The sequence below is a fragment of the Hyla sarda genome, chromosome 6 (assembly GCF_029499605.1).
Source record: "Hyla sarda isolate aHylSar1 chromosome 6, aHylSar1.hap1, whole genome shotgun sequence".
NCBI classification, from domain to species: Eukaryota; Metazoa; Chordata; class Amphibia; order Anura; family Hylidae; genus Hyla; species Hyla sarda.
In genome coordinates, this window is record NC_079194.1 from 303,506,550 (window position 1) to 303,571,014 (window position 64,465).

The window sequence follows — 64,465 nt, forward strand, 5'->3', positions numbered from 1 at the left end:
AAATATTGTGAATTTGAATATGGTCTATGCTTCTCATTACTAGTCATAGAACCATTGGCAATAAGAATAAGAGCGGAACCGATTATATCGGGGTTTGGATCAGGGAGGAGAGGGGACAAAATATCCTGATGTTCCTGGATGAACCAAAAAAAAATCCCTCAATAAAGTAATGGAGATAATGGCGGCCGCTGCACATTCAGGAAGGGTCTGTAACATCACATAGGAAGCTGCAGGCGTCAGCATTGTGTCTATGGGAAATGTGATTGTGGAACGGCATTAAAAGACTCAATCACAAGATTTATTTATTTAAATCAACTGGTGCCAGAAAGTTAAACAGATTTGTAAATTACTTGTATTAAAAAATCTCAATACTTCCAGTACTTATTAGCTGCTGAATACTACAGAGGAAGTTCTTTTCTTTTTGGAACACAGAGCTCTCTGCTGACATCACGAGCACAGTGCTCCCTGCTGACACCTCTGTCCATTTTAAGAACTGTCCAGAGTAGGAGAAAATCCCCATAGCAAACATATGCTGCTCTGGACAGTTCCTAAAATGGACAGAGGTGTCAGCAGAGAGCACTGTGCTCATGATGTCAGCAGAGAGCTCTGTGTTGCAAAAAGAAAAGAACTTCCTCTGTAGTATTCAGCAGCTAATAAGTACTGGAAAGATTAAGATTTTTTAATAGAAATAATTTACATATCTGCTTAACTTTCTGGCACCAGTTGATTTAAATAATTCCACTGGAGTGCCCCTATATTCTGTGTATTTTCCTATTAAAATCAGTGATGAAAACTGCAGCAAAAATGCCATAACACTGCTACCTGTCAATGACTGTGGCCTCAGACTGCACTGTGTGAATACAAGATTTCTATTCACTGCAGAGAACAATGTGTGCGCTGATATTATCTACCATATTATTATACCATCTTTCCATACAATCTACAAGGGTGTAAAATAAATTACCGAATTATGTGAACATTGCCTCAGATATGTGATGATACATAAAGGGGGCTCCCGCTGATCACTGTATAATGAAAAGTTCTGCAGCTTTATATTGTACTTTGTGCCTCCAGCCCTCACAGCTTGTAAGAGCTCTGCTTGCTGTCAGTAAGTAGAAATATATCCAGGGTCTACAGTTGTATCCAGTCTAGACAATGCTCTGTGAGCTGAATGTATATAAAGTATAAACCAGTAATTCTGCTGATGTCCGGTATATAAGGCTTCATGTTCTCACTATAAACACTTTATAATGGTCCATATGTACCAGGTCATTGGTCAGATATTAGAACTGTACTAAAGCTAAATACGGGGAACAATTCACTTATCTCATATATATTTCTATCTATCATCTCATATCTATCTCAATCTCATATCTATCTATCTCATATCTATCTATCTATCTATCTATCTATATCTCAATCTCATATCTATCTATCTATCTATCTATAGTTGCAGTATCTTGTAATACCTTTTTTATTGGACTAACAAGATTATGTAGAGAAGCTTTCGGGATTCTTCCCTTTATCAAGTCATAAGCATTTCTGAGCTCACAAGGAGAAAACCTGTGTTTTCTCCTTGTGAGCTCAGAAATGCTTATGACTTGATAAAGGGAGGAATCCCGAAAGCTTCTCTACATAATCTTGTTAGTCCAATAAAAAAGGTATTACAAGATACTGCAACTATAGATAATTTTGCTTTTTGCATCACTGGACTAATACGGCTACTCCTAACTAATCTATCTATCTATATCTCATATCTATCTCTCATATCTATCTCATATCTGTCATGTATTACTTTTGTAAAAAATAAATAAACTCTATGATGATATAGATCAGACTATGTTAAGTTGTAATTCTGAAGATATAAAGAAGTGATCTAAGAGTATTAGTATAGAAATAATGAGTATTACTGATAGAAGGTGTATATATATATATATATATATATATATATATATATATATATATATATATAGATATTACAGATATAAGGTGTATTACATATAGATATTGCAGATATAGATATTACAGATATATATTACAGATATATATATAACAGATATAGATATTACAGATATAAGGTGCATTACAGATATAAGGTATATTACAGATATAAGGTATATTACAGATATAAGGTATATTACAGATATAAGGTATATTACAGATATATATATAACAGATATAGATATAACAGATATAGATATTACAGATATAGATATTACAGATATAGATATTACAGGTATAGATATTACAGATATACATGTAACAGATATATATATATGTATATATAACAGATATAGATATTACAGATATAGATATTACAGATATAGATATTACAGATATAGATATTACAGACCTGCTGGGGTGGAGATGGCGGGGAGTCTGCTCGGTGGAGAACTCATCTGTGTGATATATTATTAGATTCTGTGATCAGCCGCCTCCATCATACTCTATATTACAGCTGATAATAGTTACATCACATATACCAGAGTTATGACCAATCAGAGTGTATCTAATCCTATCCTATGTGATACTGTCTGCTGAGCTGTGTATCTAATCCTATCCTGTGTGATACTGTCTGCTGAGCTGTGTATCTAATCCTATCCTGTGTGATACTGTCTGCTGAGCTGTGTATCTAATCCTATCCTGTGTGATACTGTCTGCTGAGCTGTGTACCTAAACCTATCCTGTGTGATACTGTCTGTTAAGCTGTGTATCTCATGCTATCCTGTGTGATACTGTCTGCTCAGCTGTGTATCTAATCATATCCTGTGTGATACTGTCTGCTGAGGTGTGTATCTAATCCTATCCTGCGTGATACTGTCTGCTGAGGTGTGTATCTAATCCTATCCTGTGTAATACTGTCTGCTGAGCTGTGTATCTAAACCTATCCTGTGTGATACTGTCTGCTGAGCTGTGTATCTAAACCTATTCTATGTGATACTGTCTGCTGAGCTGTGTATCTAATCCTATCCTGTGTAATACTGTCTGCTGAGCTGCTGTATCATCTATTACTATCCTGTGTGATACTGTCTGCTGAGTTGTGTATCCAATGTTATATTGTGTGATACAATTTGCTGAGCAGAGTATCTAAGACCAGCGCTGTCTACTGAGCTGAGGTATCTAATCCTATCATATTTTGCATGCTGAATACAGTATGCATCTAAGTCTATCATGTGTGATACCGATTACTGAACAGTGCTGCCCTGATCTAACCCTGTCATGTGTGATACTGTATCTAAGACTACTATAAGTAATGCTGTCTGTTGAGCTGCTATGGCTATCCCCATCATGTGTGATACCTGTTGCTGTATCCAACCCCCTCATGTGTGATACTGCCTATTATGTTGCTGTTTCTAATAATATTACATGTGATACTGTCTGCTGAGTCATGTATCTAATCCTAACTGTGATACTATCTTCTGAGTCATGTATCTAATCCTATCTGTGATACTGTCTGCTGAGTCATGTATCTAATCATATCTGTGATACTGTCTTCTGAGTCATGTATCTAATCCTATCTGTGATACTGTCTTTTGAGCGGTTTTATCTCAGCCTTTTATGTGGGAGACGGACTCCTGAGTCGCTGAGCCTATCATGTGTGACACTGCTTGTTGAGTCACTGTATCCAAGTGATACCTTCTTTGTTGCTGGATCTAATCATACCAAGTATGATACTGTCTGCTGAATTGCTGTATCCAAGCCCATCATGTGATACCTTCTGCTATGTTGCTTTATCTTATATGTGTGTTGTTCTGCAGTGACACCCAGTGGTAGATCTGTGCACTGACAGCCTGTGATTTACAGCTGTGCCCGCTGTGCGCTTTGGCTGCTATAGTGCCAGGCTTCATATGTTAAATATTTAGGGGGGATAAAATGAGGGGCATGTAAGTGGGGGGTCAGGACGTGGTGCCAGCGTGGTGAGTGCCAGCTGCAGCTATTACCTTTATGTATTACCATGTATGGATGGAGACAGGTAAACAGCAGCATCAATCCCAGCTCCAGTAGCTTTGGCAAAACTACAACTCCCAGCATGCCTGGACAGCCAACAGCATGCTGAGAGTTGTAGTTTTGCACAAGAACGAAAAGCTTTTTTTTTTCCTTTCAAAAACAGTGCCACATCTGTCCACAGGTTGCGTGTGGTATTGCAGCTCAGTTCCATTGAAGTGAATGGAGACAAGTTGTAATACCGTACACAACCTGAGGTGGCGCTGTTTTTGAAAATTCTTAGCTGATGAGAGAAAATGGGTTTACTAGGTTTATCTAAATTAGTGTTCCCTTACTAGTGTCTCCAGCCATTGCAAAACTACAACTCCCAGCATGCCCGCACAGCCTTTGGCTGTGCGGGCATGCTGGGAGTTGTAGTTTTGAAACAGCTGGAGAAAACTAGTTGGGAAACACTGATCTATGTGTATGACGGCCTCTTGACTTTCTGTTGATTCTGGATGTCAGAGGAGAGAAGGGTCGGGCAAGTGTCCTCCTGAAGAATACATGTGCTAGTGTATGTAGAGATGGGGGAGTGCATGCTGGGAGATGTAGTTTTGCAACAGCTGGAGGCACCCTAGTTTGGAAACACTGATCTATATGTAATATGGCCTCTTCACTTTCTGTTGACTCTGGATGTCAGAGGAGAGAAGAGTCGGGCAAGTGTCCCCCTGTAGAATACATGTGCTGGAGTATGTAGAGATGGGGAGTGCATGCTGGGAGTTGTAGTTTTGCAACAGCTGGAGGCACCCTAGTTTGGAAACACTGACCTATGTGTATGACGGCCTCTCGACTCTCTGTTGACTCTGGATGTCAGAGGAGAGAAGGGTCGGGCAAGTGTCCTCCTGCAGAATACATATGCTAGTGTATGTAGAGATGGGGGAGTGCATGCTGGGAGTTGTAGTTTTGCAACAGCTGGAGGCACCCTAGTTTGGAAACACTGATCTATATGTAATATGGCCTCTTCACTTTCTGCTGACTCTGGATGTCAGAGGAGAGAAGGTTCGGGCAAGTGTCCTCCTGCAGAATACATGTGCTAGTGTATGTAGAGATGGGGGAGTGCATGCTGGGAGTTGTAGTTTTGCAACAGCTGGAAGCACCCTGGTTGGAAAATGCCGCACTAGCCTTATACCAGTGCTTTGGCAAAACTACAACTCCCAGCATACCCGGACAGCACTGTGGTCAGACTGGAAAGACTGCATGACTTCCTCTGTAGTATACAGCAGCTGATAAGTACAGGAAGGATTAAGATTTTTTTACTAGAAGTAATTTTCAAATCGCCAGTTGATTAGAATTTTTTTTCCACCCCTTTAAGTAGCTTTTTGCTTTTCTTGACATGTATCCCCTCTGAGAAACTGTATCCGGACTCCTCATCATCAGCACATGACTTGTATCCAATGGCGTCAATCTTTTAAATCAAGTTTTTTGTTTTTTTTACAGCTGAGGGTTTGTTGCACCGTTCAAGTGCAGGTAAGGGCCTGGAGTCCAGGACTGTTGGGGGTTTGTTTAACCTCCATAGAACATTTTAATCTTGATACATTTGGTAATATTTGCACTTTGCTGCTTGTCATATGTATTGCTTATGTATGATTTACAGACTGTGTACTCTGCTGCCATCTAGTGGCCATTTTGTGTCATGGTCAGAGCAAGTTATAATATGCATAAGTAAGAGGCCCACACTCGGATGGAGTCTTCTAGAACAGTGGTCTTCAACCTGTGGACCTCCAGATGTTGTAAAACTACAACTCCCAGCATGTCCGGACAGCCAACGGCTGTCCGGGCATGCTGGGAATTGTAGTTTTGCAACATCTGAAGGTCCGCAGGTTGAAGACCACTGTTCTAGAACAACCAACCATCAGAGGAGCTAAAGTGACTACAAAGAGGTGCCTGCACCCCACAGCTGGGCACTGCAGAGAGTCAGTGAAACTAAAAGTCTCAGGTGTGCGTCACATGACCCTATTGGAAAAGAGAAACACAGGACAGTTAGTGCCACAAACTACTTGGGGTGGAAGGGTCCTATAACACAGGCAGAATATTCCTATATACAATATCAGGCAGAGAGTGCCTTTATACAGTGTCAGGTAGAGAGTGCCTATATACAGTGTCAGGCAGAGAGTGCCTATATACAGTACCAGGCAGGGAGAGACTATATACAGGGCCAGGCAGGGAGAGACTATATACAGGGCCAGGCAGGGAGAGACTATATACAGTGTCAGGCAGAGAGAGCCTATATACAGTGTCAGACAGAGAGAGCCTTTATACAGTGTCAGGCAGAGAGTGCCTATATACAGTGTCAGGCAGAGAGTGCCTATATACAGGGCCAGGCAGGGAGAGCCTATATACAGGGCCAGGCAGAGATTACCTATATACAGTGTCAGGCAGAGAGTGCCTTTATACAGTGTCAGGCAGGGAGTGCCTATATACAGTGTCAGGCAGGGAGTGCCTATATACAGTGTCAGGCAGGGAGTGCCTATATACAGTGTCAGGCAGGGAGTGCCTATATACAGTGTCAGGCAGAGAGAGCCTTTATACAGTGTCAGGCAGAGAGAGCCTATATACAGGGCCAGGCAGAGAGAACCTATATACAGTGTCAGGCAGAGAGAGCCTATATACAGTGTCAGGCAGAGAGAGCATATATACAGTGTAAGGCAGAGATTACTTATATACAGTGTCAGGCAGAGATTACCTATATACAGTGTCAGGCAGAGAGAGAGACTATATACAGTGTCAGGCAGAGAGAGAGACTATATACAGTGTCAGGCAGAGAGTACCTATATACAGTGTCATGCAGAGAGAGCCTATATACAGTTTCAGGCAGAGAGAGCCTATATACAGTGTCAGGCAGAGAGAGCCTATATACAGTGTCAGGCAGAGAGAGCCTATATACAGTGTCAGGCAGAGAGTGCCTATATACAGTGTCAGGCAGAGAGTGCCTATATACAGTGTCAGGCAGAGAGAGCCTATATACAGTGTCAGGCAGAGAGTGCCTATATACAGTGCCAGGCAGAGATTGCCTATATACAGTGTCAGGCAGAGATTACCTATATACAGTGTCAGGCAGAGATTACCTATATACAGCGTCAGGCAGAGAGAGCCTATATACAGCGTCAGGCAGAGAGAGCCTATATACAGCGTCAGGCAGAGAGAGCCTATATACAGTGTCAGGCAGAGAGAGCCTATATACAGCGTCAGGCAGAGAGAGCCTATATACAGCGTCAGGCAGAGAGAGCCTATATACAGCGTCAGGCAGAGAGAGACTATATACAGCGTCAGGCAGAGAGAGACTATATACAGTGTCAGGCAGAGAGAGACTATATACAGTGTCAGGCAGAGAGTGCCTATATACAGTGTCAGGCAGAGAGAGCCTATATACAGTCTGAGGCAGAGAGAGCCTATATACAGTGTCAGCCAGAGAGAGCCTATATACAGTGTCAGGCAGAGAGAGCCTATATACAGTGTCAGGCAGAGAGAGCCTATATACAGTGTCAGGCAGAGAGCCTATATACAGTGTGAGGCAGAGAGTGCCTATATACAGTGTCGGGCAGAGAGAGCCTATATACAGTGTCAGGCAGAGATTGCCTATATACAGGGCCAGGCAGAGAGAGCCTATATACAGGGTCAGGCAGAGAGAGCCTATATACAGTGTCAGCCAGAGAGAGCCTATATACAGTGTGAGGCAGAGAGAGCCTATATACAGTGTCAGGCAGAGAGAGACAATATACTGTGTCAGGCAGAGAGAGCCTATATACAGTGTCAGGCAGAGAGTGCCTATATACAGTGTCAGGCAGAGAGTGCCTATATACAGTTTCAGGCAGAGAGAGCCTATATACAGTGTCAGGCAGAGAGAGCCTATATACAGTGTCAGGCAGAGAGAGCCTATATATAGTGTCAGGCAGAGAGAGCCTATATACAGTGTCAGGCAGAGAGAAACTATATACAGTGTCAGGCAGAGAGAGCCTATATACAGTGTCAGGCAGAGAGTGCCTATATACAGTGTCAGGCAGAGAGTGCCTATATACAGTGTCAGGCAGAGAGAGCCTATATACAGTGCCAGGCAGAGAGTGCCTATATACAGTGTCAGGAATAGAGTACCTATATACAGTGCTTGACAGAGAGGACAGTGCCAGGCAGAGAGAGCCAATATACAGTGCCAGAAATAGAGTGCCTATATACAGTGTCAGGCAGAGAGAGCCTATATACAGTGTCAGGCAGAGAGAGCCTATATACAGTGTCAGGCAGAGAGAGCCTATATACAGTGTCAGGCAGAGAGTGCCTATATACAGTGTCAGGCAGAGAGTGCCTATATACAGTGTCAGGCAGAGAGTGCCTATATACAGTGTCAGGCAGAGTGCCTATATACAGTGTCAGGCACAGAGTACCTATATACAGTGTCAGGCACAGAGTACCTATATACAGTGTCAGGCACAGAGTACCTATATACAGTGCTTGACAGAGAGGAGAGTGCCTATATACAGTGTCAGGCAGGGAGAGACTATATACAGGGCCAGGCAGAAAGAGACTATATACAGTGTCAGGCAGAGAGTGCCTTTATACAGTGTCAGGCAGAGAGTGCCTATATACAGTGTCAGGCAGAGAGTGCCTATATACAGTGTCAGGCAGAGAGTGCCTATATACAGGGCCAGGCAGGGAGAGCCTATATACAGGGCCAGGCAGGGAGAGCCTATATACAGGGCCAGGCAGAGAGTACCTATATACAGTGTCAGGCAGAGAGAGACTATATACAGTGTCAGGCAGAGAGAGCCTATATACAGTGTCAGGCAGAGAGTGCCTATATACAGTGTCAGGCAGAGAGTGCCTATATACAGTGTCAGGCACAGAGAGCCTATATACAGTGTCAGGAATAGAGTACCTATATACAGTGCTTGACAGAGAGGACAGTGCCAGGCAGAGAGAGCCAATATACAGTGCCAGAAATAGAGTGCCTATATACAGTGTCAGGCAGAGAGAGCCTATATACAGTGTCAGGCAGAGAGAGCCTATATACAGTGTCAGGCAGAGAGTGCCTATATACAGTGTCAGGCAGAGAGTGCCTATATACAGTGTCAGGCAGAGAGTGCCTATATACAGTGTCAGGCAGAGAGAGCCTATATACAGTGTCAGGCAGAGAGTGCCTATATACAGTGTCAGGCAGAGAGTGCCTATATACAGTGTCAGGCAGAGAGTGCCTATATACAGGGCCAGGCAGGGAGAGCCTATATACAGGGCCAGGCAGGGAGAGCCTATATACAGGGCCAGGCAGAGAGTACCTATATACAGTGTCAGGCAGAGAGAGACTATATACAGTGTCAGGCAGAGAGAGCCTATATACAGTGTCAGGCAGAGAGTGCCTATATACAGTGTCAGGCAGAGAGTGCCTATATACAGTGTCAGGCAGAGAGAGCCTATATACAGTGTCAGGAATAGAGTACCTATATACAGTGCTTGACAGAGAGGACAGTGCCAGGCAGAGAGAGCCAATATACAGTGCCAGAAATAGAGTGCCTATATACAGTGTCAGGCAGAGAGAGCCTATATACAGTGTCAGGCAGAGAGAGCCTATATACAGTGTCAGACAGAGAGTGCCTATATACAGTGTCAGGCAGAGAGTGCCTATATACAGTGTCAGGCAGAGAGAGCCTATATACAGTGTCAGGCAGAGAGTGCCTATATACAGTGTCAGGCAGAGAGTGCCTATATACAGTGTCAGGCAGAGAGAGCCTATATACAGCGTCAGGCAGAGAGAGCCTATATACAGCGTCAGGCAGAGAGAGACTATATACAGTGTCAGGCAGAGAGAGACTATATACAGTGTCAGGCAGAGAGAGACTATATACAGTGTCAGGCAGAGAGAGACTATATACAGTGTCAGGCAGAGAGAGCCTATATACAGTGTCAGGCAGAGAGAGCCTATATACAGTGTCAGCCAGAGAGAGCCTATATACAGTGTCAGCCAGAGAGAGCCTATATACAGTGTCAGGCAGAGAGAGCATATATACAGTGTCAGGCAGAGAGTGCCTATATACAGTGTTAGGCAGAGATTGCCTATATACAGGGCCAGGCAGAGAGAGTCTATATACAGTGTCAGCCAGAGAGAGCCTATATACAGTGTCAGCCAGAGAGAGCCTATATACAGTGTCAGGCAGAGAGAGCCAATATACAGTGTCAGGCAGAGAGAGCCTATATACAGTGTCAGGCAGAGAGAGCCTATATACAGTGTCAGGCAGAGAGTGCCTATATACAGTGTCAGGCAGAGAGTGCCTATATACAGTGTCAGGCAGAGAGAGCCTATATACAGTGTCAGGCAGAGAGAGCCTATATACAGTGTCAGGCAGAGAGAGCCTATATACAGTGTCAGGCAGAGAGAGCCTATATACAGTGTCAGGCAGAGAGAGCCTATATATAGTGTCAGGCAGAGAGAGCCTATATACAGTGTCAGGCAGAGAGAGACTATATACAGTGTCAGGCAGAGAGAGCCTATATACAGTGTCAGGCAGAGAGTGCCTATATACAGTGTCAGGCAGAGAGTGCCTATATACAGTGTCAGGCAGAGAGTGCCTATATACAGTGTCAGGCAGAGAGTGCCTATATACAGTGTCAGGCAGAGAGAGCCTATATACAGTGTCAGGCAGAGAGAGCCTATATACAGTGTCAGGCAGAGAGTGCCTATATACAGTGTCGGGCAGAGAGAGCCTATATACAGTGTCAGGCAGAGAGAGCCTATATACAGTGTCAGGCAGAGATTACCTATATACAGTGTCAGACAGAGATTACCTATATACAGTGTCAGGCAGAGATTACCTATATACAGTGTCAGGCAGAGAGAGCCTATATAAAGTGTCAGGCAGAGAGTGCCTATATACAGTGTCAGGCAGAGAGTGCCTATATATAGTGTCAGGCAGAGAGTGCCTATATATAGTGTCAGGCAGAGAGTGCCTATATATAGTGTCAGGCAGAGAGAGCCTATATATAGTGTCAGGCAGAGAGAGCCTATATTCAGTGTCAGGCAGAGAGTACCTATATACAGTGTCAGGCAGAGAGAGCCTATATACAGTGTCAGGCAGAGAGTGCCTATATACAGTGTCAGGCAGAGAGAGCCTATATACAGTGTCAGACAGAGAGTGCCTATATACAGTGTCAGGCAGAGAGAGCCTATATACAGTGTCAGGCAGAGAGAGCCTATATACAGTGTCAGGCAGAGAGAGCCTATATATAGTGTCAGGCAGAGAGAGCGCCTATATATAGTGTGAGGCAGAGAGAGCCTATATACAGTGTGAGGCAGACAGAGCCTATATACAGTGTCAGGTAGAGAGAGTCTATATATAGTGTCAGGCAGAGAGAGCCTATATACAGTGTGAGGCAGAGAGTGCCTATATATAGTGTCAGGCAGAGAGAGCCTATATACAGTGTCAGGCAGAGAGAGCCTATATACAGTGTCAGGCAGAGAGAGCCTATATACAGCGTCAGGCAGAGAGAGCCTATATACAGCGTCAGGCAGAGAGAGCCTATATACAGCGTCAGGCAGAGAGAGCCTATATACAGCGTCAGGCAGAGAGAGCCTATATACAGCGTCAGGCAGAGAGAGCCTATATACAGTGTCAGGCAGAGAGTGCCTATATACAGTGTCAGGCAGAGAGTGCCTATATACAGTGTCAGGCAGAGAGAGCCTATATACAGTGTCAGGCAGAGAGAGCCTATATACAGCGTCAGGCAGAGAGAGCCTATATACAGCGTCAGGCAGAGAGAGCCTATATACAGTGTCAGGCAGAGAGAGCCTATATACAGTGTCAGGCAGAGAGAGCCTATATACAGTGTCAGGCAGAGAGAGCCTATATACAGTGTCAGGCAGAGAGAGCCTATATACAGTGTCAGGCAGAGAGTGCCTATATACAGTGTCAGGCAGAGAGAGACTATATACAGTGTCAGGCAGAGAGAGCCTATATACAGTGTCAGGCAGAGATTACTTATATACAGTGTCAGGCAGAGAGTACCTATATACAGTGTCATGCAGAGAGAGCCTATATACAGTGTCAGGCAGAGAGAGCCTATATACAGTGTCAGGCAGAGATTATCTATAAATACAGTGTCAGGCAGAGAGAGCCTATATACAGTGTCAGGCAGAGAGAGCCTATATACAGTGTCAGGCAGAGAGAGCCTATATACAGTGTCAGGCAGAGAGAGCCTATATACAGTGTCAGGCAGAGAGAGCCTATATACAGTGTCAGGCATAGAGAGCCTATATACAGTGTCAGGCATAGAGAGCCTATATACAGTGTCAGGCAGAGAGAGCCTATATACAGCGTCAGGCAGAGAGAGCCTATATATAGTGTCAGGCAGAGAGAGACTATATATAGTGTCAGGCAGAGAGAGCCTATATATACAGTGTCAGGCAGAGATTACCTATATATACAGTGTCAGGCAGAGAGAGCCTATATACAGTGTCAGGCAGAGAGAGCCTATATACAGTGTCAGGCAGAGAGAGCCTATATATAGTGTCAGGCAGAGAGAGCCTATATACAGTGTCAGGCAGAGAGAGACTATATACAGTGTCAGGCAGAGAGAGCCTATATACAGTGTCAGGCAGAGAGTGCCTATATACAGTGTCAGGCAGAGAGTGCCTATATACAGTGTCAGGCAGAGAGTGCCTATATACAGTGTCAGGCAGAGAGTGCCTATATACAGTGTCAGGCAGAGAGAGCCTATATACAGTGTCAGGCAGAGAGAGCCTATATACAGTGTCAGGCAGAGAGTGCCTATATACAGTGTCGGGCAGAGAGAGCCTATATACAGTGTCAGGCAGAGAGAGCCTATATACAGTGTCAGGCAGAGATTACCTATATACAGTGTCAGACAGAGATTACCTATATACAGTGTCAGGCAGAGATTACCTATATACAGTGTCAGGCAGAGAGAGCCTATATAAAGTGTCAGGCAGAGAGTGCCTATATACAGTGTCAGGCAGAGAGTGCCTATATATAGTGTCAGGCAGAGAGTGCCTATATATAGTGTCAGGCAGAGAGTGCCTATATATAGTGTCAGGCAGAGAGAGCCTATATATAGTGTCAGGCAGAGAGAGCCTATATTCAGTGTCAGGCAGAGAGTACCTATATACAGTGTCAGGCAGAGAGAGCCTATATACAGTGTCAGGCAGAGAGTGCCTATATACAGTGTCAGGCAGAGAGAGCCTATATACAGTGTCAGACAGAGAGTGCCTATATACAGTGTCAGGCAGAGAGAGCCTATATACAGTGTCAGGCAGAGAGAGCCTATATACAGTGTCAGGCAGAGAGAGCCTATATATAGTGTCAGGCAGAGAGAGCGCCTATATATAGTGTGAGGCAGAGAGAGCCTATATACAGTGTGAGGCAGACAGAGCCTATATACAGTGTCAGGTAGAGAGAGTCTATATATAGTGTCAGGCAGAGAGAGCCTATATACAGTGTGAGGCAGAGAGTGCCTATATATAGTGTCAGGCAGAGAGAGCCTATATACAGTGTCAGGCAGAGAGAGCCTATATACAGTGTCAGGCAGAGAGAGCCTATATACAGCGTCAGGCAGAGAGAGCCTATATACAGCGTCAGTCAGAGAGAGCCTATATACAGCGTCAGGCAGAGAGAGCCTATATACAGCGTCAGGCAGAGAGAGCCTATATACAGCGTCAGGCAGAGAGAGCCTATATACAGTGTCAGGCAGAGAGTGCCTATATACAGTGTCAGGCAGAGAGTGCCTATATACAGTGTCAGGCAGAGAGAGCCTATATACAGTGTCAGGCAGAGAGAGCCTATATACAGCGTCAGGCAGAGAGAGCCTATATACAGCGTCAGGCAGAGAGAGCCTATATACAGTGTCAGGCAGAGAGAGCCTATATACAGTGTCAGGCAGAGAGAGCCTATATACAGTGTCAGGCAGAGAGAGCCTATATACAGTGTCAGGCAGAGAGAGCCTATATACAGTGTCAGGCAGAGAGTGCCTATATACAGTGTCAGGCAGAGAGAGACTATATACAGTGTCAGGCAGAGAGAGCCTATATACAGTGTCAGGCAGAGATTACTTATATACAGTGTCAGGCAGAGAGTACCTATATACAGTGTCATGCAGAGAGAGCCTATATACAGTGTCAGGCAGAGAGAGCCTATATACAGTGTCAGGCAGAGATTATCTATAAATACAGTGTCAGGCAGAGAGAGCCTATATACAGTGTCAGGCAGAGAGAGCCTATATACAGTGTCAGGCAGAGAGAGCCTATATACAGTGTCAGGCAGAGAGAGCCTATATACAGTGTCAGGCAGAGAGAGCCTATATACAGTGTCAGGCATAGAGAGCCTATATACAGTGTCAGGCATAGAGAGCCTATATACAGTGTCAGGCAGAGAGAGCCTATATACAGCGTCAGGCAGAGAGAGCCTATATATAGTGTCAGGCAGAGAGAGACTATATATAGTGTCAGGCAGAGAGAGCCTATATATACAGTGTCAGGCAGAGATTACCTATATATACAGTGTCAGGCAGAGAGAGCCTATATACAGCGTCAGTCAGAGAGAGCCTATATACAGCGTCAGGCAGAGAGAGACTATATACAGTGTCAGGCAGAGAGAGCCTATATACAGTGTCAGGCAGAGATTACTTATATACAGTGTCAGGCAGAGAGTACCTATATACAGTGTCATGCAGAGAGAGCCTATATACAGTGTCAGGCAGAGAGAGCCTATATACAGTGTCAGGCAGAGATTATCTATAAATACAGTGTCAGGCAGAGAGAGCCTATATACAGTGTCAGGCAGAGAGAGCCTATATACAGTGTCAGGCAGAGAGAGCCTATATACAGTGTCAGGCAGAGAGAGCCTATATACAGTGTCAGGCATAGAGAGCCTATATACAGTGTCAGGCATAGAGAGCCTATATACAGTGTCAGGCAGAGAGAGCCTATATACAGCGTCAGGCAGAGAGAGCCTATATATAGTGTCAGGCAGAGAGAGACTATATATAGTGTCAGGCAGAGAGAGCCTATATATACAGTGTCAGGCAGAGATTACCTATATATACAGTGTCAGGCAGAGAGAGCCTATATACAGTGTCAGGCAGAGATTACCTAAATACAGTGTCAGGCAGAGAGTACCTATATACAGTGTCAGGCAGAGAGAGACTATATACAGTGTCAGGCAGAGATTACCTATATACAGTGTCAGGCAGAGAGAGACTATATACAGTGTCAGGCAGAGATTACCTATATATACAGTGTCAGGCAGAGAGAGCCTATATACAGTGTCAGGCAGAGAGAGACTATATACAGTGTCAGGCAGAGAGACTATATACAGTGTCAGGCAGAGATTACCTATATATACAGTGTCAGGCAGAGATTACCTATATATACAGTGTCAGGCAGAGATTACCTATATATACAGTGTCAGGCAGAGATTACCTATATATACAGTGTCAGGCAGAGATTACCTATATATACAGTGTCAGGCACTGTATATAGGTAATCTCTGCCTGACAAACTGTATAAATACACAAATTCTATGTGAACGGCGTCATACACTAGATACCAGTGGTCTCCAACCTGCGGCTCTTCAGTTCCTGCAAAACTACAACTCCCAGCATGCCAAAGGCTGTCCAGGCATGCTGAGAGTTGTAGTTTTGGCAACAGCTGGAGGAACATGTGGCTGTAAGGGCACTGATACATTGAAACAAACCTTCAGCTGGGAGATTTCTGCTGATGTTTTCAACTCAGACTGGATAAAACTGCAGCAAACCCTCAGCTGTGAGATGTAATATAGGTCTGCTCAGGTGAAAAGCCTATGGCTGTAAATAAGAATGTTCTAATTCACTGACAGCAAGCAGAGATCTATAGAATGAGGAACTTCAAAGTTTCTTAGAAAGTTGCAATACTTGATCTGCGTGAACGAGTCTCACTTTACGGTTGCAGTAAATGGACAACGACAAAACTATACAAGGAATCTACATGTATAGGTATCTAACCAGTACAATGGCGACTTACACCTCTACAGGCGACACTGTTTTCTGTTCCTTCCGGTAAATAACTTCCGGTAAGAAGGGAAGTCTGAGCGAACTAATACTATAGGAGGCCCCGCCCTTTCCTGGTCATGTGACTCTGATGTCACAGTCTCCCCGGTCGCAGCTGCGTTGTACTTCGGATTGTGGACGGTGGGAAGAAGAGAGGAGACAGCACGATGTCCCGAGGCTCCATAGAGATCCCGCTCCGGGACACGGACGAGGTGAGACGGGGACCCCCTTATACCCAGACCCCCCCCCCCCCCCAAATATGAAAGTTATCATACATGACCCCCCCCCCCACCACTACAATGGTGTCCTCCAATAATTAACCCTATAGTGCCTGTGTGATTATATGAAGCTATAACGTGTCTGATCTGGGAGACTGTGTTATACATGGAGATACATTGTATCTGATCCGGGATGCTGTGTGATACATGGAGATACATTGTATCTGATCCGGGATGCTGTGTGATACATGGAGATACATTGTATCTGATTCGGGATGCTGTGTGATACATGGAGATACATTGTATCTGATCCGGGATGCTGTGTGATACATGGAGATACATTGTATCTGATCCGGGAGGCTGTGTGATACATGGAGATACATTGTATCTGATCCGGGAGGCTGTGTGATACATGGAGATACATTGTATCTGATCCGGGAGGCTGTGTGATACATGGAGATACATTGTATCTGATCCGGGAGGCTGTGTGATACATGGAGATACATTGTATCTGATCCGGGAGGCTGTGTGATACCTTGTGTCTTACCCAGGAGATGACATGATAGATTGTATCTGATCCGGAGACTGTGCGATACATGGATATACATTGTATCTGATCCGGAGACTGTGCGATACATGGATATACATTGTATCTGATCCGGAGACTGTGTGATACCTTATGTCGTACCCGGGAGATGATGTGATACATGGAGATACAATATATCACGTCATCTCACAGGTGAGATACAATGTATCTGATCCGGGACACTGTGTGATACATGGAGATACATTGCATCTGATCGGGGAGGCTGTGTGATACATGAACATGCACTGTATCTGATCCGGGAGACTGTGTGATACATGGACATGCATTGTATCTGATCCGGGAGACTGTGTGATACATGAACATGCACTGTATCTGATCCGGGAGACTGTGGGATACATGGACATGCACTGTATCTGATCCGGGAGGCTGTGTGATACATGGAGATGCACTGTATCTGATCCGGGAGGCTGTGTGATACATGGAGATGCATTGTATCTGATCCGGGAGGCTGTGTGATACAAGGAGATGCATTGTATCTGATCCGGGAGGCTGTGTGATACAAGGAGATGCGCTGTATCTGATCCGGGAGGCTGTGTGATACATGGAGATGCGCTGTATCTGATCCGGGAGGCTGTGTGATACATGGAGATGCGCTGTATCTGATCCGGGAGGCTGTGTGATACATGGAGATGCGCTGTATCTGATCCGGGGGGCTGTGTGATACATGGAGATGCGCTGTATCTGATCCGGGGGGCTGTGTGATACATGGAGATGCGCTGTATCTGATCCGGGGGGCTGTGTGATACATGGAGATGCGCTGTATCTGATCCGGGGGGCTGTGTGATACATGGAGATGCGCTGTATCTGATCAGGGGGGCTCTGTGATACATGGAGATGCGCTGTATCTGATCCGGGAGGCTGTGTGATACATGGAGATACATTGTATCTGATCCGGGAGGCTGTGTGATACATGGAGATACATTGTATCTGATCCGGGAGGCTGTGTGATACCTTGTGTCTTACCCAGGAGATGACATGATAGATTGTATCTGATCCGGAGACTGTGCGATACATGGATATACATTGTATCTGATCCGGAGACTGTGCGATACATGGATATACATTGTATCTGATCCGGAGACTGTGTGATACCTTATGTCGTACCCGGGAGATGATGTGATACATGGAGATACAATATATCACGTCATCTCACAGGTGAGATACAATGTATCTGATCCGGGACACTGTGTGATACATGGAGATACATTGCATCTGATCGGGGAGGCTGTGTGATACATGAACATGCACTGTATCTGATCCGGGAGACTGTGTGATACATGGACATGCATTGTATCTGATCCGGGAGACTGTGTGATACATGAACATGCACTGTATCTGATCCGGGAGACTGTGGGATACATGGACATGCACTGTATCTGATCCGGGAGGCTGTGTGATACATGGAGATGCACTGTATCTGATCCGGGAGGCTGTGTGATACATGGAGATGCATTGTATCTGATCCGGGAGGCTGTGTGATACAAGGAGATGCATTGTATCTGATCCGGGAGGCTGTGTGATACAAGGAGATGCGCTGTATCTGATCCGGGAGGCTGTGTGATACATGGAGATGCGCTGTATCTGATCCGGGAGGCTGTGTGATACATGGAGATGCGCTGTATCTGATCCGGGAGGCTGTGTGATACATGGAGATGCGCTGTATCTGATCCGGGGGGCTGTGTGATACATGGAGATGCGCTGTATCTGATCCGGGGGGCTGTGTGATACATGGAGATGCGCTGTATCTGATCCGGGGGGCTGTGTGATACATGGAGATGCGCTGTATCTGATCCGGGGGGCTGTGTGATACATGGAGATGCGCTGTATCTGATCAGGGGGGCTCTGTGATACATGGAGATGCGCTGTATCTGATCCGGGAGGCTGTGTGATACATGGAGATGCGCTGTATCTGATCCGGGAGACTTTGTGATACATGGAGATGCGCTGTATCTGATCCGGGGGGCTGTGTTATACATGGAGATGCGCTGTATCTGATCCGGGAGACTTTGTGATACATGGAGATGCGCTGTATCTGATCCGGCGGGCTGTGTGATACATGGAGATGCGCTGTATCTGATCCGGCGGGCTGTGTGATACATGGAGATGCGCTGTATCTGATCCGGCGGGCTGTGTGATACATGGAGATGCGCTGTATCTGATCCGGGGGGGCTGTGTGATACATGGAGATGCGCTGTATCTGATCCGGGGGGGCTGTGTGATACATGGAGATGCGCTGTATCTGATCCGGGGGGCTGTGTGATACATGGAGATGCGCTGTATCTGATCCGGGGGGCTGTGTGATACATGGAGATGCGCTGTATCTGATCCGGGGGGCTGTGTGATACATGGAGATGCGCTGTATCTGATCCGGGGGGCTGTGTGATACATGGAGATGCGCTGTATCTGATCCGGGGGGCTGTGTGATACATGGAGATGCGCTGTATCTGATCCGGGGGGCTGTGTGATACATGGAGATGCGCTGTATCTGATCCGGGGGCTGTGTGATACATGGAGATACATTGGGGGAGATTCATAAAAACCCGTCCAGATTAAAAGTTGCTGAGTTGCCCATAGCAACCAATCAGATCGCTTCTTTCATAGGACTTTTCAGAAATGAAAGAAGCGATCTGATTGGTTGCTAGGGGCAACTCAGCAACTCTTCCTCTACAGGTTTTTTTTTTTTTTATAGATTCCCCCATTTTTATTTGCTCCCCCATATGTGTATATTGTCCCCTATGTACCTGTGCCGTAATACATGTATGATCCCAGTGCACTCCGCGAATACCCTACCATGCGCTGGCGCTGATCCTCGGGGGAGGGACTTTCTTCAATCTTGGCATCTTACTTTTTATTTTTTCCTCTACAGGTCATCGAGCTCGACTTCGACCAGTTACCGGAGGGGGATGAGGTGATCAGTATCCTGAAGCAGGAGCACACGCAGCTGCACATATGGATCGCCTTAGCGGTAAGTCCCCAGCATCGGCTACTTATTTGTGGAAAACTACAACTCCCAGCATGCTCGGACAGCCGTTGGCTGTCCGAGCATGCTGGGAGTTGTAGTTTTGCAACAGCTGGAGGCACACTGTTTAGGAAACACAGTATAGAGGGATAAAAAAAATACAACTTTTGGCAGGTCAACAAGTTTTGATCGCACCTGGTTTCACTTCCCACCTGTCAATCAAATCCGACCTTTTCCCTGTATAAGTCTGGGCAGCAAAAAGGTCGGATCTGGAGGAGAGTTGAGCACAATGTCGCGCACTTCTCCAGCTTAAATCTCACAATCGCCAAGGTTGTTTTGACTTATCAGGGCAACATGTAAATTATTATTCGTTTTTTTTAAACTTTTGTCGGTCGGGGTCTGGGTTTCAAGACTTAAGTGAGCGCGTGACTCCGCAAGCTTTATGAAGGAGCTGAGGCATCAGTAGGCTCTTCCATGCCATCTGTGCCTGGTATTACATTATTTTATTTTTATTTATTATTATTATTTTATTTATTTTATTTTAATATTAATTCTATATCATAATTTTCTTAAAATAATATAATAATCATCATTTTATTACTATTATATATTTATGATAATATTAATAATATATAGATTAATATATTATCATCAGTATTATTATTGTTGTTGTTAGAATTATTATAATAAAATAATACAAATATTAAAATAGTAATAAAATATTAGTAATAATTATTATTGATATTATTATTATTACTTTTTATTAATATAATTTTTTATTATAATTATAATATAAAAATAACAATAATAACATAAGATTGATGATGATAATACAATAATCTTGATAATGTTGTTATCATTTTAATAATAAACATCATAATTTGAGGGCAGAGGGAAGGAAACAGTAGGTGAGGGGGGGGCAGCTGGTCATCTGAGTGGTAAGTGGTAAAGTGACCATTAATGGGGCAGTTGAAGGTCGTAGCCTTGTGAGAATAGAGGGGTGCTCAGGTTGCTTTTGAAGGTCTTGATGGTGAGTGAGAGCCGGATGGGCTGGGGTAGTGAGTTCCAGTGTATGGGAGGAGCTTGGGCGAAGGTTATGTGAAGTGCGCACGAGGGGGGGCATATAGGTGGAGGTCTCAAGATGATCGGAGATTACGTGAGGGGTGGTAGATCAGAGATGTAATGGGGGAGGGGGGGGCGTAGAGACAGGTTGTGGACGCCCTTGAATGTTGTGGTGCACAGTTTAAACTGAATACATTGGGCAATGGGTAGACAGTGAAGGGATCGGCGGAGGGGAGAGGAGGATTAGTCAGGCAGCAGAGTTAAGGATGTATTGGAGGGAAGCAATATTGTTTTTCTTGGAAGGCTGCAGAGGGGGATGTTGCAGTGGCCCAAGCGGGAGATAATGAGGACATGTACCAGTCGTTCAGTTGAGTCAAAGTTGAGGAATGAGCTGATTCGAGAGATGTGGTAAGGGTCTAGATGGGTGATTTGAAAGACAGCACCTAGTCGACTGTGACCCCCAAGGCAGTGGACTTATGGGGCTGGGGAGAGAGTAGAGCCAGTGACTGTGCCGCCATCTCTCTCTCCCCCTATATATGTGCCGCCGTCTCTCCCCCTATATATGTGCCGCCGTCTCTCCCCCTATATATGTGCCGCCGTCTCTCCCCCTATATATGTGCCGCCGTCTCTCTCCCCCTATATATATGTGCCGCCATCGCTCTCTCTCCCCCTATATATGTGCTGCCATCTCTCTCTCTCCCTATATATGTGCTGCCATCTCTCTCCCTATATATGTGCTGCCATCTCTCTCTCCCCCTATATATGTGCTGCCATCTCTCTCCCCCCCTATATATGTGCTGCCATCTCTCTCCCCCCCTATATATGTGCTGCCATCTCTCTCTCCCCCTATATATGTGCTGCCATCTCTCTCCCCCTATATATGTGCTGCCATCTCTCTCCCCCTATATATGTGCTGCCATCTCTCTCTCCCTATATATGTGCTGCCATCTCTCTCCCTATATATGTGCTGCCATCTCTCTCTCCACCTATATATGTGCTGCCATCTCTCTCCCCCCCTATATATGTGCTGCCATCTCTCTCTCCCCCTATATATGTGCTGCCATCTCTCTCCCCCTATATATGTGCTGCCATCTCTCTCCCCCTATATATGTGCCGCCATCTCTCTCTCCCTATATATGTGCCGCCATCGCTCTCTCCCTATATATGTGCCGCCATCGCTCTCTCCCTATATATGTGCCGCCATCGCTCTCTCCCTATATATGTGCCGCCATCGCTCTCTCCCTATATATGTGCCGCCATCGCTCTCTCCCTATATATGTGCCGCCATTGCGCTCTCCCTATATATGTGCCGCCATCGCGCTCTCTCTCCCTATATATGTGCCGCCATCGCTCTCTCTCTCCCTATATATGTGCTGCCATCTCTCTCTCTCCCTATATATATATGTGCTGCCATCTCTCTATATATGTGCTGCCATCTCTCTCCCTATATATGTGCTGCCATCTCTCTCCCTATATATGTGCTGCCATCTCTCTCTCCCCCTAAATATGTGCTGCCATCTCTCTCTCCCCCTATATATGCCGCCATTGCTCTCTCTCCCCCTATATATGCCGCCGTTGTTGCTCTCTCTCCCCCTATATATGTGCCGTTGTTGCTCTCTCTCCCCCCTATATATGTGCTGCCGTTGCTCTCTCTCCCCCCTATATATGTGCTGCCGTTGCTCTCTCTCCCCCCTATATATGTGCTGCCGTTGCTCTCTCTCCCCCCTATATATGTGCTGCCGTTGCTCTCTCTCCCCCTATATATGTGCTGCCGTTGCTCTCTCTCCCCCCTATATATGTGCTGCCGTTGCTCTCTCTCCCCCCTATATATGTGCTGCCGTTGCTCTCTCTCCCCCCTATATATGTGCTGCCGTTGCTCTCTCTCCCCCCTATATATGTGCTGCCGTTGCTCTCTCTCCCCCCTATATATGTGCTGCCGTTGCTCTCTCTCCCCCTATATATGTGCCGCCATCTCTTTCCCCCCTATATATGTGCCGTCATCTCTCTCTCTCCCCCTAATATATGTGCCGCCATCTTTCTCTCTCCCCCGAATATATGTGCCGCCGTTGCTCTCTCTCCCCCCTATATATGTGCCGCCATATCTCTCTCCCCCTATATATGTGCCGCCATCTCTCTCTCCCCCTATATATGTGCCGCCATCTCGCTCTCCCCCTATATATGTGCCGCCATCGCTCTCCCCCTATTTATGTGCTGCCATCTCTCTTTCTCTCTATTTATGTGCTGCCATCTCGCTCTCTCCAGCTGGAGTATTACAAACAGGGGAAGACAGAAGATTTTGTGAAGCTGCTGGAGGCGGCTCGGATAGATGGCAACCTGGACTACCGGGACCACGAGAAGGACCAGATGACCTGCCTTGACACCCTGGCCGCTTACTATGTGCAGCAGGCCCGGAAAGAGAAGAACAAGGACAGCAAGAAGGAGCTGATCACCCAGGCCACCCTGCTCTACACTATGGCCGACAAGATCATCATGTACGACCAGGTGAGTAGAGCGTGCGTGTGCCGGCCCGGTCATGGAGTCAGCGCGGCCTGGTGGGGGTAGAGTCTCCATTCTCTTGTTTTTGTTTTCTCCAGAACCACTTGCTGGGCCGAGCCTGCTTCTGCCTGCTGGAGGGAGACAAGATGGATCAGGCCGACGCACAGTTTCACTTTGTTCTCAACCAGTCGCCCAATAACATTCCTGCTTTGCTCGGTGAGTTTCGTAACTGCGGCCATGTTGTATTTCCTTTACAAAGGTTAATCGCACAGTCTCGTGATTTATTATTCATCTTGCAGGGAAGGCTTGTATCTCCTTCAACAAGAAGGATTACAGAGGAGCCCTGGCCTATTATAAGAAGGCTCTGAGGACCAACCCCGGCTGCCCAGGTAAGATCTGTCCCTGGAGAGACCTGAGGGGGCGGCGTAGAGGGGATCTGATGTGTACGGGAGGGGGCGGCCTAGAAGGGATCTGATGTGTACAGGAGGGGGCGGCCTAGACCGGGATCTGATGTGTACAGGAGGGGGCGGCCTAGAAGGGATCTGATGTGTACAGGAGGGGGCGGCGTAGAAGGGATCTGATGTGTACAGGAGGGGGCGTCCTAGGAGGGATCTGATGTGTACGGGAGGGGGCGGCCTAGGAGGGATCTGATGTGTACGGGAGGGGGCGGCCTAGGAGGGATCTGATGTGTACGGGAGGGGGCGGCCTAGAAGGGATCTGATGTGTACAGGAGGGGGCGGCCTAGACCGGGATCTGATGTGTACAGGAGGGCGGCGGCCTAGAAGGGATCTGATGTGTACAGGAGGGGGCAGCCTAGAGGGGATCTGATGTGTACAGGAGGGGGCAGCCTAGAGGGGATCTGATGTGTACAGGAGGGGGGCGGCCTAGAGGGGATCTGATGTGTACAGGAGGGGGGCGGCCTAGAAGGGATCTGATGTGTACAGGAGGGGGCAGCCTAGACCGGGATCTGATGTGTACAGGAGGGGGCAGCCTAGACCGGGATCTGATGTGTACAGGAAGGGGCGGCCTAGAAGGGATCTGATGTGTAGAGGAGGGGGCGGCCTAGAGGGGATCTGATGTGTACAGGAGGGGGCGGCCTAGAAGGGATCTGATGTGTACAGGAGGGGGCGGCCTAGAGGGGATCTGATGTGTACAGGAGGGGGCAGCCTAGAGGGGATCTGATGTGTACAGGAGGGGGCAGCCTAGAGGGGATCTGATGTGTACAGGAGGGGGCGGCCTAGAAGGGATCTGATGTGTACAGGAGGGGGCGGCCTAGACCGGGATCTGATGTGTACAGGAGGGGGCAGCCTAGAGGGGATCTGATGTGTACAGGAGGGGGCAGCCTAGAGGGGATCTGATGTGTACAGGAGTGGGCGGCCTAGAAGGGATCTGATGTGTACAGGAGGGGGCGGCGTAGAAGGGATCTGATGTGTACGGGAGGGGGCGGCGTAGAAGGGATCTGATGTGTACAGGAGGGGGCGGCCTATAAGGGATCTGATGTGTACAGGAGGGGGCGGGGTAGAGGGGATCTGATGTGTACAGGAGGGGGCAGCCTAGAGGGGATCTGATGTGTACAGGAGGGGGCGGCCTAGAAGGGATCTGATGTGTACAGGAGGGGGCGGCGTAGAAGGGATCTGATGTGTACAGGAGGGGGCGGCGTAGAAGGGATCTGATGTGTACAGGAGGGGGCGGCCTATAAGGGATCTGATGTGTACAGGAGGGGGCGGGGTAGAGGGGATCTGATGTGTACAGGAGGGGGCGGGGTAGAGGGGATCTGATGTGTACAGGAGGGGGTGGGGTAGAGGGGATCTGATGTGTACAGGAGGGGGCGGCCTAGAAGGGATCTGATGTGTACAGGAGGGGGCGGCCTAGAAGGGATCTGATGTGTACAGGAGGGGGCGGGGTAGAGGGGATCTGATGTGTACAGGAGGGGGCGGCCTAGAAGGGATCTGATGTGTACAGGAGGGGGCGGCCTAGGAGGGATCTGATGTGTACAGGAGGGGGCGGCCTAGGAGGGATCTGATGTGTACAGGAGGGGGCGGCCTAGGAGGGATCTGATGTGTACAGGAGGGGGCGGCCTAGGAGGGATCTGATGTGTACAGGAGGGGGCGGCCTAGGAGGGATCTGATGTGTACAGGAGGGGGCGTCCTAGGAGGGATCTGATGTGTACAGGAAGGGGCAGCCTAGAGGGGATCTGATGTGTTCAGGAGGGGGCGGCGTAGAAGGGATCTGATGTGTACAGGAGGGGGCGGCGTAGAAGGGATCTGATGTGTACAGGAGGGGGCGGCGTAGAAGGGATCTGATGTGTACAGGAGGGGGCGGCCTAGGAGGGATCTGATGTGTACAGGAGGGGGCGGCCTAGGAGGGATCTGATGTGTACGGGAGGGGGCGGCCTAGGAGGGATCTGATGTGTACGGGAGGGGGCGGCCTAGGAGGGATCTGATGTGTACGGGAGGGGGCGGCCTAGAGGGGATCTGATGTGTACGGGAGGGGGCGGCCTAGAGGGGATCTGATGTGTACGGGAGGGGGCGGCCTAGAGGGGAACTGATGTGTACGGGAGGGGGCGGCCTAGAGGGGAACTGATGTGTACGGGAGGGGGCGGCCTAGAGGGGATCTGATGTGTACGGGAGGGGGCGGCCTAGAGGGGAACTGATGTGTACGGGAGGGGGCGGCCTAGAGGGGAACTGATGTGTACAGGAGGGGGCGGCCTAGGGGGGATCTGATGTGTACAGGAGGGGCGGCCTAGAGGGGATCTGATGTGTACAGGAGGGGTTGGCCTAGGAGGGATCTGATGTGTACAGGAGGGGGCGGCCTAGAAGGGATCTGATGTGTACGGGAGGGGGCGGCCTAGAGGGGATCTGATGTGTACAGGAGGGGGCGGCCTAGACGGGATCTGATGTGGTGGTGCTCAGTCTGTTCACCCTGCGTTGCGTCCTGTATTTCTCATCTGTGTTTCGTTCCCACAGCCGGGGTCCGGTTAGGGATGGGTCACTGTTTTGTGAAGCTCAACAAGCTGGATAAAGCTCGCTTGGCCTTCGGACGTGCGCTGGACCTGAACCCCAAATGTGTCGGGGCCCTGGTGGGTTTGGCTGTTCTGGAACTCAACAACAAGGAGGTGAGTGTCTTCCACGCCCCCAGCATAGCATGGCGACATATCTGTCAGGTGCTGGGGAAGCTGGGTGACTTTAGCGGCCATTCTGGAATATAACTTTATTTTCCCCTCCTTCATATGCAGGACAATAACAAATATCCTGCTTATCTTTACAGGCGGATTCCATCAAAAATGGGGTCCAGCTCCTGTCCAAAGCCTACACCATCGACCCCAGCAACCCCATGGTGCTCAATCACCTGGCCAATCACTTCTTCTTCAAGAAGGTGAGAAGGATCCATTGTGTTATCTGTAGTGTATCTTATCTATCGCTCTCTGTTATCAGCCGGCTGGAGGCTGACTAGTGAACAGTGGTAGAAAGTATGAAGACCCCCTGTACCCCATGATCGTTACTTTGTGATATGTCTCTCCTGCTGAGACATTACATTATATGTGATATCATCCTCTTATAACGCTCCAGTACTGATATAATCTCTATATATTACATCATATGTGATATCAGCCGCTCCTCTTATAACGCTCCAGTACTGATATAACCTCTATATATTACATCATATGTGATATCAGCCACTCCTCTTATAACGCCCCAGTACTGATATAATCTCTATATATTACATCATATGTGATGATATCAGCCGCTCCTCTTATAACGCTCCAGTACTGATATAACCTCTATATATTACATCATATGTGATATCAGCCGCTCCTCTTATAACGCTCCAGTACTGATATAATCTCTATATATTACATCATATGTGATGATATCAGCCGCTCCTCTTATATCGCTCCAGTACTGATATAATCTCTATATATTACATCATATGTGATGATATCAGCCGCTCCTCTTATATCGCTCCAGTACTGATATAACCTCTATATATTACATCATATGTGACTGATATCAGCCGCTCCTCTTATAACGCTCCAGTACTGATATATATCTCTATATATTACATCATATGTGATATCAGCCGCTCCTCTTATAACGCTCCAGTACTGATATAATCTCTATATATTACATCATATGTGACTGATATCAGCCGCTCCTCTTATAACGCTCCAGTACTGATATAACCTCTATATATTACATCATATGTGATATCAGCCGCTCCTCTTATATCGCTCCAGTACTGATATAATCTCTATATATTACATCATATGTGACTGATATCAGCCGCTCCTCTTATATCGCTCCAGTACTGATATAACCTCTATATATTACATCATATGTGATATCAGCCACTCCTCTTATAACGCCCCAGTACTGATATAATCTCTATATATTACATCATATGTGATGATATCAGCCGCTCCTCATATAACGCTCCAGTACTGATATAACCTCTATATATTACATCATATGTGATATCAGCCGCTCCTCTTATAACGCTCCAGTACTGATATAATCTCTATATATTACATCATATGTGATATCAGCCGCTCCTCTTATAACGCTCCAGTACTGATATAACCTCTATATATTACATCATATGTGATGATATCAGCCGCTCCTCTTATAACGCTCCAGTACTGATATAACCTCTATATATTACATCATATGTGATATCAGCCGCTCCTCTTATAACGCTCCAGTACTGATATAACCTCTATATATTACATCATATGTGATATCAGCCGCTCCTCTTATAACGCTCCAGTACTGATATAACCTCTATATATTACATCATATGTGATGATATCAGCCGCTCCTCTTATAACGCTCCAGTACTGATATAACCTCTATATATTACATCATATGTGATATCGGCGCCTCCTCTTATAACGCTCCAGTACTGAAATAATCTATATATTACATCATATGTGATATCAGCCGCTCCTCTTATAACACTCCAGTACTGATATCATCACATATGATGTAATATATAGAGGTTATATCAGTACTGGAGCGTTATAAGAGGAGCGGCTGATATCATCACATATGATGTAATATATAGAGATTATATCAGTACTGAAGCGTTATAAGAGGAGCGGCTGATATCAGTCACATATGATGTAATATATAGAGGTTATATCAGTACTGGAGCGTTATAAGAGGAGCGGCTGATATCATCACATATGATGTAATATATAGAGATTATATCAGTACTGGAGCGTTATAAGAGGAGCGGCTGATATCACATATGATGTAATATATAGATTATATCAGTACTGGAGCGTTATAAGAGGAGCGGCTGATATCATCACATATGATGTAATATATAGAGGTTATATCAGCCGCTCCTCTTATAACGCTCCAGTACTGATATAACCTCTATATATTACATCATATGTGACTGATATCAGCCGCTCCTCTTATAACGCTACAGTACTGATATCATCACATATGATGTAATATATAGAGGTTATATCAGTACTGGAGCGTTATAAGAGGAGCGGCTGATATCATCACATATGATGTAATATATAGAGATTATATCAGTACTGAAGCGTTATAAGAGGAGCGGCTGATATCAGTCACATATGATGTAATATATAGAGGTTATATCAGTACTGGAGCGTTATAAGAGGAGCGGCTGATATCATCACATATGATGTAATATATAGAGGTTATATCAGCCGCTCCTCTTATAACGCTCCAGTACTGATATAACCTCTATATATTACATCATATGTGACTGATATCAGCCGCTCCTCTTATAACGCTTCAGTACTGATATAATCTCTATATATTACATCATATGTGATGATATCAGCCGCTCCTCTTATAACGCTCCAGTACTGATATAACCTCTATATATTACATCATATGTGATATCGGCCGCTCCTCTTATAACGCTCCAGTACTGATATAATCTATATATTACATCATATGTGATATCAGCCGCTCCTCTTATAACGCTCCAGTACTGATATAACCTCTATATATTACATCATATGTGATGATATCAGCCGCTCCTCTTATAACGCTCCAGTACTGATATCATCACATATGATGTAATATATAGAGGTTATATCAGTACTGGAGCGTTATAAGAGGAGCGGCTGATATCATCACATATGATGTAATATATAGAGATTATATCAGTACTGAAGCGTTATAAGAGGAGCGGCTGATATCAGTCACATATGATGTAATATATAGAGGTTATATCAGTACTGGAGCGTTATAAGAGGAGCGGCTGATATCATCACATATGATGTAATATATAGAGGTTATATCAGCCGCTCCTCTTATAACGCTCCAGTACTGATATAACCTCTATATATTACATCATATGTGACTGATATCAGCCGCTCCTCTTATAACGCTTCAGTACTGATATAATCTCTATATATTACATCATATGTGATGATATCAGCCGCTCCTCTTATAACGCTCCAGTACTGATATCATCACATATGATGTAATATATAGAGGTTATATCAGTACTGGAGCGTTATAAGAGGAGCGGCTGATATCATCACATATGATGTAATATATAGAGATTATATCAGTACTGAAGCGTTATAAGAGGAGCGGCTGATATCAGTCACATATGATGTAATATATAGAGGTTATATCAGTACTGGAGCGTTATAAGAGGAGCGGCTGATATCATCACATATGATGTAATATATAGAGATTATATCAGTACTGGAGCGTTATAAGAGGAGCGGCTGATATCATCACATATGATGTAATATATAGAGGTTATATCAGCCGCTCTCTTTATAACGCTCCAGTACTGATATAACCTCTATATATTACATCATATGTGACTGATATCAGCCGCTCCTCTTATAACGCTCCAGTACTGATATAACCTCTATATATTACATCATATGTGATGATATCAGCCGCTCCTCTTATAACGCCCCAGTACTGACATAATCTCTATATATTACATCATATGTGATGATATCAGCCGCTCCTCTTATAACGCTCCAGTACTGATATAACCTCTATATATTACATCATATGTGATGATATCAGCCGCTCCTCTTATAACGCTCCAGTACTGATATAACCTCTATATATCACATCATATGTAATATCAGCCGCTCCTCTTATAACGCTCCAGTACTGATATAATCTCTATATATTACATCATATGTGATATCAGCCGCTCCTCTTATAACACTCCAGTACTGATATAACCTCTATATATTACATCATATGTGATATCAGCCACTCCTCTTATAACGCTCCAGTACTGATATAATCTCTATATATTACATCATATGTGATGATATCAGCCGCTCCTCTTATAACACTCCAGTACTGATATAATCTCTATATATTACATCATATGTGATGATATCAGCCGCTCCTCTTATAACGCTCCAGTACTGATATAACCTCTATATATTACATCATATGTGATGATATCAGCCGCTCCTCTTATAACGCTCCAGTACTGATATAATCTCTATATATTACATCATATGTGATATCAGCCGCTCCTCTTATAACGCTCCAGTACTGATATAACCTCTATATATTACATCATATGTGATGATATCAGCCGCTCCTCTTATAACGCTCCAGTACTGATATAACCTCTATATATTACATCATATGTGATATCAGCCGCTCCTCTTATAACGCTCCAGTACTGATATAACCTCTATATATTACATCATATGTGATATCGGCCGCTCCTCTTATAACGCTCCAGTACTGAAATAATCTATATATTACATCATATGTGATATCAGGCCGCTCCTCTTATAACGCTCCAGTACTGATATAACCTCTATATATTACATCATATGTGATGATATCAGCCGCTCCTCTTATAACGCTCCAGTACTGATATCATCACATATGATGTAATATATAGAGGTTATATCAGTACTGGAGCGTTATAAGAGGAGCTGCTGATATCATCACATATGATGTAATATATAGAGATTATATCAGTACTGAAGCGTTATAAGAGGAGCGGCTGATATCAGTCACATATGATGTAATATATAGAGGTTATATCAGTACTGGAGCGTTATAAGAGGAGCGGCTGATATCATCACATATGATGTAATATATAGAGATTATATCAGTACTGGAGCGTTATAAGAGGAGCGGCTGATATCACATATGATGTAATATATAGATTATATCAGTACTGGAGCGTTATAAGAGGAGCGGCTGATATCATCACATATGATGTAATATATAGAGGTTATATCAGCCGCTCCTCTTATAACGCTCCAGTACTGATATAACCTCTATATATTACATCATATGTGACTGATATCAGCCGCTCCTCTTATAACGCTTCAGTACTGATATAATCTCTATATATTACATCATATGTGATGATATCAGCCGCTCCTCTTATAACGCTACAGTACTGATATCATCACATATGATGTAATATATAGAGGTTATATCAGTACTGGAGCGTTATAAGAGGAGCGGCTGATATCATCACATATGATGTAATATATAGAGATTATATCAGTACTGAAGCGTTATAAGAGGAGCGGCTGATATCAGTCACATATGATGTAATATATAGAGGTTATATCAGTACTGGAGCGTTATAAGAGGAGCGGCTGATATCATCACATATGATGTAATATATAGAGGTTATATCAGCCGCTCCTCTTATAACGCTCCAGTACTGATATAACCTCTATATATTACATCATATGTGACTGATATCAGCCGCTCCTCTTATTAACGCTCCAGTACTGATATAATCTCTATATATTACATCATATGTGATGATATCAGCCCGCTCCTCTTATAACGCTTCAGTACTGATATAATCTCTATATATTACATCATATGTGATGATATCAGCCGCTCCTCTTATAACGCTCCAGTACTGATATAACCTCTATATATTACATCATATGTGATATCGGCCGCTCCTCTTATAACGCTCCAGTACTGATATAATCTATATATTACATCATATGTGATATCAGCCGCTCCTCTTATAACGCTCCAGTACTGATATAACCTCTATATATTACATCATATGTGATGATATCAGCCGCTCCTCTTATAACGCTCCAGTACTGATATCATCACATATGATGTAAATATATAGAGGTTATATCAGTACTGGAGCGTTATAAGAGGAGCGGCTGATATCATCACATATGATGTAATATATAGAGATTATATCAGTACTGAAGCGTTATAAGAGGAGCGGCTGATATCAGTCACATATGATGTAATATATAGAGGTTATATCAGTACTGGAGCGTTATAAGAGGAGCGGCTGATATCATCACATATGATGTAATATATAGAGGTTATATCAGCCGCTCCTCTTATAACGCTCCAGTACTGATATAACCTCTATATATTACATCATATGTGACTGATATCAGCCGCTCCTCTTATAACGCTCCAGTACTGATATAACCTCTAGATATTACATCATATGTGACTGATATCAGCCGCTCCTCTTATAACGCTTCAGTACTGTATAATCTCTATATATTACATCATATGTGATGATATCAGCCGCTCCTCTTATAACGCTCCAGTACTGATATCATCACATATGATGTAATATATAGAGGTTATATCAGTACTGGAGCGTTATAAGAGGAGCGGCTGATATCATCACATATGATGTAATATATAGAGATTATATCAGTACTGGAGCGTTATAAGAGGAGCGGCTGATATCATCACATATGATGTAATATATAGAGATTATATCAGTACTGGAGCGTTATAAGAGGAGCGGCTGATATCATCACATATGATGTAATATATAGAGGTTATATCAGCCGCTCCTCTTATAACGCTCCAGTACTGATATAACCTCTATATATTACATCATATGTGACTGATATCAGCCGCTCCTCTTATAACGCTTCAGTACTGATATAATCTCTATATATTACATCATATGTGATGATATCAGCCGCTCCTCTTATAACGCTCCAGTACTGATATAACCTCTATATATTACATCATATGTGACTGATATCAGCCGCTCCTCTTATAACGCTTCAGTACTGATATAACCTCTATATATTACATCATATGTGATATCAGCCGCTCCTCTTATAACGCTCCAGTACTGATATAACCTCTATATATTACATCATATGTGACTGATATCAGCCGCTCCTCTTATAACGCTCCAGTACTGATATAACCTCTATATATTACATCATATGTGACTGATATCAGCCGCTCCTCTTATAACGCTTCAGTACTGATATAATCTCTATATATTACATCATATGTGATGATATCAGCCGCTCCTCTTATAACGCTCCAGTACTGATATAACCTCTATATATTACATCATATGTGACTGATATCAGCCGCTCCTCTTATAACGCTTCAGTACTGATATAACCTCTATATATTACATCATATGTGATATCAGCCGCTCCTCTTATAACGCTCCAGTACTGATATAACCTCTATATATTAACATCATATGTGACTGATATCAGCCGCTCCTCTTTATAACGCTCAGTACTGATATAATCTCTATATATTACATCATATGTGATGATATCAGCCGCTCCTCTTATAACGCTCCAGTACTGATATAACCTCTATATATTACATCATATGTGACTGATATCAGCCGCTCCTCTTATAAACGCTTCAGTACTGATATAACCTCTATATATTACATCATATGTGATATCAGCCGCTCCTCTTATAACGCTCCAGTACTGATATAACCTCTATATATTACATCATATGTGACTGATATCAGCCGCTCCTCTTATAACGCTCCAGTACTGATATAACCTCTATATATTACATCATATGTGATATCAGCCGCTCCTCTTATAACGCTTCAGTACTGATATAACCTCTATATATTACATCATATGTGACTGATATCAGCCGCTCCTCTTATAACGCTTCAGTACTGATATAATCTCTATATATTACATCATATGTGATTATATCAGCCGCTCCTCTTATAATGCTCCAGAAATATATATTATGTGACTGCTCCTCTTATAACGCTCTAGATATATATTATATATGTGACTGCTCCTCTTATAACTCTCCCGATATGTATATTATTTGTGACTGCTCCCCTTATAACGCTCCAGATATATATTATATCTGACCGCTCCTCTTATAACGCTCCAGATATATATATAATATATATATTATGTGACCCGCTCTCTTATAACGCTCCAGATATATATTTTGTGACCGCTCCTCTTATAACTCTCCCGATATGTATATTATATCTGACCGCGTCCTATTATAATTCTCCCGATATGTATATTATTATATCTGACCGCTCCTCTTATAACGCTCTAGATATATATATGTGACTGCTCCTCTTATAACTCTCCCGATATGTATATTATATCTGACCGCTCCTCTTATAACGCTCTAGATATATATTATGTGACCGCTCCCCTTATAACGCTCCAGATATATATATATTATGTGACCGCTCCTCTTATTGCGCTTTGGCTCCTCCCCCAGGATTACAGTAAGGTTCAGCATTTGGCTCTCCATGCGTTTCACAACACCGAGGTGGAGGCCATGCAGGCGGAGAGCTGCTACCAGCTGGCCCGGTCGTTCCATGTACAGGTAAGGGAGGGGGCTCTGTCCCTTGGGTTGGGGGTCTCCTCGGGGTGTGTGACCCCTCTCACCGTTGTCATCTCTCGTATCTCAGGAGGATTACGATCAGGCCTTCCAGTATTACTACCAGGCCACGCAGTTTGCCGCCGCCTCCTTCGTGCTGCCGTTTTTCGGTCTGGGGCAGATGTATATCTACAGAGGGGACAAGGAGAATGCCGCTCAGTGCTTCGAGAAAGTCCTCAAGGCTTATCCCAACAACTACGAGACCATGAAGATCCTGGGGTCCCTGTATGCCGCCTCCGAGGACCAGGAGAAGAGGGACATCGCAAAGGTGAGAGGAGCACGTGTCTGAGGCGATGCAGTGTGTGGGTGGGGGCAGATTATCCCTGGGGGGGGGGGGGGACACAGTACACATGGGAGCAGATTATCCCTGGGGGGCACAGTACACATGGGAGCAGATTATCCCTGGGGGCACAGTACACATGGGAGCAGATTATCCCTGGGGGCACAGTACACATGGGAGCAGATTATCCCTGGGGGGCACAGTACACATGGGAGCAGATTATCCCTGGGGGGCACAGTACACATGGGAGCAGATTATCCCTGGGGGCACAGTACACATGGGAGCAGATTATCCCTGGGGGGCACAGTACACATGGGAGCAGATTATCCCTGGGGGGCACAGTACACATGGGTGCAGATTATCCCTGGGGGGCACAGTACACATGGGAGCAGATTATCCCTGGGGGGGGGGGGGGGCAGTACACATGGGAGCAGATTATCCCTGGGGGGGGGGGGGCAGTACACATGGGAGCAGATTATCCCTGGGGGGGGGGGGGGGGGCGCGCAGTACACATGTGTGCAGATTATCCCTGGGGGGCACAGTACACATGGGTGCAGATTATCCCTGGGGGGCACAGTACACATGGGTGCAGATTATCCCTGGGGGGCACAGTACACATGGGTGCAGATTATCCCTGGGGGGCACAGTACACATGGGTGCAGATTATCCCTTGGGGGGGCACAGTACACATGGGAGAAGATTAGCCCTTGGGGCACAGTACACATGGGTGCAGATTATCCCTGGGGGGGGGGCACAGTACACATGGGAGCAGATTATCCCTTGGGGGGTGAAGTACACATGGGTGCAGATTATTCCTTGGGGGCACAGTACACATGGGTGCAGATTATCCCTGGGGGCACAGTACACATGGGTGCAGATTATCCCTGGGTGGCACAGCACACATGGGTGCAGATTATCCCTTGGGGGCACAGTACACAGACAATGTGGAGCAGACAATTCTTGGGTAATTTCTCCTCATTCGGTGCTTTCTCTCCGCAGAGTCATCTGAAGAAGGTCACAGAGCAGTACCCGGATGATGTGGAGGCCTGGATCGAACTGGCGCAGATCTTGGAGCAGACGGATATTCAGGTGAGGGATTATACTATATTGGGTGGGGGTTGTACGTCTGATGTCTGTGACCTCTGACCTCCTTATGTTTCCTCCCAGAATGCACTCTCCGCCTACGGCACAGCCACACGGATCCTGCAGGAAAAGGTGCAGGCGGACGTCCCCCCGGAGATCCTGAATAACGTTGGGGCTCTTCACTACCGCCTGGGCAACCTTGGGGAAGCAAAGGTATATGGTCCTGGGGGGCGCTGTCACTGGGGGTAAACTTTTCCCGTGTCCTTTTAATCATGGGAAGTCTTAGTGTTCAGACCCCGACGGATCAGGATATCGAACCAGGAAAAGTCTGAGGAGCGCGTCTCCATCACATGACACAGAAAAGGGAGAGGAAGGCGTCTCCATCACATGAGACAGAGAAGGGAGAGGAAGGCGTCTCCATCACATGAGACAGAGAAGGGAGAGGAGCGAGTCTCCATCACATGAGACAGAGAAGGGAGAGGAGCGCGTCTCCATCACATGAGACAGAGAAGGGAGAGGAGCGAGTCTCCATCACATGAGACAGAGAAGGGAGAGGAGCGCGTCTCCATCACATGACACAGAGCAGGGAGAGGAGGGCGTCTACATCACATCACATGACACAGCAGGGAGAGGAGCGCGTCTCCATCACTTGACACAGCAGGGAGTGGAACGCGTCTCCATCACATGAGACAGAGCAGGGAGAGGAGGAGCACGTCTCCATCACATGACACAGAGCAGGGAGAGGAGGAGCGCGTCTCCATCACATGACACAGAGCAGGGAGAGGAGGAGCGCGTCTCCATCACATGAGACAGAGCAGGGAGAGGAGGGCGTCTACATCACATCACATGACACAGCAGGGAGAGGAGCGCGTCTCCATCACATGAGACAGAGCAGGGAGAGGAGGAGCACGTCTCCATCACATGACACAGAGCAGGGAGAGGAGGAGCGAGTCTCCATCACATTTGGTTTGTTTACTATTATTGGGAGGGGAGTCACTTCATATATCAGGAAAAAAATCTAAAAGTTCTAAAAAAAAATAAAATAAATCTAAAATCTCGGATTTTATTACTTTACAAAAATGCTATTTTTTAAATTTATTTTTAACTGTTAAAATAAAACAAAACTGATATAAATAGCGTATAACAATATGGTTCCCTATTCTTCCTCATCCGGCGCCATCCTCAGACTATTTATCATGTTTACAGAAATATTTCTTGGCTTCCCTGGATCGCGCTAAAGCAGAAGCCGAACACGACGAACATTACTACAGCGCCATTTCCGTCACCACAAACTACAACCTGGCCAGACTGTACGAGGCGCTGTGCGAATTCCACGAATCCGAGAAACTGTACAAGAACATCCTGAGGGAACATCCCAACTATGTAGACTGTAAGTTGTAGACCAGCAGAATAGTGAGTGCAGCTCTGGGGTATAATACAGGATCAGTACAGGATAAGTAATGTAATGTATGTACACAGTGACCTCACCAGCAGAATAGTGAATACAGCTCTGGAGTATAATACAGGATATAACTCAGGATCAGTACAGGATAAGTAATGTAATGTATATACACAGTGACCTCACCAGCAGAATAGTGAGTACAGCTCTGGGGTATAATACAGGATATAACTCAGGATCAGTACAGGATAAGTAATGTAATGTATATACACAGTGACCTCACCAGCAGAATAGTGAGTACAGCTCTGGAGTATAATACAGGATATAACTCAGGATCAGTACAGGATAAGTAATGTAATGTATATACACAGTGACCCACCAGCAGAATAGTGAGTACAGCTCTGGAGTATAATACAGAATATAACTCAGGATCAGTACAGGATAAGTAATGTAATGTATTTACAATGACCTCACCAGCAGAATAGTGAGTACAGCTCTGGAGTATAATACAGGATATAACTCAGGATCAGTACAGGATAAGTAATGTAATGTATGTACACAGTGACCTCACCAGCAGAATAGTGAGTACAGCTCTGGAGTATAATACAGGATATAACTCGGGATCAGTACAGGATAAGTAATGTAATGTATGTACACAGTGACCTCACCAGCAGAATAGTGAGTACAGCTCTGGAGTATAATACAGGATATAACTCAGGATCAGTACAGGATAAGTAATGTATGTACACAGTGATCTCACCAGCAGAATAGTGAGTACAGCTCTGGAGTATAATACAGGATATAACTCAGGATCAGTACAGGATAAGTAATGTAATGTATGTAGACAGTGATCTCACCAGCAGAATAGTGAGTACAGCTCTGGAGTATAATACAGGATATAACTCAGGATCAGTACAGGATAAGTAATGTAATGTATGTACACAGTGACCTCACCAGCAGAATAGTGAGTACAGCTCTGGAGTATAATACAGGATATAACTCAGGATCAGTACAGGATAAGTAATGTAATGTATGTACACAGTGACCTCACCAGCAGAATAGTGAGTACAGCTCTGGAGTATAATACAGGATATAACTCGGGATCAGTATAGGATAAGTAATGTAATGTATGTACACAGTGACCTCACCAGCAGAATAGTGAGTACAGCTCTGGAGTATAATACAGGATGTAACTCAGGATCAGTACAGGATAAGTAATGTAATGTATATACACAGTGACCTCACCAGCAGAATAGTGAGTACAGCTCTGGAGTATAATACAGGATATAACTCAGGATCAGTACAGGATAAGTAATGTAATGTATGTAGACAGTGATCTCACCAGCAGAATAGTGAGTACAGCTCTGGAGTATAATACAGGATATAACTCAGGATCAGTACAGGATAAGTAATGTAATGTATGTACACAGTGATCTCACCAGCAGAATAGTGAGTACAGCTCTGGAGTATAATACAGGATATAACTCAGGATCAGTACAGGATAAGTAATGTAATGTATGTACACAGTGACCTCACCAGCAGAATAGTGAGTACAGCTCTGGAGTATAATACAGGATATAACTCAGGATCAGTACAGGATAAGTAATGTAATGTATGTACACAGTGACCTCACCAGAAGAATAGTGAGTACAGCTCTGGAGTATAATACAGGATATAACTCAGGATCAGTACAGGATAAGTAATGTAATGTATGTACACAGTGACCTCACCAGCAGAATAGTGAGTACAGCTCTGGAGTATAATACAGGATATAACTCAGGATCAGTACAGGATAAGTAATGTAATGTATGTACACAGTGACCTCACCAGCAGAATAGTGAGTACAGCTCTGGAGTATAATACAGGATATAACTCGGGATCAGTATAGGATAAGTAATGTAATGTATGTACACAGTGACCTCACCAGCAGAATAGTGAGTACAGCTCTGGAGTATAATACAGGATGTAACTCGGGATCAGTACAGGATAAGTAATGTAATGTATATACACAGTGACCTCACCAGCAGAATAGTGAGTACAGCTCTGGAGTATAATACAGGATATAACTCAGGATCAGTACAGGATAAGTAATGTAATGTATGTAGACAGTGATCTCACCAGCAGAATAGTGAGTACAGCTCTGGAGTATAATACAGGATATAACTCAGGATCAGTACAGGATAAGTAATGTAATGTATGTACACAGTGATCTCACCAGCAGAATAGTGAGTACAGCTCTGGAGTATAATACAGGATATAACTCAGGATCAGTACAGGATAAGTAATGTAATGTATGTACACAGTGACCTCACCAGCAGAATAGTGAGTACAGCTCTGGAGTATAATACAGGATATAACTCAGGATCAGTACAGGATAAGTAATGTAATGTATGTACACAGTGACCTCACCAGAAGAATAGTGAGTACAGCTCTGGAGTATAATACAGGATATAACTAACCATTTTCTCTTCCGCTCAGGTTACTTGCGTCTTGGAGCGATGGCCAGAGACAAGGGGAATTTCTATGAAGCTTCTGATTGGTTTAAAGAGGCTCTTCAGATTAACCAGGTAGAGTCTGTTCTCCGCTCCTGATCTCGGGGTCAGGGGTCGTTCCGTGTAGTGAGTCTCTTCTCTCTCTCTGTCTCTCAGGATCACCCGGATGCTTGGTCCTTGATCGGAAACCTCCATTTGGCCAAGCAGGAGTGGGGCCCCGGCCAGAAGAAGTTTGAGAGGATCCTGAAGCAGCCGTCCACCCAGAACGACACCTACTCCATGTTGGCGCTGGGCAACGTGTGGCTGCAGACGCTGCACCAACCCACCCGAGACCGGGAGAAGGTCAGTGCGTCACATGACTGCAGAGATCCGCCATCCTTCACCCCCATAGCTGGGATCTGTCACTTATTGTGGAGAATTATAGATTCATCTTTCTCCTGCAGGAAAAGCGTCACCAGGATCGCGCTCTGGCCATCTATAAGCAGGTGCTCCGGAACGACTCCAAGAACCTGTATGCAGCAAATGGCATCGGTATGTGTAGAGCGGTGAGACCCAAACTACAACTCCCAGCATGCACTCCCCATGCTGTAGTACATGTGTTCTGCAGGGGGACACTTGCCCGACCCTTCTCTCCTCTGACATCCAAGCACCCCCCTTGGGGACTTTCTAAGCACCCCCCTTGGGGACTTTCTAAGCACCCCCCGTTGAGAACCACTGGTATACAGGGTATCTGGAGAACTTTTCCTTCACCAATTTGCTGACAGTTACGCACCCTTAATCCTTTTAGGGGCCGTATTGGCGCACAAGGGTTACGTGCGAGAAGCCCGCGACGTCTTCGCCCAGGTCAGAGAGGCGACTGCGGAGATCAGCGACGTGTGGCTCAACCTGGCCCATATCTATGTGGAGCAGAAGCAATACATCAGCGCAGTTCAGATGGTAGGTTAAGGAAGCGCTCCGCATGTCTGGGCCGCATGTCGTTCCCCCCCCCCCCCCCCCCCCCCCATACCGGACTTCACCGCCTCCATATTGTTCTTTTCCTCCCGTAGTACGAAAACTGTCTGCGCAAGTTCTACAAGCACCAGAACACGGAGGTTCTCCTCTACCTGGCCCGAGCCCTGTTCAAGTGTGGGAAGCTGCAGGAGTGTAAGCAGATCCTGCTGAAGGTAACGTACATCGGTGTCTATTCACTGACAGCAAGCGCTCATTGTCTTGTCATTGTTTTGCGCAGGGCATTCCATTAGAGAACTTTTTTTTTTTTTTTCTGCCCATATCCTGTACATTCACAATCACCAGTTCTGCAGCACTATCTGTTTTATTCCAGCACAACTGCATCCATGCATTTTATTACTGTAACTTGGTCATGTGATCGCCAGTCTGACCCATGGAAAATTACAGTGATAAGTGTCAGAGGAAGTGGTCAGCCCTGGGTCAGCTGGCTTCCTGTGGGCTACAGGATGACATCACCTGCTATCTCCCAGACCCCTCCCCTCCAGCTCTATCTATATACTGCTGCTGCTATATCTATGGGATCAGGATATATAGCAGTTATACACCTCCCCTCCAGCTCTATCTGTATACTGCTGCTATCTCTATGGGATCAGGATGTATAGTAGTTATACACCTCCCCTCCAGATCTATATACTGCTGCTGCTGCTATCTCTATGGGATCAGGATATATAGTAGTCATACACCTCCCCTCCAGCTCTATCTGTATACTGTTCCTATATCTATGGGATCAGGATATATATAGTAGTTATATAATGTGCGTATAGGTAAAATTTACCTTTTGCCTAACATTTGCAATCATTATTAATTACAAAAAAAAAAACATGCCTGCCACATCAGCTAAAACAGGTAAGCACAAGACATACACATAAACCTTTACATGATTTCTAATACTACCCACTGCTGCACAAACCTTTTTGTATTGTTATGTTATTGTCCTGTGGACTGTGTCAGCCGGACTGGGTCAGGACAAACTGCATTAGACAATTACTGGGATTCTTGATTCAGTATCTGACCTCTGACCTCGCAGGCCCGTCATGTGACCCCCAATGACACCGTTCTCATGTTTAACGTGGCCTTGGTGCTGCAGAGACTCGCCACCTCCGTGCTGAAAGACGAGAAGAGTAACCTGAAGGAAGTGCTGAACGCCGTCAAAGAGCTGGAGCTGGCGCATCGGTGAGCGGGGGCGACTATAGACGCCATATTGTGTGAGACGCCACCTAGAGGTCTGGAGAAGAACATCTAACCTGTCACTGTTTCCTCTGCAGATATTTCAATTATTTGAGTAAAGTTGGAGACAAGATGAGATTTGATTTGGCTCTTGCGGCTTCTGAGGCCCGGTACGTGATGTGATGATGGGGGTTATGGTGTGATGATGGGGGTTATGGTGTGATGATGGCGGTGATGGTGTGATGATGGGGGTTATGGTGTGATGATGGGGGTTATGGTGTGATGATGGGGGTGATGGTGTAATGATGGGGGTGATGGTGTAATGATGGGGGTGATGGTGTAATGATGGGGGTGATGGTGTGATGATGGGGGTTATGGTGTGATGATGGGGGTGATGGTGTGATGATGGGGGTGATGGTGTGATGATGGGGCCTATGGTGTGTATGTGATGATGGGGGTTATGGTGTGGTGATGGGGGTGATGGTGTGGTGATGGGGGTGATGGTGTAATGATGGGGGTGATGGTGTAATGATGGGGGTGATGGTGTGATGATGGGGGTGATGGTGTGATGATGGGGGTGATGGTGTGATGATGGGGGTGATGGTGTGATGATGGGGGTGATGGTGTAATGATGGGGGTGATGGGGTGATGGTGTGATGATGGGGGTGATGGTGTGATGATGGGGGTGATGATGGGGGTTATGGGGTGGATGTGATGTGATGATGGGGGGTTATGGTGTGTACGTGCTGCAGTTATGGGGGTACGTGAGCCCGGTGCCTCGTTATAATCGTCCGTCCTCCATGTTACAGGCAATGCTCCGATCTTTTGAGTCAGGCTCAGTATCACGTGGCTCGAGCCCGTAAGCAGGACGAGGAGGAGAAGGAGCTGCGCGCCAAACAGGAGCAGGAGAAGGAGCTGCTGCGCCAGAAGCTGATGAAGGAACAGGTGCGGGGTCCGGGGGTCATGAGGGAGAGATTGGAGAGCAAGGGAGGAGGGAATAACGAGAGGCTGTAGGGGGCGGAGAAGATGACTGGAGGCCGCGAGGGGAGGAGGGGCTGACTAGAGGCCGCGAGGGGAGGAGGGGCTGACTGGAGGCCGCGAGGGGAGGAGGGGCTGACTGGAGGCCGCGAGGGGAGGAGGGGCTGACTGGAGGCCGCGAGGGGAGGAGGGGCTGACTGGAGGCCGCGAGGGGAGGAGGGGCTGACTGGAGGCCGCGAGGGGAGGAGGGGCTGACTGGAGGCCGTAAGGGGTTTAAGGGGCTCATAGGAGGTGATAAGGAGCAAAAGGGAGGTGCAGGGCATAGAGGGGGTTACGAGTGGTGGGAAGTGGTGCAGAGGAGGAAACTGATGGACTTGTTTTCAGCAGAACCATCCGGAAGAGCCCCGGCCTCTGATCTTCATCACTGATCATTTATTTTGTAGGAAGAGAAGCGTCTGAAGGAGGTGGAGGAGCAGAAGAAGCTTCTGGAGCAGAGAGCGCAGTACGTGGAGAAGACCAAGAACATCTTACAGTTCACTGGGGAAATGGAGACTCCTAAAGAGAAGAAGCGCGGCGGAGGACGGGTGAGTCTCACCAGTCTCCTGTATACGATCTGCGGGCGGCCGCCATCTCCTGCGCCAATCGTCTTCATCTTCTCCTCTCCCCACAGAGATCCAAAAAGAACGGGGAGTTCGAGGAGTTCGTCAATGACGACTCTGATGAGGACCTGCCCTCCAAGAAGAAGAGAAAGAGGAAGGGCGGGAGCAGCAGCGGAGGAGAGGACGGAGGAGACGACAACGAGGGTGAGAAGAAGACCAAAAAGAGGAGGAGGAGGTAAGTGCCGCCATATACACTCCATACGGTAGGACTCTCCTACGAGGTGTCGTCTTAGCTGGGTTGGTGCCAATATGGCCGCTCTTGCAGTTTTGCATCCTTAGACTTAGTTATTCTGCATAACATCATCCCACCCCAGCCCCCGTTTCTGGCAGAATGATTGGAAACCTGGGTAACAGTTGCGCGACGCCCCCCATGGAAGCGGTATTAAGTGGTCGTATCTGTCGTCACCCGACTTTACTGATGGTTATCTCCGCCATTTTCTTCCTATTCAGGCCGCAGAAGTCCGGTGAAGGAGGATCAGATGATGACGACGATCGTCCTCGTGGTAAAAAGAGACCACCCAAGAGGAAGGAGAGGGTAAATAAGTGCCCCCTGCCGATGTGATGGAGGATATAATAGATGCTCTGGGTCATGCGCCCCCATCTGTCTGACAGCCGCCATGTGCATTTAGTAGAACTACAGGTTGGGTGTCACCCTAGTTTAGGGGTTATGTTGTGCAGGTATGTGCTTTCAAAACTATAACTCCCAGCATGTACTCCCCCATACCCTTATTCACTAGCACATGTATTCTGCAGAGGGGCACTTGCCCGACCTTCTCTCTTCTGACATCCAACAGAAGAAGCCATCAAGTTAGATCAGTGTTTCCACAACCAGGGTGCCTCCAGCTGATGCAAAACTACAATTCCCAGCATGCCCGGACAGCCGTTGGCTGTCCGGGCATGCTTGGAGTTGTAGTTTTGCAACAGCTGGAGGAGCACTGGTTGGGAAACAATCTTCAGAATACAGCTAAAGCTGTCAGGACCATGCTGGGAGTTGTAGTTTTGCAGTAGTTGAAAAAGATAATTCATGTTTAAAATGAGCATCTCCTGGAAAGCCGAGTGATTGCCCTGCTGGTGGCTGGTTCGGCACTCAGCTTTCCCAGTCACAGATATAAGAAAAGGCTAAAAGAATGTTCTTCCTGAAGTTTATAGGGAGAAGTGGTACTGTGCTGTGCAGGAGGGAAGAGGCAAAGAGAAGTTGTACTGTGCAGGTATAGGGAAGAGACAGAGAAGTGGTACTGTGCAGGTATAGGGAAGAGACAGAGGTGGTACTGTGCAGGTATAGGGAAGAGACAGAGGTGGTACTGTGCAGGTATAGGGAAGGGACAAGTGGTACTGTGCAGGTATAGGGAAGAGACAAGTGGTACTGTGCAGATATAGGGAAGAGACATGGAGAAGTGGTACTGTGCAGGTATAGGAAGAGACAGAGAAGTGGTACTGTGCAGGCAGAGTGATAAGACAGAAGTGGTACTGTGCATGCATAGGGAAGAGACAGAGAAGTGGTACTGTGCATGCATAGGGAAGAGACAAAGAGGTGGTACTGTGCAGGCATAGGGAGGAGACATAGACAAGTGGTACTGTGCAGGCATAGGGAAGTTGTACTTGTGTTATCAAGTGCTTTTGGGGAATTTACCCCTTACAGGAAGTTGTGTAGTCCTCTCATTGCCAGTGTAGTGGTGTTTCAGCAGCCCCCCAGTTCCTCCCTCTTTTATTACAGGAAGTTGTGTAGTCCTCTCCTTGTCAGTATGATGTTGTCTCAGCAGCTCCCCAGCTGGTTGGGAATCACTGCCCTATTGATTGTTGTGTTTTTTTTCCCCTAAATAAATCCCCATCTCTTCTCTTCTCAGCCGGCTAAAGTTGAGAGAACTCCGCCCTCCATGAAGGGAAAGATCAAGTCAAAAGCCATGATCTCCTCCAGCGATGACTCTTCAGACGAGGACAAGCTCAAAATTGCCGATGAAGGGTAAGAGTGACGCACATAGGACTTAAAGGGGTACTCCACCCCTAGACATCTTATCCCCTATCCAAAGGTCTTTGTGCAGCACCCGACGTTCATATAGAATGCTGGGTGATGGCGTTGGGATGTCAAAGGCACGCTCCCTCAATGCAAGTCTATGGGAGGGGGCCGCCACGCCCCCTCCCATAGACTTGCATTGAGGGAGCGTGGTGTGATGTCACGAGGGCGTGTGGCCGTGACGTCACTGTACAGTTCTATGCTGTAGCATTGTACAGGGAGAGCAGCGCTCTATTGGTAGAGCGATGATACAGCAGCAGCCGCCATTGTAACTCATCGGACCCCAGCGATTGTGCTGTGGGGGTCCGATGAGCACCAAAAACTAACTGCCACCTGTCTAATGATGGGCAGCATTCCGATTGCCGATGTCAGTCATTAGTGGAGATGAGCGAGCCTACAGTAAATTCGATTCGTCACGAACTTCTCGGATCGGCAGTTGATGACTTTTCCTGCATAAATTAGTTCAGCTTTCAGGTGCTCCGGTGGGCTGGAAAAGTGGGTACAGTCCTAGGAGAGTCTTTCCTAGGAATGTATCCACCTTTTACAGCCCACCGGAGCACCTGAAGGCTGAACTAATTTACGCAGGATGTCATCAACTGCCGAGCCGAGAAGTTCGTGACGAATCGAATTTACTGTAAGTTCGCTCATCTCTAGTCATTAGCCTTGAGGTCCTGGCTGCCAATAGCAGCTGTCACTCAGCGCCCATGGAACAAGCCCAGCTCATGCGCTCGCTTCATAGACCCGAAACACTCCAGGGTACATTCTGGTGCATTCAGGACCAGGCGGCAGGGGGCGTAAGGTGCTCCCTATTCTGACCCCACTATGATGTCTTTATAGTTTGGACTGTGGGGGCTCAGAGAGGGCTTCCTTTTTCGCTGTGATCTGTAGTTTTTATTGGTTACCATTTTGGCTTAGATCAGTTAAAAAAAAAAAAAATAAAAAAAAAAAAATGTTCAGACATAAGATGTGACCAATAATAGTTCAGATATTTCCACATGCAGCAATAGCAGATATTGTATTTATTTATTATTTTATTGTATTTATTTTATTTCATTTATTTAATGTATTATTTTATTCATATATTTAATTTATTTTATTTAATTAATTTATTACTTTATTTTATTTCATTCTAAAAATGGAAAAGAGGTGATTTAGAATTTTTGCTTTGGTGCGATTTTCTTTTTTCTTAATAATTTTTTACCATTTTTAGTTACTTTCTTTTTCAGTTCCCTCTAGGGGACTTGTATGAGCAATCATTCAATTGCTTATACAGGTCACGCTAACTAAGACAATCCTAACACAGTGCACGCTTGCACAACACACTAACACAACAATCACTAACTGGAAAACTTCTTGTGTCTAGAAACGCCCGAAACAGCAACAGCGACTCGGACGGCGGCAACTCCCAACCTTCCAAGAAGCGTATAATGTCCGACAGCGACTCTGACGGCGGAAACAAATCCGGAAGCGATGCCGGCAGCGGCCAAAGATCGCAGCAGTCCGGCGACGATTCCGATGACAACGCCACCTGGGCCCGCAAGAGACGGCGAGCCGATTCCGGATCCGACAACGAATCGGTCCGGTCGAGGCGAAGCGGATCCGGCGGATCAGATAACGAGTCGCGCGCCGCTTCCCGAAGTCCGGAGTCCAATCGAGACCAAGAGTCCGGCAACGAGGGATCGGCCAGAGGAAACGAGTCCGAAGCGGAAGCGTCCAACAACGAGAAGTCCGAGCGCGAAGGATCCGATGACGACAGCGACTAAAATGTGGAAACTTTATTGTAATATATTTAATGTAAATAAAAAAAATGAAAAAAACAAATACATGTAAAAAAAAAAAGAAAAAATTTGAATTTTTGAAAACTACCGAATCTGGGGCAGAAATTTTCTTGAAGTTTCAGCAGTAAATTTGACTCTGACCCTTTGGCGATTTGTAATATCCCAGTGTTATTACGTCTGACTGTTATTTCAGCAGTTTTTTTTTGTTTTGTTTTTTTTACGTGCTGCCTCAGGTTTTTTTTTTTTTTTTTTCCGAAAGTAATTTTTTTTTGTTTTTTAAGCGCAACTACATCTCTGAACTCTGCTTTACCAGTTTAGTCCTGATATAATGTTAAGTAGCCTTGCAAAAAAAAAATTTCAATTTCTTTTATTTTTTCAAAATTTTTGTCTTCTCCAATCACATCCAAAGCTGCATTTACACTAAAGTTGGAGAACCTCTCTGCTGCCCCCTGCTGGAGCAGTGTTGGTATAGGAGAATGCTTTTCAGTGCATTAACAACCTGGATCTGGGCCTTTTTGCTGAATTATTGTTGCAGGTTTGGATGTGACTGGAGTATAAATTATAGTGGTCCTCATGGTGTCCGTAGATTGACTCCCCAAGACAGTACAGCAGTGTTTCCCATCCAGTGCACCTCCAGCTGTTACAAAACTACAACTCCCAGCATGCCCGGACAGCCTTCGGCTGTCCGGGCATGCTGGGAGTTGTAGTTTTGCAACAGCTGGAGGCGCACTGGATGGGAAACACTGCTGTAGTAGACTGTGTAGAATTAATCTGCACATTGATTGACCCAACACTGATATAATATTGTCGCACGGAAGGTTCACAGATGTTGCGTTTTTTTATTTGAATTACGTTGTTCTAGAACATATAGAAATCTTTGCTTAGAACGTTATTTTGTGCATCTTGTTCCAGCGAAAAACTTTACAACGATTTATAACCTAAAGGGAAAATGTTCTGATATCCATTAAAATGTAAAAAAGGCTTTTCATTTATTAAATGTTACTTTTTCCATGGTGACTTATTGTTTGTGTTTTGTTGTTTGTGTGAACCTGTATTATACTCCAGAGCTGTACTCACTATTCTGCTGGTGAGGTCACTGTGTACATACATTACATTACTTATCCTGTACTGATCCTGAGTTATATCCTGCATTATACCCCAGAGCTGTACTCACTATTCTGCTGGTGAGGTCACTGTGTACATACATGACATTACTTATCCTGTACTGATCCTGAGTTATATCCTGTATTATACTCCAGAGCTGCACTCACTATTCTGCTGGTGAGATCACTGTGTACATACATTACATTACTTATCCTGTACTGATCCGGAGTTATATCCTGTATTATACCCCAGAGCTGTACTCACTATTCTGCTGGTGAGGTCACTGTTTACATATATTACATTACTGATCCTGAGTTATATCCTGTATTATACCCCAGAGCTGTACTCACTATTCTGCTGGTGAGATCACTGTTTACATACATTACATTACTGATCCTGAGTTATATCCTGTATTATACTCCAGATCACTGAATGATAGGATAGCTCAGTGCCGCCATGACATCTGCTCCAATAAGACAAAGTATAAGGTTACGTTCACCGAATTTATATTTTTTTGCTTCCCTGTAAAATCTTTCTCATTTGATTTACTCAGAAGGCCACTATGGGTTTGGGCAGTTGACACTAGGAGGCGACACTAAGTTTTTGTGGAAGAGCGATCATCATGAGAAGCCAACCCCAGAGATACAATGTAACATTTCGGGCCTCTGCTCGTAGATTTCATTAATGTGAATGGGATTTCCCGCTCACCGGTTCTCTCCACAGAAATTCTGTATTCCCGTCCGGCCGAAAGAACGCGCATCTTCAATTCTGCCGTCTAGGGTGATGGTCCTACTGCTGATAGATTTCCGTGGTGCCAGCTGCAGAATGAATCCTTAGTGTTCGGTAGCATGCCGTTGGCTATCAGGGCATGCTAGGAGTTGTAGTTTTGCAACATCTGGAGGTCCGCAGGTTGAAGACCACTGATCTAGGAGAACATCAGATACAAGGACCAGGTAAGGGTCCCAGAAACAAAGAGAACCAAGCATGGGGGCTCAGGAAGTAACTACCTGGAGCCACCAAGGAGAGGACAACAAGGCTGCCACATTAGGATGTGGAATAGTGGGAAAAAAAAGCAATGCCAAAAAAAGCGACCACAGAAAGAAGTTTAAAGGGGTACTCCGGTGAAAAACATTTTATTTTTTAATCAACAGGTGCCAGAAAGTTAAACAGACTTGTAAATTAGTGCATGAGAAGACAAAGAAAAGTCGGCACTCACCGGGTTTCCAATTCAGCAGATTTTATTGCACGTTGCTCACAGCCGTAATACAATTCTCGAGGAGACGACGTCGTCTCCCCGAGAATTGTATTACGGCTGTGAGCAACGTGCAATAAAATCTGCTGAATTGGAAACCCGGTGAGTGCCGACTTTTCTTTGTCTTCTCATGCACTGATGGTATATTCTACATGAGTCCGAGCACCACCGTATCCCCACTCCGCTGCAGCGACTTAGTGTCCACCCGCTTTCAGGTTCAGAAATTAGCAGTGCCGAACTACTCATCTATACGCTACAGACTTGTAAATTACTTCTATTAAAAAAAAAATAATCTTTATCCTTCCAGTACTTATCTGCCAAATAGTACAAAGTTATTTTCTTTTTGGATTTTTTTTTTCCACAGTGCTCTCTGCTGACACCTCTGTCCATCTCAGGAACTGTCCAGAGCAGGAGAAAATCGTCACAGCAAATCTCTCCTGCTCTGGACATCCAAAAGGAACTTTCTCTGTAATATACAGCTGCTAATAAGTACTGGAAGGATAACTATTTTTTAATAGAAGTAATTTACAAATCTGTTTAACTTTCTGGCACCAGTTGATTAAAAAATAAATAAATAAATAAATAAATTCCACCGGAGTACCCCTTTAAGTGACCGTCTGTGCAGCTATGTCAGGAATTTTATAAGTAATAGGTGGTGACCTGTGATGGTAACATTAGGTGCTCCATATAGCAAAAGGCGGTGGTAACCTGAATAACACAATTATGAGTAATATGACGGTATTATACATAGCCACATCAGGTGTTCTACATATGAGGAGAATAACCTGTTTAAAGGGGTACTCCGGCGCTTAGACATCTTATCCCCTATCCAAAGGATAGGAGATAAGATGCCTGATTGCGGGGGTCCCGTGATCTTGCACGCTGCACCCCATTAAAATCAGTCCCCGGAGTGTGTTCGCTCCAGGTCTGATTACCGTCGATCACGGGGCCGTAGCGTTGTGATGTCAAGGCTCCGCCCCGTGTGACGAGAGGGGCGGAGCGTGACATCACACGGGGATGACATCACAACGATCCGGCCCCGTGATCGACAGTAATCAGACCCGGAGCGAACACGCTCCGGGGACTGATTATAAACGGGGTGCAGTGTGCAAGATCACGGGGGTCCCCAGCGGCGGGACTCTCTCGATCAGGCATCTTATCCCCTATCCTTTGGATAAAGGATAAGATGTCTAAGCGCTGGAGTACCCCTTTAACAATTACTCCATGATCTAGGATAGTGAGTAATAGGACTTTATCCCTACGACGACACCAGCCTGAGAGATGTTGTATAGTGAACAGGAGATTACTCCAATTAAACAATGGGGGAGATTTAACAAAACCTGAGTGCAGGAAGAGCGGTGCAGTTGTCCATAGCAACCAATCAGATCACTTCTTTCATTTTTCACAGGCCTATTTAAAAATGAAAGCAGTGATCTGATTGGTTGCTATGGACAACTGCACCGCTCTTCCTCTACACAGGTTTAGATAAATCTCCCCCATTGTTTTGTTCCATGATGAACCGTAACAATGGATGAATGGTGTGTGGTGATGGGGGCCTTACTGCGCCTCTCCAGGAGCCCCTATAGCAGTGGTTCTCAACCTTTTTTTTGCCTGAGTACCCCTTGACAGCCCATTCTCAAAAATGTGTCCCCCCACATTAGACATTTTGTAATGATTATATTAGAATTCATAAGCTTTACTTTCCTCTATAACAGCCCCTGTTCCTCTCCCTATCTCCGCAGTCCCCCGATTTACAGGTGGCGTCTTCTCTAACCGGAGTTGTTTACTTTTCTTCTCTATCTGGCCTAGACCGCCATGAAGATTTCTCCCCATACAAGACTTCTCCACAGAACCAGACAAACAACCATTTTTGGCTCCTTTCTGCAGTACAATACCCACCTATTTACAAACTCCCCATGTTTAGTAATAGTGCCCGCTTTGTATCCCCATAAAGTTGTTAGGCCCCCTCTGTGCCCCCAAATATAGCTGTAGGTCCCCAAACTGCCCCATATATAGCTGTAGGCCGCCATATTGTCCCACTTTTGGGCTCCATTGCTCCTCTGGTTTCTCCCCGGAGAACTGTTAAGTACCCCCAGGGAACTGCTAAGTACCCATGCGGAACTGCTAAGTGCCCCTAGTGAAACTGCTAAGTACCCCTGGGGAACTGCTAAGTACCCCCAGGGGTACTTGTACCCCAGGTGGAGAACCACTGCCCTATAGAGATTAGGCTAGGTTCACATTGAGCTTATCTTCCGTCCTGTCCACCTGGCCCCAACAGTGTCTGTTCGGCTCAAGAGAAAAAAAAACTCGAACGGAGTCGATCTGGGAGATCGTAGGAAAAAAAAATATATATATCGCATGCACTATTTTTTTTCTCTCCTAAACCTCAGTCGTTCTGACATATGTAGGAGACCGCTGAAATCCTCGCTGCCGCCGTTGTGTCTGCGCTGTAGGGTGGCGTCACCCCCTCTCCAATACAAATGTAGAAAACGATGTTCGGCGCCAAGCAGCAAGTAAAAGTCCACTTTATCGAAGCATGATAATAAAATACAGGCAGAGCGCAGCAGCCTACGCGTTTCGGATAAACATGTCCTTAGTCATCACGGCATGAAAAAGCAATAACACGTTCCTTCGTATGTATCCCATTATTCAGTCACATAGTATTGCCGACAGAACTGCTCCGAATAGCGGAGTCCAGCGGCAATGTTCGGATTGGAGAGACAACAAGAAATGGGCCTGAAGACTGCGCTGGAACAGAGACCACGTAAGGGTATGTTCACACTACGGAGCGGAGTCTCAGCCTGACTGCCGGTTGGACTTCCGCACAAAAAATTGTACAAGTTCTTTCTTTGCACGGAAGAATTTCAGCGGCAGAATTGAAATTCCGCAGTGTGAACAGGTCTCGCAGAAGACCCATTCACACTAATGTTAACGTTCACTTCGCGGAATTCCGAAGTGTGAACATGCCCTAAGAAGAAATGACAGACATGACACCCGTAAGGGGGTTGGATGGCACCCAATCTACCTAAGGATGACTGGACACCACATGTGAAGACTAGGGGAGGACAGGGGTCCACGGGGCCAAAAAATGGACCAAAACAATGAAGGAGGGTATTAGAACCATTACAGATGTGTCATAGAAAGGAGGGAGAACCCTGCAGAGAGGAGGACTGATGGACCCAAATGAGGGAGAGGTGACCCTATGGACATAGCCACTATAAATTGGAGGGAAAACTTACACTTGAAGGGAAGAGGACCCCTTAGAGGAGAGAACGGTGCGAGCATCAAGGTTACATACTTTCCTCTCCGGGAGTCCAGCAGGATTCTTCCCCCCCCCCCCCCACATACCTACCTTGAGAAGGGCTGGGAAGGAGGGGACCGCATGCCTCAGGGGATTACATTAGTGTGGTGGGTCCCACTCACGACCCCACTGAATAAGGAATAAGGTGAGAGGATAATTCTCCAGAACCACCCGATAGGAAAAAGAAATAAAACTTAAAGGGGTACTCCGGTGCTCAGCGTTTGGAACAAACTGTGACCCCCCCCCCCCCCCCCCCCCCATAGACTTGAATTGAGGGGGGCTGGGTGTGACGCCATGAGGGGGCGGGGTTGAGATGTCACAAGCTCCCGGTGCCGGCTCCAGCGTTCGGGACAGTTTGTTCCAAACGCTGAGCAGTGGAGTACCCCTTTAAAGGGATACTCTGACGCTAAGACATCTTATATAGGGGATAAAATGCCTGATCACGGCCCGTGATCTTGCACGCAGCACCCCGTTACCATCAGTCCCCGGAGCATGTTCGCTCCGGGTCTGATGAGTGGCGATCACGGGGCTGGAGCATTGTGACGTCACCCCCACCCCCACCCACGCCCGCCCCCTCAATGCAAGCCTATGAATTAGAAGCCTAACAATTTTACTTGAAATTTTAAAAATTTTGGAAATTTGAAAAGTACATACATTTTTCATGTGCTATGCAAGGTTTGCAGAAACTTAGAGGTGGTAGAACATAGGAACACCCCCCCTTAAATGACTCCATTTTAAAAATTAGACCCCTCAAGGTATTCACTAGGGGGTACAGTGAGTATTTTAACAGAATCGTTTTTCGGCTGGAATTATTACAAAGTCAGTGTCAAAAATTCGAAATTTGATTTTTTTTTCACCAATGCTTTATTTTTGGGACATATTTTTTGTACATCGCTTATGATATTGAAATAAATGCCCCCTATGTTTTATTGAGCTGCTTGTCCCGTGTTCGGATATACCCCCGCTTAGGCCATATTTGGTTCCTTGGCCGCGTGGTAGGACCCAGAAGGAAAGCGCCATTAGTTTTTCAGGGCTTCATTTTCGGTAGAATCGATTATGGGCCGCACTTCATGCCTTCAAAGGGTTTCAGCTGCCAGAACCAAACAGAACCCCCACAAGTGACCCCATTATAAATACAGAACCCCCACAAGTGACACCATTATATATATACAGAACCCCCACAAGTGACCCCGTTATATATACAGAACCCCCACAAGTGACCCCATTATAAATACACAACCCCCACAAGTAACCCCGTTATATATATACAGAACCCCCACAAGTGACCCCCTTATAAATACAGAACCCCCACAAGTGACCCTGTTATATATACAGAACCCCCACAAGTGACCCCATTATAAATACAGAACCCCCCATAAGTGACACCATTATATATACAGAACCCCCACAAGTGACCCCATTATATATATACAGAACCCCCACAAGTGACCCCATTATATATACAGAACCCCCACAAGTGACCCCATTATAAATACAGAACCCCCCATAAGTGACACCATTATATATACAGAACCCCCACAAGTGACCCCATTATATATATACAGAACCCCCACAAGTGACCCCATTATATATACAGAACCCCCACAAGTGACCCCATTATATATACAGAACCCCCACAAGTGACCCCATTATAAATACAGAACCCCCACAAGTGACCCCATTATAAATACAGAACCCCCACAAGTGACCCCATTATATATACAGAACCCCCACAAGTGACACCATTATATATATATATATATATATATATATATATATATAGAACCCCCACAAGGGACCCCATTATAAATACAGAACCCCCACAAGTGACACCATTATAAATACAGAACCCCCCCACAAGTGACCCCATTTTGGAAACTACACCCCCTAAAGTATTCATCTAGACCAAAAGTGAGTCCTTTGAGTCCTTTGTGTGGCTGTAATGGTTACTAAGTCAGTGGGAAAAAAATTAAATTTGCTTTATTTTTTTACAAATGCATCATTTGCGAGATATTATTTTTTTTTATTACGTTGCGTCTGAAAAGGAGGAAGTGCGCCCCCATATTCTATTACACTGTTCGTCCCGTGTTTGGCAAAACCACCACTTAGGCCATATTTGGTTGCATCGCTACATGGTGGGACCAAAAATGAAAGGAACCCAATATGGATTTTAGGACATTATTATAAAAAATTATAAGTCCCCCTCCATGCCTGCAAAGGATTGAAGCTGGTAGATCCATAACGCACCCCCACAAGTGCACCCCCTAAAGTATTCACTTAGGATAGTAGTGCATTCTTTTTATGCATCATTTGTGGGATAAATTATTTAAAGGGTACCTTTCATCAAAAAAAAAACTTGCCCCCTCATGGTGTCACATCCCGCCCCCTCAATGCAAGTCTATGGGAGGGGGCGTCTCGCATAGACTTGCATTGAGGCGGCAGGGTGTGATGTCATGAGGGGGCGGGGCTATGATGTCACGAGCTACCGGCTCCAGCGTTTGGAACTCCGTAGTGGAGTACACCTTTAAAAAGGGGGGGGGGGGGGAGAATTTTTTTTTATTTTGTTGGGGTTTGGGGGGTTGATAGTCCCCATTCTTACTGCATGTCTACAGTATGTTAGAGGTGTCCGTTGGAGTCAAGTCAAAAAAGGGACACCACCGTATACTGTAGCAGTCTCATTCGGAAATGAATGGAGCCGCTACAGTATACGTCTGCGTCACTTTTTTGTCGTGATGCTGACTGACTCCTCTAACATATTGCAGAATGAATGGGGACTATGTAAAAAAATATATATATATTTAATAAGGGTAGGGTTACACGGGACGCATACGCAGTATATTTCACACTGCGGAAATTAAAAAAGCAGGACTGCACTCACCGGGTTTCAACTGAGCTTTATTCTAGCATTCCAGACATCAAAAGCAGGTTAAAGAGGGAGGCGGGGGACGTGAATCGGAACAGTCTGTTTCGCGCTAGTAGCAGCGCTTTTTCAAGCTGGAATACTGGATTGAAGAAGCGCTTCTACTAGCGCGAAACAGACTGTTCTGGTATACCGGCTTGAAGAAGCGCTGCTACTAGCGCGAAACAGACTGTTCTGGTATACCGGCTTGAAGAAGCGCTGCTACTAGCGCAAAACAGACTGTTCCGATTCACGTCCCCCGCCTCCCTCTTTACACCTGGTTTTGATGTCTGGAATGCTAGTCCCGGTGCAATCCTGCTTTCTTGATTTTCTACGTACATGTCTGTCTTTGGACTGTGCCCCGATGACATCAACGTTAACCCAGCATTGTCCATGCACTCCACCACTGCATTTTTTCATTGATATTGCAGCCTTAGTCCTGTTGGGCCACTTTTCGCTTCTCCCCCAACAATATTTCACACTGCGGATGTCCCACTGGCAGTTACAAGAGTGAGCGCACTGCTGCAGCTGGGTAGCTAATTCGCCACTATGAATGGACACACAAAGCTACCCCACTGCAGCAGGGAGCTCACTATTGGGCCAGCGGGGCATCTGCAGCATTACCCATTATGTATATTCATTAAATTTTTTCCTTTTTTTCTCTCCTTATAAAGCATTGCAGTTATATGCTGCCTGTCAGTTTTACACTGGCAGGCAGTATATCAGGACGTGCTGAACTGCACATCCTGACAGGCAAATACCTAGGCAGACCTGGGGGTCTTTGTAAGACCCTCAGCTGCCCAGGTAATAAGCAGCACCCTGATCGTTGAGGGGTGCTGCAGGAGACACACAGAGGGAGCCCCTTCCTCAGTCAAACTCCTTACAGCTCGGTCACTTCCATAAGGGTTTACTTCGGTCCCTGCAGCGATCTCGTGGGTACCCTTGGCAGTACCCACAAGATCAATGGACGTGTGTACTCGTCCAGGTGCGGGAACGGCCATCCCCACTGGACGTATATACACGTCCATGGTCGTAAACGGGTTAATACTTTTTCCCTGCATCATTTCACAACTTAATTTCTGATCTTTTTTGTTGTGATCTCGTTGTATGTACTGAAATATTTAGTGGGAAAATGGTGACTTGTTCAATACAAAAATTTTTTTTATTATATATTAACCCCTTAAAGGAGAACTCCAGAACATAAAAATTGTGGCCCATACTGCTGGCAGTAAAAAAAATAAAGATGTACATGCCTTCCTCCGCTCCCCCGGGGCCTCCGGTAACCGGCTCCGATCTCCGCCACGATCCTCTTCCTGGTTGCCGGTGGTCGGATGAATCATACTGCGCTCAGCCAATCACCGGCCGCAGCGAAGTCCCGACTCGGACGACGATAGGCTGAGCGGCAGTGTGACGTTTTCGGCCCCGGCTGCAGGTGCCGGTGTAGCAAAGAATTTTGTGTCCTGAAGCGTTTTCACACTGCCGCTCAGCCAATCGCCGGCCGAGTCTGACTTCACTGCGGCTGGTGATTAGCTGAGCGCAGTATGATTCTCCGACCACCGGCAATCAGGAAGTGGATCGTGGCGGAGACGAGCCAGTTACCGGAGGAGCGGAGGAAGGTATGTACGTCTTTATTTTTTTTTACTGCCGGCAGTATGGGGGACAATTTTTATATTCCGGAGTTCTCCTTTAAGGACTCTGCGTTTTTCCATTTTCTTTTTTTCTCCTTACCTTTTAAAAATCATAACCCTTTCAATTTTGCACCTACAGACCCATATGATTGCTTTTTTTGTGCCACCAATTCTAATTTGTAATGACAGTCATTTTACCAAAAAATCTATGGCGAAACAAAAAAAAAAACAAAAAAAAACACACCATTTTGTAACTTCTGGGGGCTTCCGTTTCCATGCAGTATATTTTTTGGTACAAATTACACCTCTTTATGTCCATACGATTCAAATGATACCCAACTTATATAGGTTTATTACTTCTGGGGGAAAAAAAAATCATAACTACATGCACGAAAATGAAAAGGTTTAAAAGTCCTCTGACCCCCTATAACTATTTTATCGCATATGGGGATGGATGAAGGCTCAGTTTTGGTGCCATGATCTGAAGTTTTTATCGTTACTATTTTTGTTTTGATCTGACTTTTTGACCGCCTTTTATAAATTTTTTTATGGTATAAAAAGTGACCAAAAATACGCTATTTTGGACTTCTTTTTACGTGTACGCCATTGACCGTGCAGTTTAACATTTTTATAGTTCGGATATTTACACATGTGGCGATACCACATGTTTATATTTATAGTTATGTTTTAAATGGATAACGAGGGGTGATTCAAACTTTTAACACCTTAAGGACCCGAGCATTTTTTGAACATCTGACCACTGTCCCTTTAAGCATTAATAACTCTGGAATGCTTTTACCTTTCATTCTGATTCAGAGATTGTTTTTCGTGACATATTCTACTTTATGTTAAATGGTAAGAATTTCCCATACTTGCATCATTTCTTGGCGAAAAAATCCAAAATTTGATGAAAAACTTGAAAATTTTGCATTTTACTTTGCTTATAAAGGAAAAAGGAGATTCTTTTAACACTTACCGTAAAATCTCTTTCTTGAAGGATCCATTGGGGGACACAGACCGTGGGTGTATGCTGCTGTCTCTAGGAGGTGTGACACTATGGCAACAAGAAAGTCGGCTCCTCCCAGCAAGAAATACCCGCCTCCAGGCCCTGAGCTAATCAGTTTTAGTACCTGAGCAATAGGAGAGGACCGACAGGTCAAGGAAAAAAAACACAAACTGTCCGAGAACCAGAAGAAAAGACATAACTGAACACACCCTCGAAAAGAGAACCAAAGAGAAACCCAAAAGGGCGGGAGCTGTGTCCCTCAATGGATTCTTCGAGAAAGAGATTTTACGGTAAGTGTTAAAAAATCTCCTTTTCTCTATCGGCTCCATTGGGGGACACAGACCGTGGGACATACCAAAGCCATCCCTTGGGTGGGCAGATAATCAGTAAGGCAGACGGCTGTTCCACTGCCGCCTGCAGCAGTTTACGGCCCAGACTAGCATCAGCCGATGCGAAAGTATAAACCCGGTAGAACCTCGAGAAAGTGTGCAAAGACGACCAAGTAGCCACCTTGCAAATCTGCGAGGCCGAGGCTTTGTTCTGGAGAGCCCAGGATGCCCCAACAGAAACGGGTAGAATGAGCCACAACCCTGAAGGGAAGAATCTTCCCCCTACAGCGATAGGCTTCTGAAATGGCAGACCGGATCCACCGAGAAGTGGTGGCCTTGGAAGCAGATTGTCCCTTATGACAACCTTCCGTAAGGACGAAAAAGAAATCGCTCTGACGAAACGAAGAGGAGATAGAGAGGTGATACCTAAAAGCCCGAACCACATCCAGCTTGTGTAGTAAGCGCTCCTCAGGATGAGAAGGAGCGGGACAAAAGGACGGAAGAACAATGTCCTCATTGAGATGAAAGGCCGAAACAACCTTAGACAAAAAGGAAGGATCTGGTCGGAAGACAACCTTGTCCTGGTGAATCACCAGAAACGGAGAATGGCAGAAGAGAGCTGCCAATTCAGACATCAACAAGAAAACTGGCGTTTCTTGTTGCTATCACCTCCATTCGGAAATGGAGGTGATAGCAACAAGAAACGCCACTTTCCAAGAAAAGAGGCCAAGGGACACCTTCCCTAAGGGGTTCAAAAGTAGAAGCAGATTCAAGTCCCAAGGGGTTCACAAGTAGAAGCAGATTCAAGTCCCAAGGGGGAGAAGGTGACCGATAAGGAGGGGCAGCATGCGCCACTCCTTGAAGGAAGGTCCGGACATGAGAATTAGAAGCCAGAGGGTGCTGGAAAAGAATAGAAAAGGTCGAAACCTGACCCTTAAGGGAACTGAAAGACAACCCCAATCCCGTCTGCAAGAAGACGGGGGACAGAAAAGGTAACAGGAAACAAGACCTGAGCTTCACACCAATGAAAATAAGATCGCCAGGTACGGTGGTAAATTTTCGCCGAGGAGGGCTTGCGAGCCCTGAACATGGTGCGAATGACTTGGGAAGAGAAACCACGGGTTCTCAAAACCGCGGTCTCAACCGACACTCCGTCAAATGCAGCGACTGTAAAATGGGGTGGCAAAGAGGACCCTGAGACAGCAGGTCCGAACGAAGTGGAAGGCGCAGTGGAGTGTTGTCCAGGAGCCTGACCATGTCAGCGTACCACGACTTACGAGGCCAAACTGGAGCTACCAGTATGGCAGGAACATCCTCCGCTTTGAGCTTCCTCAGAACCCTGGGAAGGAGCGGAAGGGGAGGGAACAGATAGGGCAGAGCAAACCCCGCCCAAGGAATCACTAGGGGGTCCCGGAACTTTGACACAAATGGAAGGATCTTCCGATTGTGCAGACACGAAGAGGTCCACGTCTGGAATGCCCCAGAGGTCGCAGATCTGCGCGAAGACCTCTGGATGCAGGGACCACTCTCCGGGTTGGCTGAGGACCGGCTAAGGAAATCCGCATCCCAGAAGAGCACACCGAAATGTGAATCGCCAAATGGCCAGAACCTTGTTTTCCGCCCAGATGAAAAACCTTTGTCACCTCGGCCATGGCTGCCGAGCAGCGAGTGCCGCCTTGACGATTTGTGTACGCTACGGCCATGACGTTGTCCGACTGGATGCGGACAGGGCGGGACTGAAGCAGGGACTCCCAAAGAAGAAGACAAAGAAGAATCACCCTCAGTTCCAAGATGTTTATCGGAAGAAGGGCTTCCCGGGGAGACCAGAGGCCTAGAACCGTCCAGTCCCTGAACACACCGCCCCAGCCCGACAGACTGGCATCCGTTGTAACTACCTGCCAGTGGAGGGGAAGAAATGATCGCCCTTGAAGAAAAGTGAGCGGAGCCACCAGAGCAGAGACTGACGGATCCGACGAGGGAGAGTAATCTTGCGATCGGGAGACAGAGATCTGTCCCATCGAGAGAGAATCGCCAGTTGAAGGGGACGGTAATGAAACTGGGCAAAGGGTACGGCTTCCATGGCCACTACCAGCCGAACCAAGACTTCCATGCAATTGCGGATGGAAACTGGGGCCTGGGCCAGAAGAGAGCGGACTCCTGACAGGAGCGTCAGACGTTTGTCCGTCGGAAGGCAAGTCCGGGCAGAGGCCGAGTTGAATTGAAGTCCCAAGAAAAATCAGAGACTGGGCGGGAGAGAGGACAGAATTGTCCCGGTTGACCATCCACCCGAAACGATTCAGGGTCTAGAGAGAGAGAGATCAACATTCTCTAGAGTCTGGACTCTGGTGGGAACCTTGATGAGAAGGTCGTCCAGGTAAGGGATCATTGAGACTCCTCTCGACCGCAACAGGGCTATTACTGGCACACTGTCGAGACCCACGGGGGGACGCCCACGTCTACCTGAAAACTCAATGTAACAGTCAGGAAAAGCACCCCTAGTACGCTTGTGAGAGCGTGAGGCTCGTGGAAAAGAGGAGCGGGACCCACTAGAGGGCTGGCGCAGGGCAGACCTCTTCAAGGTAGACACCTTGTGATGGGAGGCCTCAGCCACCGAAAGGGAGACTTGAGTCAAGTCAGCCATACACTGGAATAGGAAGAAACCCAGGCTGGAGGGGCGGCTGAATCCACCAGAACTGTAACATTCGGGGGAAGCTAGGGGGTCTGGGGGAGCAATGGAGCAGCCAGAGCCAGTGGGCTCAGCAGAACCAGGCATTTTTTGAATAATATGTCATACAGACAAAATAGAAGATTAGCAGTCTGTCAGTTTAGAGGGAACAGATTTGTGTCCCCTGTGACAGTAAAGATTTTAACCCCCAACACTGTAACACTCTGTCCCTGCTGAGAGGAAACACCGCTCTATGCAGACAGAGAGAACAGGCTAGCCAATAGCCTGAGAGGGGCGTTCCTGGAGCAGGGGCACTGTCTGATTGGCCCCTGCCACCTGAATCGCACGCACAGCGCTGATTGGAGGGCTATTCGCGCCTCCAGTAAGCTCCACCAGCCCTGTGGGTGGAGCTATAACGCCACAGCCGCCGAGAAGAACCACAGTAATGGCGCCCGCTCCTTGCCCCGAGCGCATATGTTAGCTACATATGCGCCCGCGGGGAAGTGAGCGGGCAATACACATATCCGCCGGCAGCTGCAGAAAGTGAAAGCAAGTCGGTGCTTCATGCGCCCGAAAGTACAAGTGCCGCGACTGTAAGCCGCATAGTATAACTCACACATGTGCATAAGTAAACCATACATTCCCCAATATGCCATTGCTCCCCCTTTTTTTTAGAATAAAAAACAGAACCCCTAACACAGGCCAGCCCCTTGGACCGTGAAAGGTGGGACACAAAATGAGGGTCTACAGATGTTGCAAGTCAGCACCTAAAGGGAGAAGAATATATATTTACCTCAGTCAAAAGAACTTACCTCATGAAGTCTTCTGTGAGGTCTTCAGTCAGCTTTCTGTTACCTGCAACACGCCGAGCTACCATGTGCTAGCGAGACGAGCAGGGAATAGGGGGACCCGGACCCATGAGGTACAACCCCAGGCACTGACCGTTTGTGAGAGGGGGGTGAACAGCGCATATACACAATGTCTATGCCCCCTTACTCGCAATGGGGAAACAGTGAACCGCAGTTCCTGAGTCCCCACCTGAAAACATGAAAGAAAATGGAATAAAAAACTAACATTCCCTAACTAGGAAAACAATAAATCGGAAGACCTGGTCTGGAGAAATCCAGACCATGTCCACCTCCTTCAGACACTAAGCTAAAACTGATTAGCTAAGGGCCTGGAGGCGGGTATATCCTGCTGGGAGGAGCTGACTTTCTTGTTGCCATAGTGTCACACCTCCTAGAGACAGCAGCATACACCCACGGTCTGTGTCCCCCCCCCCAATGGAGCAGATAGAGAAATAGACATTCCAAATAAATTATGTATTGATTCACATACAATATATGTCTACTACTATGTTTCCATCATAAATTTGACATGTTTTTACTTTTGGAAGACCTCAGAGGGCTTCAAAGTAGAGCAGCCATTTTCCATAAAATTTTCAAAATCAACATTTCAGGGACCAGTTCAGTTTTGAAGTGGATTTGAAGGGCTTTCATATTAGAAATACCCCCTAAATGACCTCATAAAAACTGCACCAAAGTATTCAAAAGGTTTGTTAACCCGTTAAGTGTTTCACAGGAATAGCAAATTGGAGAAGATTCAAAATCTTCATTTTTTACACTCAGTTACTGAATTTTTACAAGGGGTAAAAGGAGAGAAATCTTCCGAAAATTTGTAACCCAATTTCTCTCAAGTAAGGAAATACCTCATGTGTATGTCAAGTGTTCGGCGGGCGCAGTAGAGGGATCAGAAGGGAAGGAGCGACAATGGGATTTGGGAGTTTTTCTGAAGTGTTTTTTTGGGGGGGCGTGTCACATTTAGGAAGCCCCTATGGTGCCAGAACAGCAAAAAGACAAAAAACTCACGGCATACTATTTTGGAAACTACACCCCTCAGGGAATGTATTAAGGGGTCCAGTGAGCCTCAACACCCCACAGGTGTTTGACGACTTTTTGTTAAAGTTGGACGTGTAAATGAATTTTTTTTCTCACTAAAATGCTGGTTCCCCCAAAATTTTACAAGGGGTAATAGGAGAAAATGGCCCCAAGTTTGTAACCCCATTTCTTCTGAGTATGGAAATACCCCATGTGTGGATGTCAAGGGCTCTACTGGCGAACTACAATGCTCAGAAGAGGAGCACTATTGAGCGCTTGGAAAGAGAATTTGTTTGGAATGGAAGTCCATGCGCATTTACAAAGCCCCCCGTAGTGCCAGAACAGTGCACCCCCCACGTTACCCCATTTTGGAAACTACACCCCTCACAATATAAGGGGACCAGTGAGTATTTACACTCCACTGGCATTTGATATTTCTTTGGAACAGTGGGCTGTGCAAATGAAAAAATGTTCTCATTTTCATGGACCACTGTTCCAAAAATATGTCAGACACCTGTGGGGTGTAAATGCTCGCTGTACCCCTTATT

General features: G+C 45.9%; 1 protein-coding gene across 1 annotated transcript; it reads left to right on the plus strand.

Annotated features, from left to right (window-relative positions):
- The first annotated feature begins 16,056 nt into the window (after positions 1-16,056).
- CTR9 (CTR9 homolog, Paf1/RNA polymerase II complex component) lies at positions 16,057-48,492 on the plus strand. Its single transcript, XM_056527948.1, has 25 exons — positions 16,057-16,214; positions 19,694-19,792; positions 23,111-23,350; positions 23,443-23,560; positions 23,644-23,733; positions 26,311-26,459; positions 26,612-26,719; positions 34,840-34,947; positions 35,033-35,269; positions 36,281-36,370; positions 36,449-36,577; positions 37,571-37,754; positions 40,242-40,330; positions 40,412-40,597; positions 40,699-40,786; positions 41,043-41,191; positions 41,302-41,418; positions 42,291-42,436; positions 42,529-42,600; positions 43,240-43,375; positions 43,852-43,992; positions 44,079-44,242; positions 44,518-44,602; positions 45,912-46,027; positions 47,442-48,492. The coding sequence occupies exons 1-25, from the start codon at positions 16,170-16,172 to the stop codon at positions 47,839-47,841; spliced, it is 3,486 nt and encodes a 1,161-aa protein (XP_056383923.1). The 5' UTR covers positions 16,057-16,169; the 3' UTR covers positions 47,842-48,492.
- Positions 48,493-64,465: the final 15,973 nt, after the last annotated feature.

What these genes read in the sequence shown, in the direction of transcription:
- CTR9 (XM_056527948.1), top strand. Translation starts at nt 16,170, where the DNA reads ATGTCCCGAGGCTCCATAGAGATCCCGCTCCGGGACACGGACGAG. An exon ending in ACATCCCAACTATGTAGACT is followed by an intron (nt 37,755 to 40,241) that starts GTAAGTTGTAGA and finishes TCTTCCGCTCAG; the next exon opens with GTTACTTGCGTCTTGGAGCG. An exon ending in GAGCTGGAGCTGGCGCATCG is followed by an intron (nt 42,437 to 42,528) that starts GTGAGCGGGGGC and finishes TTTCCTCTGCAG; the next exon opens with ATATTTCAATTATTTGAGTA.